The sequence below is a fragment of the Carassius auratus genome, unplaced genomic scaffold (assembly GCF_003368295.1).
Source record: "Carassius auratus strain Wakin unplaced genomic scaffold, ASM336829v1 scaf_tig00014789, whole genome shotgun sequence".
Taxonomy (NCBI): domain Eukaryota; kingdom Metazoa; phylum Chordata; class Actinopteri; order Cypriniformes; family Cyprinidae; genus Carassius; species Carassius auratus.
The window spans coordinates 200,405-272,493 of record NW_020524526.1 but is presented as its reverse complement, the minus strand read 5'-3'; the positions used below and the strand labels follow the sequence as shown (position 1 = coordinate 272,493).

The window sequence follows — 72,089 nt, the reverse complement described above, 5'->3', positions numbered from 1 at the left end:
AACTTCTTCCACATCAGTTTTTGCTGCAGCTTTGTTGCGATTCAGTTTCTTAGTCAAAGAGGATACTCTGGCTCTGAGCTCTTTGATCTGTTCCTCTAGTTCTGAGGTACGCTGAGAATGTTGCGTAGCTAGTGCTAAACCAAATTCTCTGTGGCAGCAGATAATGCCTTTCAAATTGTTTTTGCGAATACATGATCCTAGTACTTTTTTACATTCTTCAATTGACCATACTTTTTCTGGATCAATACAAAATTTCTTTATCAAATTCAATCTGACTGACTCTGTCACTATTGAGTCCATGTGCTTTCCTAACAATGATTTGAACTCAATGTCTGTCCATGAAGGAGTAGCTATTCCACCTTTCTTAGTTGTTGGAATCAGCTTAGGATTTCTTCTCAACATTTTGTAATGTCTTTCTGACACAAAAGGACACTTCTAACACAAACTATTAGCACTTAATGCTAAACTTCCCTGTCAGACACAGAGGGTAGCAAAATATTAGCTTGTGAGGCTAATCTTCCCCTGCCTAACAGAGGATTATTTTCATCTCTAAAATATCCTTTTTAGAGGGTCACTTAACACAAACTTCTAGCACTTTACGCTAAACTTCCCTGTCAGACACAGAGGGTAGCAAAATATTAGCTTGTGATGCTAATATTCCCTGCCTATACAGAGGATTATTTTCATCTCTAAAATATCCTTTTTAGAGGGTAACTTAGTTAACCAAACCCTACAGCTGTCTGTTAACTCTTCTCTGACGGTGCAGAGGCTAACAAATTTGTTCTGGTCTTAAAGGTTCTTTTGGATAGAGGTACACTCACCAACCATTGGTTGTACAGAAAGATTCAGTGTGGAATGAAGTCTGATCTTTGTTGAGGTTGCAGTTTCAATCTGGATTCAGGTGAGAAGCTCTATCCGGGTCACGGCACCAAAAACTGTTGGGAACTCAGAAACGAAGACCAGGAGACTCTTGGGTAATCTTCAGCAGGATTCTTTATTGAGAACGCTCTGCGTGGCGCTGCAGTCATCAAGAGGTCTAACTTGTCCTTAAGACAATGTAGATTATATACATTCAAGTGGGAGGGATCCATACAGTAGAGGTGGAGACTATTTTAACAAAGCATGCAAATGCAATCAGGAAGATACCAGACACTGGCATCTTCCCAGCCTTGATCTTATCAGCATAACAGTGTCATTTAAATACAGAGGTGCCTGACACTATCACGGATACCTTCACATTATCATAGAAACAAAAGGCCCAGCTGTGCCTTGAGCTTCAAGGAAGAACACAAAGACAAAAGGTTAATGTCTCAGATACTTGATTTTCCTGATTTGAGCTTCTTGGATGTCAACTTTATTACCCCAAAAAGTCTACTATTATATTGGAACCTATATTTAACACTTTCTAAATTTGTAATCCCACAGTCCTCCCGTTGAGAGTTCTAATAACTCTCACATAATACAAATTTAAACTTTCATAAGTCCATTCTATGGCCTATGTTTGTTAACATAAGCCCCATCTTCAGTCATGTAACTTGAAAAGGTTACAGGCACGTTTAACTTATTCTGTGTCTTATACTAGATTTACTTAGGTGTATTTTTAGAACCATAACGGTTGACACATATGGCATGGATGGTAACACGTTGTACAAACTACATGATGACACAGAAAAAAATCATGTAGCATAAGAGTGGAAGTCTTGAAGTCTTGAAGTCTTGAAGTCCATGGCGTCCGAATAGCTGTGAAGTCTGTTTTCTGTAGTCCATTTCGCATGTTGATTCACTCAGATGACTCTTTGTCCTCATGAAGCTTGTTCTTGGATGTCTGAAGTGATGCGTTGCACCAGGGTGTCACATATGGAAATGACTTCTCATGCACGCAACCCTGCAACACAAGAAAACAAAGAAACAGCAGACCAGCAGTATTCATGCATAGACATTTTTAGACTTCTGTTGATCGTATAGTGGTTTTAAGTCTGGTGATTGTATAGTGTTTTTCTCAAACTAGTTTTAAGTAATTTGACACCTATGGACCAGTGAGGTGGGGATAAAACTATGGATAGGGGAAACCTATGAGGAAGTCTTCACCACAGGGTTGGCCCCCGAGGCCTGTTGCACTTCGGTTCTTCCCTGGGCTCCTCACTGGTCTGTGTGTGTCCTAGTCTGTCCCTTTAGCTGTTGTGTGAAGTGTCTGTGTCAGAAGGGATGTGTTGGTTTATTTGACACCATTAAACTGACCTTGGATTGCCCTTTGAAATCTTTTGTTTGTTATTTTGGCTTGGTCTGCTCCCAAATCTAAACCCAATATAAAATAAATTCTTATTTAGAATAACTGCTGAAATTCTTTGTGCAAGTGCTTACTTACTTCACCTCATCCCTAGATGCGCATAACACTCGAGTGCAGTCTGGCCTGACCGATCTGAAAAGTTAAACAAGTAATGGCAGGATGGTAAAAAATAAAATATAAAAGATTGTCAAACAGTCTTCCTCTAGTAAGTGTTTGACACAATGTACACTAAGAGATAACCCTTAATGAACCAAGGCCAATCTGAATTATCCTCCCTCCCCCCACCCCGGAGTTTCACTGTTCAATATGAATTAACAATATTAATAAAAATATAAACACCTTGTTATATCTAGAACAACAGGAAACTTTATTTACGTGATATTTCATTAATCTTATTCTTCTATTAAGGAACTGTTTTGTTGTTGTTTTGTTTTTGTCTCTCACAATTATCAATGGTCTGCATGCTTGGGGATAGAACTGATGCACACAAAGAAGTTTACTGGACAGATCCATAGTTTATATACTTTTATATCATCCACATTATTTTATCACTCAACAAAAACATCTCCATCTACTTCAATTTATAAAAAATGTACACTTCTGTACACAAAAACATCTATAAATCTATAAACCATAAACTTATATAAGACCTAATAAATAACCTGTAACTCTTGTCAGAAATCCAATCTTGAATTGTTTTGAACTTTAGCTCAAATGTTGTCAGGCTCCACTCTCTGGCTCCATCTAGTGTCACTGATCTGTGTCTCCTCACATCAAATAAATCAATAGTTTGCACAAACATAATCAAAGAAGCAGTCTTTTTTATCAGATCTGTGGTGTATTTGCATCTGGGTCTGGAAGACACAGTTCATACATTTTATTCCAGGTGAAATTCCAAGCAATAAGCATTTAATCACTAATTGTGTCACTAACACAAGCATAACAAACAAATTTTATATTTAGGATTTTAAATCAGGAGACGACTATTACATCAGTACTTTCACAACAGCCAATGCACGACCGAAGATTACAGGGCCAAAGGAAAGAAAACTAGCAGGTTATTTGATAATCACATTAAACTGGCTTTTATCTTCTTTTTATCCCTCTACTTGTACTGTTGTGAGACGTGGGAATTGCACACTTCACCTTTAAGAAAGAGTTAACAAACTAAAATGACAATGTAAAAAATACAACCAAATACTAAGACCAAGTTTACATAAGTTGTATGTTTTCACACAATATCCAAAGTAAATAAAGCAAGATTCACAGGAATAGCTTTCAACTGTGTTTGAAACATCCCAGTGTTCATGGCTTGAAGAGAAGTCAGACCTGTGGAAACATGTCTAGTTGTTCAGGAAAGTGTTGGGAAAGTGATCATTGAACAAGCGGACGGTTTTAATGTGTTAAAGAATTCAAGTCACTCACATTTTGAAGTTTGTGAGGGAAAAAGGTTTATTTGATTGTTTGCTCCGATTCAGTGCAGTATCCATGACATATTCAATGCTGAAATGTTACAGTACAGATGAAACTTGTTTATGACAACTGTAGCAACAACTCATATTATCACATCAAACAGTAAGACTAGAAGCCAGGGATGGACTGGGAGTGAAAAACAGCCCTGGATTTTTTTCCCACTTAGGCCAAACAGTCACTTCTAAAATAAATAAATAAATAAATAAATAAAAAAGTGACGTGACATTCAGCCAAGTATGGTGACCCATACTCAGAATTTGTGCTCTGCATTTAACCCATCCGAAGTGCACACACACAGAGCAGTGAACACACACACACACTGTGAACACACACCCGGAGCAGTGGGCAGCCATTTATGCTGCGGCGCCCGGGGAGCAGTTGGGGGTTCGATGCCTTGCTCAAGGCACTTAAGTCGTGGTATTGAAGGTGGAGAGAGAACTGTACATGCACTACCCCCACCCACAATTCCTGCCGGCCCGGGACTCGAACTCACAACCTTTCGATTGGGAGTCCGACTCTCTAACCATTAGGCCACGACTTAATATAAATAATAATAATAAATATATAATAATAAATAATAATAATAATATATAATAACATTAAAACACCCATGGTGACCCTGTTGACAAAATAATAGAAACCATCAGAGAAATTCTAATGATAACACTACAAACAATCAACTTGTAACCATTAAAACCATTAAATAACATGTAGTGTGTTTTTTGGGACATATTACATTAGAATGTAATGGTTTTAACAAAAGCCACCAACAGAAGGCGACCAGTTAACAGTAGAGACCAGCAGCCACCATCGCAGTTTCCATTAAAACCAATTTCAGTGTAATAGCACATGCACTCTAATGTAAACATTAACTAACATTAGCAAATAATACATGAAAAACTGAAGATGAAAACAGCACTTTGCAGTCAGGATGGTAAACAGATTATGTTTTTACCAAGTTCAAGGGGATACTTACATACGTTTGGATTGTTTGGAAATCTGTTATTAAAATCACCATCACATCACTAGGCACAAACAACGGGACACCAGAGATGCACTTGCCTCAAATTTCAAAGGTAAAATAAATAGTCAACAAAAGCTTATTTCCAAATGTTTGCACTGAACTATGTTCTTATGGTTTCCACGGGTCCTTAAAAACACAAATTAAATCGTTTAAATTTAAGGCCATGTTAACTCTAAAATTATACAAAGTCCTAATTATTAGTATTTATTTATTTCAATTAATATAATAATTAATACTTTTGACTCTTTTCTTAAAAATATCTTCTTTAAAGCTTCTTTAAAGTCTTTAAAGCTCTTAAATTTTATATATAAAAACCCTGCAGTTACCCGGTTATTTTATGGTACCATTTGGAATAAATATTTATTTATTTGTTTATTTATTTATAATAAGCCCTTTATAACTGTCCTCTTATGTTGTTTTGAGAATGTTTTGTATTAAAAAAAAAGGACTATGAGCACTATGTTAAAATCCCAGGACACCCCTAGTCTGAACATTCACTGCGATTTATTACTCCACATTGTCTAACGTGAATCCTCCATTCATTCATAAAGAGACAGCAGCAATTCTACAATGGGTTATATTTGAGAGATAGACAATAGAGTTAATGAAATTGGCCTTCGGATGGACGGCTGTAGACAGCAGTAAAGTGTTTACATGTAATACTGTCATCAGGAGGAAGTGTGTGTGTGTGTGTGTGTTTCTTCATGTTCCAACCAAAGGTTTTACATCCAGTTTTTGATGGGAACCAATCCATATTCCTTCATATGTATTCCTATAACTCCTTCAGTATTTAAATGTGTGCTACTGTTAGCAGTTTCCTTCAGGCTTCTGTAAGAATCAGAAAAAGGTAAAAGTTAGAAAAGGGAAAAAAGAAAGATGCCGTTATAGCAACACACTAAAATTGGGGAAGGTCAGAAATATTTGTGAGAATAACAAACTACAGACAGAAAATTCACCAAGAAGGTCCAAATTAAGATGTCTATTACCAAATTTTCACCACCATTTCCTCTTTGGCATGACTTCTTGAAAACGTTCAACTGTTTTAATAGTAACAGTCAAACTATAAAACATTAATCTGAACTGGTGAAAATGATAACTTTCCCCACACATTTAAAAACTCACTTGTGGTGATACTTACCCTGTTCTCTGGTCTGATAGAGTTCATCCAGCAGCTGAACATGAGGCCAAAAACCACAATTACAAACAGCACTGCAACGATCAGTGGTATGAGATGATGCCTCAGTCCTGTAATAAACAAATAGAAAACAACACTTTATCTACTGTAAAAGAGTCTTACTGCAACCTTCATCAGCCAAGACACAAGACATTAGAGAGTGAAGAGAGACAATATAAAAAAAATCTAATCAAACATCTGTCCAGTGATTTATCTCCTTGCTCAGAAAGATTTAATGGCAGGGTGTTAAACTACACAGAACAGGAAAACTCTCCAAAATGCTCAAACTGAGATTACAGAGATCATGAGTTCATTAAAACAAAAGTATCATTAAAATAATCCGGAGCAATATTTAAATCGCTCATTTCATTGCTAATGTACCTGGACATGTCTGACAGAGTTGAGTGATGTCCAGATGTGTGGTCTGGTTTGTGATGGGATTGTTGATCACACAGCTGTAGATGTTGTTCTCCTGATATTCCACCTCCAGAGGTAGAGAGAGACTGATGCTGAGATCAGACACACTGATGCTGGACAATAAACTGTTTCCTTTGTACCAGGAGAGAGTCACATCACCCACATTCACAGCTGAACACAGCAGTGAACATCTGGACACTGATGAACGTTTAGATGATGATGAAGATGAAGATGAAGATGATGAAGAACAGTTTGAAGTGTCTCTGGTGATGACAGGAATGGAAAGAGGAGCTGGAAATATTGAGAATGAAAGGAAATACAAATGTTACTTAATTTAAATGGGAACCAAATTGAAGTTGTATTCTGTGTTTGGAATTTCTTTCTGACGGCACCCATTTACTGCAGAGAATCAACTTGTGAGAAAGCAATGTAATACTTCATTTCTTAAATCTCTTCCAATGAAAAACAAATCATCTACATCTTAAACATTCAGATAAAAAGTATATCCATCCATATACTGCTATATATTTTCAAATATATGAGGAAGTTTCCGATACACTGAAATATATTTTCTAAGGTATTGCAATATAAATTCTAGTATATTGCAATATATTTTTGTTTCGTAAGGGTAAATACCTTATAGAACAATTCTTCTGATAATTTAACATCACTTTCGTTTTTTTATATTATTAAACATGTAATATATTACTCACCATAGACAGCAACAGAAAAACTCTTGTATGTGATCCCAGCAGCTTTGACGATCTGTATTTTATAAACTCCAGAGTGTTCAGATCTGATGTTTCTGATGGTCAGAGATCCAGTCCGACTGTCCATCTGGAGTCTGTCTCCAAATATCAGAGTATTATCATCTATATAGATGTTCTGTCTGTGGATTTCAGCAATACGAGTGTATGAATTGTTAATGTTAAACATCCACAGTATCTGATCATTTCTCTGTACTTCAGAGACACCAGAGTTAAGAGAGACAGAATCTCCTTCAGTCACTGACACTGGCTTCACTTCATCTGTATCACCAATAACACCTGAAACACATACAAATATTCTTTTATTCATATATTTCTCTAATTTTAGAAAACAATTCATAACAAAAAAAACAACAAGCCCACTGAAAAAGACTTCCCTTACGAAAAATAACCATGATTTTATTATAGTAAAACTGTAGTAACCATGGTTATTTTGTGGTTACCATGGTTTAACTATAGTAACCATGTTTTTTTGGTTTTATTTGTAGTAAAACCATGGTTAATTTTCGTAAGGGTTGTTCATCAACTCAGACTTGAGTCAGTTGTTTATGTCTTTAGACAGGATGTCTTCCAGATGTAAAAAATATTCAAATACCGAAATATATAATGTTATTGTGTGAAAATATAAAAACGGCAACTTTTGGGAATGAAACACTATTTTGTAAAAAATGTTTCACTTACCATGTGAGAACCAAATCCATAGGCAGAGGAAAAAAGATTTATGATTCATATTCACAGTTCCCAAAATATCCGATCAATAAACTCATGTTTCATTAGACCGAGTTTGCTCGTCCGCTTTTTCCAAAGTCGAATAGGCCTAAAAGTAGCCTAATACATTTAAAACAAAAACGACCATTTCGAGGGATACAGTTAACGCGAAAGCTAGCCTATTATAACTTTTAGTATCGTTTTTGCTTGAAAATTTCAAGATAGGACACAAAAAGAAAAGCCCATGAAGATTAAGAGTTGAGATTACGATGTGCGTTGGAATGTTACTGTACGTCGAATAAAATATATCCTGAAAGTTGTGGTACATCCATCCATTTTAAAAACGCACGATATTTTTAAGTGAAGAAAAAAGTAGCCAACAGAATCCAAAACGCTAAATTTTGATTTCAGTTTGCATACTTCCAGATTTGGGTTAGCATACTTCGTCTGGATAAACTCCGCCCCTCAGAGGTGTCCCCCTTCTTTTACTTCAGTGAGGAGCTCAAGATGGACAGTAAACTATGCGTGGATTGTCTTTACAGTATCTATATGAACATTAGAGAAAGTTCAGCTCTTTCACTGACACAAACAGGATGAAGACTTTGAGCAGAAATTGTGTTGAAGAGCAGATTTCTTTGCATGAATGTATTTATTTTGTTCAGCTTGTGGTTTGCAGATCCTCTCCCACCTTTCCTCTCAGCAAAAAAATAAAATAAAATAAAAACCCAGCTGCTCTGATTAACTAAATGAAATAAAAGCCTCTTTGTCTGCTCTAATGAGTACGAAACTGCAAAGCTGCTGAGTAAAATACAAAAATCTATTGTTTTCAACATTGCAGGATTCAATTAACATCAATAAAGATGTTATAATCATCAAAATTAAAAGAAATAAGCATTTGAAATATATCAGTCTGTGTGTAATGAATGAATATAATATACAAGTTTCACTATTTGAATGGAATTTGTGAAATAAATCAACTTTTTTATGATATTCTAATTATATTACCAGCACCTGTATAGTTGAGTATCATCAGCATAACAGTGTAAACTAATCCCGGATTTTCTAATAATATTACCAAGGGTGCAAAATGTTTATTCTTGTGGCACTCCATATTTTACTGGTGATAAATGAGATGACTCCCTATTTAAATAACCAAAATTATAGCGACTGGACAGGTAGGATCTAAACAATCTTAGAGCCTGCCCTTGAATACCTGTATAGTTTTGTAATCGATCTATGAGTATGTCCTGATCTATGTGTTGAACACAGCACAAAGATCAGCTAAAACTAGCAATGAGATGCATCCTTGATCTGACGCAAGAAGCAGGTCATTTATAATTTGAACAAGTACTGTTTCTGTGATATGATGGGGCCTGAATTGTCATTTTTTTCAAATATGGACTTTTATATTGTCTCTGTGTTGTTCTCTTCACTGTGAATTTATTAGTCATTTATGTGGCTCATCGGAGATGTTAGAGTTGGGAAAAAAATTGTTGCAATGGTTACTTTTCACAAAAGATCTAACCTCAATATTCATATAACAGCACACACAGCTGTCAATCTGGGAAAGTTACACTCTTTGTGCTGTAGGGGGCAGCATTAACTCAAACAAATCTATTCCTGCAGGGCCACTGTCCTGCAGAGTTAATTTAACCAATTAATTAATCACACCTGAACCAGATGTAAATGTAAACAGAAACACAGAACAATGATGTCTCTCAATTTATTTTAATCATCAGTTGAAGCACAGTTTCAGGAGAGAACAACAGCTGAAAGAAACAAACAGCAATGTACCAACAAATATATGCATATCCAGATATCATTCAGAATGGATGTGGTTTGGAGGTGGTTTATGCAATTGAACTTACAAGATTTGTCTCAGTCCGGATACTCTGGCTTTTCAAATTAGATCTTTTATATCACAATTATTGTTTTGACACAACTGTAACATAAAAACTGCAGATAGAAATGACTAACCTAAACATACAAAATAATACTGTGAAATGAGGAGTGAAATAAACATTTTATTTATATATTTACAAAAACTACCTCACTAATCTGACAGTAATCTTTAACTTTAGCTGCTCCTAAATGAAATGTAATGAAACATGTAAGGAGAAACACCAGTGTTATCAAAGTGACTTCGTGGGGCTTTTTATTTTTCATAATTCCTTTCCTCGCGTGTTAGCTCCACCCCCTTTAAGATACGAGAGAAGGATGCAAGGAAAGGAAAGGAGGATGGAGGAATCAAAGGATGAACATTAGATTATTCCATTATTAAAGGATGAACATTAGAATACTCAAGCGTCACTTAAAGCTGCAGTAGGTAACTTTTGTAAAAATATATTTTTTACATATTTGTTAAACCTGTCATTATGTCCTGACAGTAGAATATGAGACAGATAATCTGTGAAAAAATCAAGCTCCTCTGGCTCCTCCCAGTGGTCCTATTGCCATTTGCAGAAAATCATCCGCTCCCGGTAAGAAACAACCAATCAGAGCTGCGGTCCGTAACTTTGTTTGTGTTCAAAATGTAGAAAAATGAACATAATAAGCGAGTACACCATGAATCCATTTTCCAAACCGTGTTTTTAGCTTGTCCTGAATCACTAGGGTGCACCTATAATAAGTGTTTATATTCGGACTATTTTAGATTGCTTCAGGGGTACCGCGGCGGAGTACCTTTGTGATTCTTCATAGACATAAACAGAGAGAAGTAGTTCCGGCTACGATGTTCTTCCGCAAGACGCAAGCAGTTCTGTTTATTAACCGCTAGAGCGTCAAAAGTTCCCTACCACAGCTTTAAAGCAGGGGTTCACAACCTTTTGCAACTCATGGCCCACCAATGACTGTTTAAAAACATCCCGAGGACCACCTTTCCAAATATGATAGTATGCACACAGAATAACAGCTTAATGATAGCTTTACTTTCAAACTACATTTTCTGTTAGATGGATCAATAAGGTAACCAGAGCCAATATAAACCTAAATATACTTGATTGGAATAAATGTATTGAAAAGTGTAGTGTAGTAGGCTAGTAGTAACAGAATAGGTTGGTGGTCATAATGATGACAGTAGCACATGCAAAAAATACTATCTGTTTGGTTAGTGCTCACACTGTATGGGTACCGGTACCACACCCCGAGCCCAACCAAACCGTGTGCTGGCCCACGTCTTCCAACCGGGCCAGGGCTGGCTAAACGAACCAAAATAACGAAGTATAAAGTAAATATGTCGTAAACAATTGTGTATGTCATTTTCTTTGTGTGAATGTCATTTTACACATTTGCGACTATTAATCCACAACTTCCAATTCAAAACACGGGTGTTTTGATCACTGTCTGTGTGTGCAAATTGAAAGATTCAGCTTTTCACATCAGAGCTGTGAGTGTAAATTTCAACTTACAAATATGTTAATATGACAAGTTCTTACATTCAGATTTTCAACCTCTCGAGTTTAGCTACTGATATACCTCCATAGTCTACCACTGCCTACATGGCCCACCAGATGGTGCTCGAAGGCCCACAGGTTGAGAATCACTGACTTGCCTCATCAGCTGCGTTTCAAGGGATCTGCCCTTATGTTGTTAAAGTTTGTTATTTAAGACATTCAGAATAAATATTAATAAAGCAAGATGGCCTGTTGAAATATATGACATTTAGGTCCAATCCCAATTCTACCCCTTAGCCTTTCCCCTTTCCCTTACCCCTCCATTTCGCACGTTCACATGAAGGGGTAGGGGTGTCTCTATTCTCTTTTGGTTGGAGGGGTAGGGGTAAGGGGAAGGGCCAGATAGCCCCTTCAAACGAATCGGGACCACACTTCAGACGAAGGGGTATGAATTATCTCAGCAACATGGCTGCTACAGCGAACAAAAAGACACATAAATGTAATCCTTTTTGGCATAAAGATTTTAACGAAAAGTAATCATGGGGAAGGGGTATAAAATAGAATTGGGATTGAGCCTTATAGCTTATTTAAACTGCAAAGGTAAGATCTAAATGTAAATTATTATGACAGATGTGAAGGGGAAGGAGAATTTATCTGTGCATATTTTTTTTTCACCAAAAAAGACTTCCTCATATGATACATCTGTGTGTCCTTGCTCATGACTCCTCAGGACGCCTCTTCACTCCTCAATCTTCACCTCCTCATGGAGCAAGTAGAGAATTTAGACGTCTACAAGATGTCTGAGCTTGATCAGTCTTTCATATCTTAACAGATGAATATCATATTTGATCTGTTGCAACGACATCCTGCAAGGAAACATCACAATCAAAAATAAAATCAAGTTCAAACACACTGAATTATAAAAGTGAAAGACAAACAATGGCTCTATTTCCACAGATGAGCAGAATGAGTGAAGAAAAGCTTTCAGCGTCATCACATCCGAGAGAAACACAGCAGTGTGATAACATATTCTCAGACACATACACAACAGACTTCAGGTTTTTAAAGAAGCTGAGTTCACACAGAAATATGATATATCTTACCGTACTCTTAACCTGATCTGCACTGAATGTATCAGCATAAACTATCTCTTCCTCTTGAGCCGTAACTGTTTTGTTAATCACATGATAATCACATTTAATAAACCTAACTACATTTAATATATATATATATATATATATATATATATATATATATATATATATATATATATATATATTAATGTATATATTTTCCATGTCAATACTTGCCTTCTTTTCCCAATTGTTTATGCTTTCTGTAGCAGTAGATCAAACCTCCAACTACAGCTAACATCACCAGCAGCACTAACTATTGAAATGAGAAGTGAACCTTCTTCTAAATAAATTTGGACAGAGTGACTATTAAGCCAAAGGTGTTCAGTGGAATTAGAAACTAAATAAACATAATTCTTGCTTTTATTTCCACTCAGTGGACAAAAACAGCTAGTCCTTTATTTAATGATGGACTCAAAGTTTCTGTGTTGTTCTCTCCACTGTGAATTTATTAGTGCATTATGTGTCTCAACACAGATGAAAAAAAATAAAATGTTGCATTGAATACATTTCACAAAAGAAATAATATCAATATTCCTATAACTGCACACTGGAGAACTGAGGTCAATCTGAGACGGTTACACTCTGTGCTTCCAGAAGTCATAGATCCTCTTCTAAATATTATTAACTCGTCATTGCCATTAGGATATGTCCCAAAAACCTTCAAACTGGCTGTTATTAAGCCTCTGATTAAAATAACACAACTTGACCCCAAATAATTACGTACAGACTCTCAAGTGCTAACCTATGCTGTGTACACAGTGACACAAATGATCTATTATTATTTAAATATATTATATGTATTAGAATCAGGTCTTACTGTGAATCTCACAAACTGGTGGATCTCAGAAAATATTTCAACACCTTCAACAATTATGAAAACAACCTTCTCATGGCACATTCTTTAAAAGTTTCTCAGATAATGTTTTGAATGCTACATTGTTATGAGACAACACCCATTAGCTTTCATTACAGTCTCTAAGAGTTGTTTTGTCTGAATGGCATTTAAGGTCACACTGATGTCATTATCTGCTTCCATCATTTTTATAGATTTTTGTGAAGGGTGTGGAGGCTGGAAGCTTCTTTCAACACTGAGGAACAGAGCAGATGAAGGTTTTGGAAAACAACTTTGTACTCCATTTTGATGGAGCCAGCGTGCTGCTCGTTCACTGATCACAGAGAGAGGGAGGACATATAGTATAAACCTGGAAAGGTGCTGGTCCAGACTACCAGAGTACCAGTCTTGAAGGAAGACTTTAAGTCTTGAAGAGATAATAATCACCAATGTAATACATGGATCATCTTTTTAAGTGCTTTTTATAAATAGGTTGAGGATGGAGACACAATGCAAACAGGAACCAAGAACAATGATGCCTCTCTCTCTCTCTCTCTCTCTCTCTCTCTCTCTCTCTCTTTTTACATCAGTGGAGCAGCTTCAGGAGTGAACAACAGCTGAAGGAAACAAACAGCAACACGTACACCAACAAACAACAAAATCACAAATGAAAGAAAAAGAAAATTGAACAGCAAAAAAAGAAAAGAAAGGAAAATCTTAAGGGGGGGGGGGGGGTGAAATGCTATTTCATGCATACTGAGTTTTTTACACTGTTAAAGAGTTGGATTCCCATGCTAAACATGGACAAAGTTTCAAAAATTAAGTTGTACGTTTAAAGGAGTATTTCTGTTCCAAAAATACTCCTTCCGGTTTGTCACAAGTTTCGGAAAGTTTTTTTCGAGTATGGCTCTGTGTGACGTTAGATGGAGCGGAATTTCCTTATATGGGTCCTAAGGGCACTTCTGCCGGAAGAGCGCGCGTTCCCGTATAGCAGAGCACTGACATTCACTGATCAGAGCGAGAGCGTCGCGAAATGTCACAAAAGAAGTGTGTTTTTGGTTGCCAGGGCAAGACAACCCTGCACAGATTACCAAAAGAGTAACAGCATTAAGGGACCAGTGGATGGAGTTTATTTTTACAGAGCATCAACGGAGTTGTGCAAGTGTTGTGTTTGTTCCCTGCATTTAGAAGATGCTTGTTTTACAAACAAGGCCCAGTTTGACGCCGGATTTGCACATCGTTTATTTCTTAAGGATAATGCAGTCCCAACGAAAAAGGGTCACGATCGTGTGTTGGAACCGCAGGCGGTGAGTAAAACTGCTTCAAATATCTCTGTGTTGTTAACTTAGCTATCGGCGCTTAAGCACATCAAGTAAACAACATGTGATATTGTCATCAAACTGCACTTTCCACATGTACAGCTTAAAAAAAATAAAAAAAAATAAAAGACGACAAAGTGGAACTTAGTCATTTTCCAAAACCGCTAAGCAAATATATACAGTTTCAGTACATACCACATAGAGACGTCGTTGCTGATGCTGCTCTTGTTAAATTTCAGCCTCTGGATCTGATTCTGGATCATAAATAAATGGCTGAATCTGACTGTTAGCCATGGTTTGTTTTGGATGGTGGTTTTTCCCTCAAGGTAATGTCACAGCTTCCAAACGCTCTCAACGCAAAAGCTTACTGGCGCTCGTGATTCTTTAGCTCCGCCCGCACGTCACGCCTCTAGGCGCTCGTGTTTTTCCGGGAAAATCGGTACAGACTATCTTTTTCTTATGAATATAATAAAACTAAAGACTTTTTGGAGTTATGAAGGATGCAGTACTACTCTATAGGTACTCAAGATTAACAGGATATTGAGTGAAAACGAGCATTTTACCCCCCCTTTAACAGATGTGTCTCAGTCCTCTGGCTGCTCAAAACTGAACTTTTACATCATTATTAATGTAACACTCAATTATAACGTCAAAACTGCTGATGGAAATGATATATATATATATATATATATATATATATATGTGTGTGTGTGTGTGTGTGTGTGTGTGTGTGTGTGTGTGTGTGTGTGTGTGTGTGATACCCACTCTTAAAACATTACAAAATATAAAAAATCATAAAAAAATAATACTGTGAAAGGTGGAGTGAAATGAAAATATATGTATTTACAAAAACTACCTCACTAATCTGACACTAATATTTAACTTTATCTGCTCCTAAATGAAATGTAATGAAACACATGTAAGGGCAAACACCGGTGTTATCAAAGTGACATCAGTGGTGCTTCTCATTTCTGATTTGTGCATCCTCATTTCCTTTCCTTGCTACATTTCCTCGCGTCTTAGCTCCACCAAGATATGAGGAAAAGATACAAGGAAAGGAAATGAGAACGAAGCAATCAAAGCATCATCTGCTGTTTTAAAGGGATCTGCCCTTATGTTGTTGGAGTTCATTATTTAAGGCATTTATAATAAATATTAATAAAGCAAGATGCCCTGCTGAAATAAATCACATGTATGGCTTACTTAAACTGCAAAGGTACAATATAAATGTAAATTATTATGACAGATGTGAAGGGCTTGGAATGGCAAAGGACTTCCAAGAGCCCATGATCGACAGGTAAAGCAACTAATCATATTTCATTTTGTGCCACATCATGTTTAAGGGCATGAAAATGTTCCCTCAATAACAGACCGCTGTGTACAAATCTTGAACATATTTTATATGTCTATAGTGCAAACTTTACATATTTGAAAATTCTGCATTTAGTTGAACCTGATAAACTTATTGTCACAGTTTGTAAATGCGATGGCTTTCTTCATTCATCCGGGGTCTTTCAAGTCTTAACAGTTGAATATAATGTTTGATCTGCTGCAGCAACATCCTGCAAGGAAGCATCACAATCAAAAATAAAATAAAGTGTCCAAACACACTGAATCATAAAAGTGAAGGACAGAATAAATGAAAACAGCAGCTCTATTTCCACAGTCGAGCAGAATGAGTGAAGAAAAGCTTTCAGCGTCATCACATCAGAGAGAAACTCAGCAGTGTGATAACATATTCTCAGACACATACACAACAGACTTCAGGTTTTTAAAGAAGCTGAGGTGTTTACACACACACAAAAGTCAGAGTTCACACAGAAATATGATAAATCTTACCGTACTCTTAACTCGATATGAACAGAATGTAGTATCAGCATAAAGTATCTCTTCCTCATGAGCCGTATCTGTTTTAATAATAACCACACATTTAATAAACCTAACTACATATTATATTAAATTGGAATATATATATTGCATTTCAATACTTGCCTTCTTTTCTCGATAGTTTATGCTTCCTGTAGCAGTAGATCAAACCTCCAACTACAGCTAACAGCAGCAGCAGCAGCGCTAGAACAACTATTGAAATGAGACGTGAACTCTCTCCTCGTTCTGTAATGCACAGAAAAGAGCCAATAGTGTAAAATCGTAAAAGTTTAATGGTGCAATCTGTCACTGAACCTATTCAATTTGTCCTAAACATGAATTCATATAAAGTATTTGAATATTTTGATACTTGAATTGGATCTTTACCGCTCACAACAGTTTTTATTTTTATTATTATTATTTCTTTACTTTGTTAAATTTAAAGTCATTACTTTGCCTGTAATATTTTTAAACTGCCTACAGGCTTTCATTTCAGACAAATTCCACACCCTGACTGGCTAGACAAACACTTGCATATGATAATATCTGATAATACTTGTATATGATAATATCTGCTAACAGTGAACTGTCAAGATCTAAATAACATTATAGATGATAGAACACCTCAAAGCACATAGACATGGACTAAATATTTCAGTAAAACACTATTTTATTAATTTACCACAATTAGAGGAAAAGAGATAATGTGATACCTGGGCATGGCTGACAGAGATCAGTGTTGTTGAGATGTGTAGTCCTGTTAGTGAATGAATAAGCCACAACACAGCTGTAGGAATCATCCAGACACTCAAGCTCCAGACGTAGAGAGAGACTGATGCTGAGATCAGACTCACTGATGCTGGACAATAAACTGTTTCCTTTGTACCAGGAGAGAGTCACAGCTCTCACATTCACAACTGAACACAACAGTGAACATCTGGACACTGATGATGACGATGAAGAACAGTTTGAGGAGTTACTGGTAATGACAGGAACAGGCAGAGCAGCTGGAAAACATAAAAATAAATGTTGTTCAGCAAGAACAACATTGTTCAGCAAGTAAATAAAGTTTTTTTCTAAATGTAACAGACTGGTGATGATGTCCGTTTGTTTGTTTGTTTATTTCCTTAATGCCATACCGACATCTATTATCATATTCACAGCGAGAACCAGTTCATCCACACACAATTCGATCCATTCACAAGTCTCGTCTTTACACACACACACGTCTGGGGACAATTTGTAATCTTCAGTTGACCTGACTTTCATGTTTTTGAGCTGTGAGAGAAAACCGGATCACCCGGCGTAACCCCCCGCAGACACAGAGAGACCCTCGAACCAGCGATGATGTCAGTTATATCTGCATACCAAACTGACTTTTCATTCTTACACCAATTTATCCATCTAAACTGTAATGATTTAATTTTCTTTCTCTTTCTCAATGTGTTTTACAGCTTTTCTTACCTTTATTGTACCTAAAACATCAACACTATTGTCTTCCTTCTATTCATAAGTATTTCAGTCAGGAAATATAAAACAATAACCGTTATAAGGGAAGTGTCTTGCAAAACAGGGTGTAGAAAATAAGTTTCACTTACACTTTGGTTTGTCATTAAATGCTCATAAATCACAGATGAATCAGGAGAAAAAATGTTGTAATTTTGAGAATCATCAGTCTGGATCATCATTAACAGGACACCAATTACTCACCATAGACAGAAATATTGAATATCTTGTATAAAGTTCCTCTTTCTTTGTTGATGATCAGTAGTTTATAAAGTCCAGTGTGTTCAGTTCTGATGTTTCTGACGGTCAGAGATCCAGTTTGATTGTCCATCTGGAGTCTGTTCTCAAATATTGTATTAGTGGCATCTATATAAAGGTTCTGTCTGTGGATTTCAGCTATTCTCGTCTCTTTAGGTCCAAACATCCACAGTATTTGATCATCTCTCTGTACTTCAGTAACATCAGTGTTTAGAGAGACAGAATCTCCTTCAGTCACTGACACTGACTTCACTTCATCTCTATCACCAAACACACCTGGAGAAAACAGTTTATAAAGCAAATAAAAAACCTGTTTAGGTTCAAACAGAGTATTAGTGAGGAAGATCCAGCAGGACAACTTAATTACTCTTAAGGCAAGAAACTACTGGCAAATAATAATAATAAAATAAAATAAAAAATACACCTTGGCTACTTGCACAGTTTTATATTCCGAGGGTTTATTAGGCTATTATTTATTACTTTTCAGGCAGGAATTCCGGACCTTGCATTATCCAATATTTTTTTTTTTCTTCAGAAATGTATGCAATTGAGTTCATATTTAATCAGATGACTTAGTTACATATCACATTTCAGAGAAGTTGTAATACAAAAACAAAAAGAAAAGAAAAAAACTTGTTTTAATGATTCTTCATTTGCGATAAATTGACAAAGTAGTAAGTTATAACGTACCAGTCGATAGCGAAAGACACAGACAGAAAAAAGATGCGCTGTGAATCATTTTTCTTAACCTCTTCATAAACACCCAGTCTAAACATGACGCGAAAACTGAGTGCGTGTGAAAAACAACTTCATAGACCTGTTCCTCTGCTCACAAAAGGATGTAGCAAAAGTGTTCCATCACCTCTTCAGTAACAACGTCCGAGATTAAAACAAACAAACAAAGTTTACAAGCGAGAAATAATCCAATTAGGTTACATGAAGGTTTTCCCAATAGGTTTGAATGGTCGGTTCTGAAAAATAAAGTCACGCACTACGCTACACCCTCCCTCCCTCTCTCTCTCTCTTTCTGGTCTACACTATGAGTATAGTAATCAGCAAACAGCGCTAAGTTCTAATACTACAAATAAACTTCATTAAACCTAAGAGCGAATCACTCTCTAAATTCCTATTATTTAAAAGTAATATATATATATATATATATAGTTATTTGTTTGTCATTTTGTAAAAATCGTTTTGCCAAATATTAATAAAAATAGTAGTAATACCAATAATAATTCACAATCAATACTTCCCGCATTAAATACTTAAATGCTTATTTCAGCATTAAATGCTTGTTTTGATCGTCTTTTGTTTGCATCTCTGTTGCTGAGTTGAATCATTTATTAAAGACAGTCCATTCCATTTATGTTTCTACCATAATTGACCTTAAGTATTAGCCCAGATCCAAGAACAGTGGTTAAAATGTTTGTGCCAGTGCAATTTTGAGATGTTTATGCATATATTGATTGAGAGGGGCCAAGGTTTTTTATTATTTTATTTTTTTATTTCTTTCTGGGAAGTGTTCCTCTTGGTACACACATAAACATACATGCAGGATTGCGTGTCAGGTGGAAGAGCATTGGTGGATAATGTAGCACAAACCTTTAAAAAGTCTTTAGACAGGGTGTTCATTTTAGTGTTGATTCTCTTGGAGAGAAGAGCTCCATAGATTCTCCTCACATCAGCAGATCCAAATTGTAATGTATCCGGTTACATCGAATGATTTGATCGTGAACCTGACATCACTACAAAAGACCCGGAAGAGAAGACAATGCTGAATAAAGTCATATAAAACTATAGTTTTTGTTATTTTTGGACCAAAATGTATTTTCGATGCTTCAAAACATTCTAACTGACCCTCTGATGTCACATGGACTACTTTGATGATGTTTTTCTTACCTTTCTGGACATGGACAGTATACCGTACACACAGCTTCAATGGAGGGACTGAGAGCTCTCGGACTAAATCTAAAATATCTTAAACTGTGTTCCGAAGATAAACTGAGGTCTTACGGGTTTGGAACGACATGAGGGTGAGTTATTAATGATATAATTTTCATTTTTGGGTGAACTAACCCTTTAATGTTCAGAATTGCTACAGACATTATTAAATACATTGTACAGGGATGACCTGACATTTATTTTTGAAATAGTTTGTGATTTGTTTATTTTTTTTTTTTGTCAGGTAGTTAGGAAAGGTACTTTGTATTTTGTTTTCATTTAATCAAGTTAATTATTTTTGATGACTTCTTTTGTTGGTTAGTTTTTGCCTTTGGTCCTCATGAAGCCATGGCTGCTTAAAATAATCATGTTCCAGCTGGAGTTGGACCACATTTAATAGCGAACATCTCATTTTACATTCTTTTTCTTTTTTTTCTAGGATGGGACATAAGAATACACCTGTGTCTGTGAGAGTCTGAGTGACCCAACATGCAAATTGCAATGCAAACCACAGAGTTTACTTAACTTCAGGAAGCTTTCAGGTAAGCACACTGACATTCACCCAGTGTAAATAGATACTTTGTGAACAGAGGAAAATGGTAGTAAGCTAGTTCACACAGCACTAACGCATGACCCCTAAACCACGAGAAGCTGTTACAGACTTGTTGCTCTCAGTTCACCTCTAGGTTTTTTTTTCTGTTGACACTTTGGTTTCTGGTTGGCCACCGTTTCCTTTTCAGCTAAAACTCAACCTCCTTGCTCCTTTCTCATCAGATGCTTAAGGTTAAATATACTTTAAAAAATCCTAACTGTGGAGAACATGAATTATAATTTTTATTAGCATACTTTTTAAGACATCAGCTCAGTTTTAACCTAAGCAACATGAAACAACAGGAAACCAAATTTTATTTCACTTAAAATGCTTCTTATTACTTTTATTTCAATTATTTCCATATTTATTTGTGAAAATGCTATTTGTGGCCGAACAATGAAATCTGTTTGTAATCTGGGTCTCTTAAACTTGAACTAATGGCACAATCAGGTCAAAGAGATTCTTGCAGTTTATTTTGTTTAGTTTTGAAGCATGATGCTTTCCCCCAAACTCCAAATCTTAATGACAAGCTACATCCAACACAATAGAAATTCCAGCTCCAGTTTACTGATCAGATGAGTGTTATTCAAAAGCTAGAATAATGCAGACCTTCTAGAATGATGACAGTGAAGCTGAAGAGAAACATAAAAGAGAAAGATTCCTTCGTAAATGTCACTAAACACTGCTTTCATTTCAAGATGATCTTTTACCTGTAGCTGTATTTAAAGTATGTATTCAAGTTCTCTGAAGCTACATTTGTTTTCAGTGAAGCACAAAGAGTGGTAAGGGAGTTTCACAAGAGCTTGAGAAAGCAGTCGCTGTGGTCACAAATACACCTTATACACACTAACACTTGAGTGCACTCTTGTGTGTCCGAAAATAGGTGTATGCCAAAACACCTGCTTCTGCATTCAACAACAACATAAAAGCTTGATACCCCGAACTGACCTAAATAGATCTGACCAGAGGTTTCATTTTGAGTCTAAAACTGAGTTGTTAGTAAAGGCACAGAGCATCTCATGTTCATTCTGCATTTCAAAAAGGGCCCTTGTGCACAACTTCTTCAGTGCAAAACATTTTTGTGACAAACATGTCAGCTTAATGCCATTTCCAATGGCTATAGTTGATTTTATAGTGGTAATGCTGCAGTACCTGCATATGTTTGGCTTACAAAACTTTGTGGTTTTAAAGCTCATAGCACACTGATACTGTTTTAAAGACACAGAATGTAAAATCATAAAGATGCCCTGGCTTCTTTCTCTCACACAAGAGTAAATTATGCAGAATGAGATTTTGATCTCTATACAGTCTATAGTCTATACTAATAAACACTTATCTGGAAAAGGTCTTCTATTGTGGTCAGGTTTGTATATGTGCATCTTGTGATGCAGGTCCTGCTGAACCACAATGTCTCTAATAAAATGCTTTCAGTTCATTTTGCTCTGGTTAGTTTTGGCCACATAAATCACACATATTTGAGATCAACTGGGAAAAAAAGTATTTCTTATGCTGAAATAGCATTATAAAGCTTGTATTTCAGGTTGGTCCAGTCAATGTGCGTGTGTGCTTTTCAAAGCACACATCTGAGGGCACTTGTTTGTTTTTATGCAAACCAGATCTTACAGAGGCAGCTGCTGTGACGTGATGGCTTAATCAATTGGCTGTTGGCGTTTCTTTCTCCCATTCATAGTACAACAGCTGTGTCCCAATTCAGAGGCTGCACCCTTGCATGATAATTACATTAAAAACAAACTAAAAAGAAGTTGTATGTAGCTTTATACATCAAATAAATCATTCAGACTATTAGCTCATTTTAATAGTTGCGTATCTAGTCTGTCCTGCAAACAGTTGTAATTTCCCACATCAGCTCAATCACTTATCATCTACTTCCTCTGTATGGGTTTAAAGTCCCCGTCCCCCCACATCCTGTAGCCTATGTTAAACCACCAGAGCTTGAACCACAATCAAGATAGAGAAACACAGGTCAGTCACATAGCCATTACAAAATGGAACTTAATGTATTTATGTCTCTTTATAATGCACACACTCACACATAACATCTGCTGACTGGAAAATTGAATATATTTTGTGATCAATTTTTCTCACCAATCACCATCGAGGAGGAGAAGCGTTTAAATTTAACTCTTCTAGCTGATGCGTCATGCTGATATCAATCTCTCATGGCAGCTGAATCAGGTCCATGATGGGTCATGGTTTGACTTTGCTAAAATAGGGAAGCTTAGTTGGCAAGCGCACCTTTAAACCAGCATGTCAATCATTCTGTAGCAGTTAGAGAACATAGTGCACAGCAGAATTCTGCACTAATTGTTGTACTGCTTTGCTGTACACTTTTTATTCTTTGTTGACGAAAGCAGAAAGTGTATTCAAAACTGGAAGGCTAATCTGAAACCTTTAGCCAAAAAACTGCAATGGCTAATGCTAACAATTTTTTGAGTGTGCAGGGAAGGGGTAACTTGGGAGCCGACGAGACATGAGGGGTGCGGGTCCATGTGCAAGCTTTTATTTCGATAAATAGTCAAACACAAGCAGGGTCAAACAATGGCAAACAGGTATGTTGAGGTCAAGACACAAGAGTATTCCATGCGTGGGTCGTCGATCGACAGACAATATCCAAAGGGCTGGACAAGAGGGGTAATCCATGTACACAAGTAATAGTCCAGCCAGGGGCAAACAGAGTCCAAATGGCAAGACAATAGAGAAAAATCCAAAAAAAACAGAAACACCATCGAGGGAAAAGCCTGGGAAACAGGAAACTAGGACGTGCTTGTTAAGGTAGCTAGGCTAAACAGTACTCTGCGCCAAATGGTGGCATGAGACTGATTTATATATTGTATTTTATTGATAGCAGGTGTGTGATTGGTTTCAGGTGAGCTTGTGATTAGAGCAATGGAGCATGGGAAATGTAGTCCAGGGTGATGTGTAACAGTCAGTGTAGTGTGAAAGTCCATATGAAGAGCGGGTGACCTGTTTATAGACCGGATCATGACATGAGAGCTCATAGATGGATACTGACACCTCCGAAGGTTCTGCAGCAGTTGGTGCAACCTCTGAAGGTTCCACAGTAGTAACAGTCTCCTTGACGGCAAACAACAGGCTGAGAGAACATCGCTGGGCGCCACCACCATACAAGGAGCTGAAGCAACACACAACAAAGCATAGTCCATAAACTGGCAAAGTGGTGAACGCGGACCCTCGCCTCTGAGCTAGACCTCAGTGGCTGATTAATGCCATAGCAAAAAAAAAAAACTCTATCAACAAACAGTCTAGTTAATCAGAGTAATAGGCAATGGCTATATACTCCTAAATATAGTTCTCCAGCAAACGTGGACCTTGTTTAAGATCTAATAATATATGTGCCGTGTCCATACCTGGTAATGTTCCTCTGAAAAGCTGCTGTATCTTTGTGTGGCAGAGTATTCTGTAACGTGGGACCAGAAGTTTATAGACCGGATCATGACAGCAGGAGACCAGAGTCCGTATTTCGGAATGGATGTCAGTGAAGGAGGCTTCTCTACACTGAATAAATAGCTTTTGTGAGGAAACAAATAAACCAACAACCTGTTTGCTAATCTTTAACATATTTTACATTAAACAATATTTAAATTTTTATTCCAATTATATGCAGATTTACCTTGGTAAAAAAATATTTTTTAATAGAAGGCAGTAAGAAATGTTGCAACAGGTAGAACTCATTTATGGCATTACTACCAGCAAGTGTTTTGATAATAAATAAATAACAAACAGTAAATTTTGCTGAAAAACATAAAACATGGAACAGTTTTGCTGTGACTGACGTTACTGGCAACTTTCAGCTTTAATGTTGAAGGAAAGACAAATGTTAACTGACAGTAATATCCAGTGATGCAAACTAAATTTTTTCTCAATTATTGCTCTTTTGAACTTAAAATATGGTAACATTTACGCAGGGGTGGATTTAATGATTTGAGGGCCCCAGGAGAAATATAGAAATGGGGCCCTATACATTTGCACGCATTTATCTACAGATCAACTTTGAGGTTTCTTGAGGTAGAAATGCTTGCTGCTGCACAATGGTGCCACATAGTTTTTCATGTTAATTGATTTTTCTCATGTTGTGGACCATGAAATAGCAATTGATTTACAGGTTTTAAATCATGAAATACATTATGAAAGTCAGAACTAAAATTTATTGTAGTTCTTTCTATTTGTAGTTGTTGTTCTGAATTGTCCTTAAAAGCAACATGGATTGTGGTGGCTTTTGGACTTCTATTGTCATATACTATTTATGAAGAGATGCACATTGTTTAAAGTTTTGGCTCCCTCTAGTGTCACTGACTTGAAGTCACCATGTTTAACAACTCCAGACTTGACAAGCAGAGACATGGTTCGTTTTAAGAATTAGTCAAATAATTACTGTGTAAGTCCAAAAATTGTTGGGCTAAATACATCAGTGAACGACTTTTGAAGACAGAACTCACTCAGGTCTTCACAGACATTTTCAACTTTTCACTATGTCAGGCTGTTACCCCCACATTCTTTAAAGATACCACCATCATTCCAGTCCTGAAGAAGCTGTCTCCACCCTGCTTCCATGACTTCCATCCAGTTGCACTATACTCCCATTCTCATGAAGTGATTCTAACGGCTAGTCATGCATCACATCAAGTCTGCCCTCCCCCCCTCCCTGGATCCCTTCCAGTTTGCATAACAGTCTGACCGCTCAAACCGATTGCGCCATCGCCACTGCCCTCCACTCAGCACTCAAACATCTAGACAAAAAAGACTCATACGTCAGAATGCTGTTCATAGACTTCAGTTCAGCATTCAACAGAATCATCCCTCAACAGCTCATCCACAAACTGGTACAACTGAGGCTCAACAATTGGCAGCAACACATCCAGCACCATCACACTGAACACTGGGGTCCCCCAAGGATGTGTGCTGAGCCCCCTCCTCTTCTCTCTGCTGACCCACAACTGCACACCGTCACACAACTCCAACCTCTTTATTAATTTTGTGGATGACATGACTGTGGTGGGTCTCATTAGCAACAGAGATGAGACAAACTACAGGAGCGAGGTGAGCCGCCTGGCCAATGTTGGAGTGACAACAATCTCTCTCTGAACATGGAAAAGTAGAAGGAGATTGTTGTTGAATTCAGGAGAGTGCACACTCAGCATGCTCCTCTGACACCAATGGTGCGACTGTGGAGAGGGTGAGCAGCACCAAGTTCCTGGGTGTGCACATCACAGAGGACCTCTCCTGGACCGACAAAACCTCAGCATTGGCCAAGAAAGCACAGCAGCGTTTTAACTTCCTCTGAGTCCCGCCCCCATCATGTACACCTTCTACAGAGGCACCATCCTGACTAGCTGCATCACTGTGTGGCATGGCGCCTGCAACACATCCTTCCGGAAGATGCACACACAGCCATTACACAGTTTCTTTAATCTGCTGCCATCAGGGAGGAAGCTCTGAAGACTGAATGACAGCTTTATTCATCAGGCTGTCACTGACCTGAACTTCCCTTGACCTTGCCCCTCCCCTCTTTTTCCCCATGCCCCACTGAACTCTGAACCTCAGCCCCCCTGCAAATCATGTTTTACTGTTAATGTTATCTGGTTGCACAAAGGGTCTGAGAGTAATGCAATTTCAATACTCTGTACTGTACATGTTGAAGAATTGACAATAAAGCAGACTTGACTTTTTTAGATACTTTTTGTCATGGCAAAATATTTTTTTTTGTTTTTTTGTATTGCTGTTTTAGTTTAATACATGAATGTAGAAAAAGATAACACAGGTTTTGTTTGCATTGCATTACTACTTTACCTGTGAGACTAGATCAGCATTAGTATGTCAAGATCAGTTGGGCACACATCGCAGAAAACATTATTTAAAACACTTTTTCTTTTTCTATACCAAAAAAGTGCCGTAGAAATACAACTTTTTCTGATTAGCTCAGAGCTAACATGTAAAATACAGTGGAAAATGTCCAGTATTAGTTGCACAGACATGTCCTGTCTGACAAGCTAAACAAGTAACGGCAGACAAGTAACTGCTTGTCAGTTAGGGTTGGAATAAAATGGGCGCCAGACTTTCAGGATCTAATCTGTGAAAAAGAATGTCTATATAATAACTGAAGACAGTGAACTGTTTAAATTCCCATTCATCTCAAAGGCAGAAGCAGTCAAACTAGATGTGGGGTTCATGGGCACTCCTGGGAACAACATGTGAGCCAATGCTGTAAATGTCATCTGAACAATCATTCTGGAGAAGCAGGAAAGAAAAATCTTTACAATTTTAATTTGCTGATGGCACAACAACAACACAGAAGGTTCAAAATATTTTATTAGAATGTGTAGAAAAACTTATGAATTCATACTTCATATGAATCTGACTTTCATCTGCTTACAAGTGCAGGTACAATAATACAAAGTTGATTTTAATACAAATGTATAATCTAAGAATCTAAAATATAAAAAAATAATGTAGAAAAGGTTTACAAAATAGTGTACAAATATATATACATATATATATATATATATACACACACACACTATGGAGCTGATACAAAAAAAAAAAGATGTTTTGTTAAGACTTCAGTGTCTACTGAGAATGTTTAACAGAGTATAAGAGAAAGATTCCCGTAACGTGTATGAACATGTCTTGTCTAACAGGTAAACAGCTGAATGCAGAACAAGTAACAGCATGCTGGAAGGCCAAAGGTAGATTAAATTGGCGTCAAACACTGAAGTTCCTAAGTAACATTAGGTATAAACCATTAAATAGTATCTATGAGATTTTAGGGATGAGTGGTCAGTTATACTGAGTTAGTCAGACGAGCAGAGGTTGTGCAGAAATATTTTATTGCTGAATGCCAACTGACCAGTCATTGTCAAATATTCTAGAGAAATGAATAATACATAAACAGGATGTTAATCGATCTTGAAAGTGATAAAATACTGATGAAACTGAAACACTAGTCTTCAATCACTTCCATTCAGAACTGTGAAGCATTTGTCACTCTCTGAAATCTGCACTTAAAGATGCACTTTGAGATCATTGAACCTGATATACTTGAAAATGACTTTTCATGCAAGTGCCACATTAGTCACCGAAATGCAAATACACTGATCCTTTCATTTTACATTAACACTCGAGTATATGATGTGGTGTTCTTCATCAGGTTTCTGAAAGAAAACAAAACACAAACGTTAGGAAATAAAACTAAAACAACAACAAAATTGTGTATGTGTACATGTATATAAGTAGTGTTTGTGTGTATACATCAATATCAACAGTCTGGTGATGTTCTTGTAATACTTCTTGACTATAAACACTATACATCGGCTCAAGGACAACGGTTGAACACAAAGACAATTACAAGCAAAGGACATGAGAGCAAAAGCCTGGTGTTTTATTTGATTGTTTTAAATAACTTTTTTAAATACTGGCAAGTAAGAGCTTTGCTTCTGGATTTTGAAGGACATTTTAGCTATTTCGCATTTTTTAAAAACACTGTTGTAGAGCTGAAAGGAAATCACTGCTTTCCTTCATTTAATTCAGCTGCCATTGAATAATCAGGGTTTATAATGAATGCTTTTGTGATTTGATGACTGTGCATCACTGTTTGTGCGTGTTACAGATGCCTGTGGCTTTACAGAGAAATAATCATAATATTCAGAAAAGTGTCAACCTCAATCCTTTCTAAACTGTTCTAGCTCTGAGAAATGAGAACATTTTCGGGTATAATGTGCTTTCTCAACTCGATAGTGCATAGTGCCTATCATGTAAAACTTTGGCCTAAGCAGAAAAAAAACAAGCATGAGCAGGAATTGAGCTAAAAATAAGTGTTTTAAATTGCTTGAAGGGCAACATAATGCACAGACAAATAAGTACAACACTGACATCAGCACAGAATGGCACATTTTCTGCTTCGTCTTCACGTGTGTAAGCGCATGTGTTTCTCTCAGCGCTTGTGGTTTCTGCAGACAGATTCACTGCACACTGCAATACTGTGTCTTACCGTACTGTGAGCACTACGCGCACAGAATCTTGTTTCGGCATAAAGTACCTCTTCCTCACAAGTCTGGACTGTTTTAATGATAATGTTACATTTTTCAATTAAGTCTTAAATGGTGTTTAAAAACAGATATTGTGGCACATCTTTTAAAATCTTGATTTTGTCTCAGAATCCTCATAATGTGATGAAAAGAGTAATACTTGCCTTCTGGACATGCCTTTTTGTACAAGTATATCACCCCTCCAAGTACAACCACGATCAGAACTATCACTATAACTGATATTACCACCATCTGTGACTGCTGAATGAGCTCTGTAATGAACAACAGAACAATAATAATTACCAGTCAAGACATTGTTACCATAGCTCTCAATCTAACTTAACATGTCTTGGAAAAGCTTGAAGAATATATTTAATCACTAATTATAATCACTAATATCACCACAGACGTACCTGGACATGTGTGACAGAGATGAGTGATGTCCAGATGTGTGGTCTGGTTGCTGATGGTATTGTTGATCACACATCTGTAGGAATCATCCAGACACTCAATCTCCAGAGGTAGAGAGAGACTGATGCTGAGATCAGACACACTGATGCTGGACAATAAACTGTTTCCTTTGTACCAGGAGAGAGTCACAGCACTCACATTCAACACTGAACACAGCAGTAAACATCTGGACACTGATGAACGTTTAGATGAAGATGAAGATGATGATGAAGAACAGTTTGAAGTGTCTCTGGTGATGACAGGAGAGGGAAGAGGAGCTGGAAATATAGAGAATAAAAGGAAAAACAAATGTTACTTAATTTACTGTAAATGATGACAAAATTGAAGAAGTGGTATTCTGTGTTTGGAATCCATTCTGACGGCACCCATTTACTGCAGAGAATCAACTTGTGAGAAAGCAACGTAATGCTTAATTTCTTAAAATCTCATTCAATGAAAAACAAATCATATACATCTTAAACAGCCTGAGAGAAAGTAGATTTCCTGTAAATGTTGAACAATTTTTTTAAGTAATACGGCATTGTGGCTTTTTATAATGTGATTAGCTTTGATAATATTCTGAATACAGCACAACCTCTTATACTTCATTAGATAAAGAGATGTTCATCTTAAAGAACAGTTCTTCTAATAATTTAATATTACTTTAATTTATTGATATTATTAAATGCAATATTACTCACCATAGACAGCAACAGAAAAGCTCTTGTATGTGACTCCAGCAGCTTTGATGATTGTTAGTTTATAAAGTCCAGAGTGTTCAGATCTGATGTTTCTGATGGTCAGAGATCCAGTCTGATTGTCCATCTGGAGTCTGTCTCCAAATATCAGAGTATTATCATCTATATAGATGTTCTGTCTGTGGATTTCAGCAATACGAGTGTATGAATTGTTAATGTTAAACATCCACAGTATCTGATCATTTCTCTGTACTTCAGAGACACCAGAGTTAAGAGAGACAGAATCTCCTTCAGTCACTGACACTGACTTCACTTCATCTGTATCACCAATAACAACTGAAACACACAACAATATTTTTATTCATATATTTCTCCAATAAAACAACAACAACAACAACAACAAGCGCACTGAAAAGGACTTGTTCACCAACTCAGAATGAGTCGGTTGTTTATGTCTTTAGACAGGATGTTTTCCAGATGTTGAACAGGCTATTCAAAATACCGAAATATATATTGTGTGAAAAGATAAAAACGGCAACTTTGGGAATGAAACACTATTTAATAAAAAATGTATCACTTACCATGGGAGAACCAAATCCATAGGCAGAGGGAAAAAGTTTTATGATTCATATTCACAGTTCCCAAAATATCCGATCGATAAACTCATGTTTCAGTAGACCGAGTTTGCGCGTCCGCTTTTTTCAAAGTCGAATAGGCCTATTAAAAGAAACCTAATACATTTAAAACAAAAACGACCATTACGAGGAATACAGTTAACGGTGCTATCAATAGCCTATTATAACTTTTATATTAGTATCGTTTTCGCTTGAAATTTTCAAGATGAGATACAAAAAGAAAAGCCCATGAAGATTAAGAGTTGAGATTACGATGTGCGTTGGACTGTTACTGTACGTCGATTAAAATATATCCTGAAGGTTGTGGTACATCCATCCATTTTAAAAACGCACGATATTTTTAAGTGAAGAAAAAAGTAGTCAACAGAATCCAAAACGCTAAATTTTGATTTCAGTTTCCATACTTCCAGATTTGGGTTAGCATACTTCGTCTGGATAAACTCCACCCCAGTAGGGTCCCCCTCCTTTTACTTCAGTGAGGAGCTCAAGATGGACAGTAAACTAAGCGTGGATTGTCTTTACAGTAGCTATATGAACATTAGAGGAAGTTCAGCTCTTTCACTGACACAAACAGGATGAAGACTTTGAGCAGAAACTGTGTTGAGGTGCAGATTTTTTTTTATTTTTGCAGGAATGTATTTATTTTGCTCAGCTTGTGGTTTGCATATCCTCTCCCAGTTTAGGCTACTCCTTCCTGCCATTTTCCTCTCAGCAAAAAATAAAAGAAATCCCTGCTGCTCCGAATAACTAAATTAAATAAAAGCCTCTTTTTAGTCTGCTCTAATGAGTATGAAACCTCAAAGCTGCTGAGTAAATCAAAGAGTCTGTTCTGTTAACCGGTGATTTAGATTGAAAAGATCAATAAATGTTTTTATGACAAAATATATGGTTTACAACAGCACATTCACTCTTAAGCAGAAGAGTCAATTAAAATCAATAAAGATGTCGGTCAGGGCACAAAAATGACATAACATTAGATACTGAATAGTTAATGCAGTTTCATTTCTATACTCAGTTCACACTATCTAGAGATGTTGTGACACTTTGGTTTTGGCTGGCCACTATTTCCTGTATCTTCTTATGATGAAGGAAGTGTTTATGATAAATGTACATTTGTATGAATAACATTCATGCACTATTTCTGTGTTTAACAAAAGATATTTAAATGGCACATTAAAATACATTTTTGAACACCATACTCAAGGTTCAGTGTTTTACTGCCAAATGATTTGCACAAGGGAATCTGCATACTTGAATCGTGTCTCATGGGAAATACAGAACAACAGTTTTCTACATTTATTCACAATTAACTCATTGTTACTCATGACCCGAGGTCAAGGTCAGCCATCTTCCTCAATGCATACTTATATTTCCTCTGAGCAACTAATTCAGTCAAGCTTTTTTGTCAATTGAATTTCTATTCAATAGACCACTATTTGTTTTTACAGCATCTATTGGCAGCTTCTGGTAAAAGTTCATCAGAACATCTTATTATATTTTAATTTAGACATCTCTGATTAAGTATGTTGTTTTAAAGTATTGCTATGACACATTTGCCTTTTTTTTTTGTCTGCAGTGCTGTTTTAGAGGCCTTGGTTTCATATGTAGCCTTTCGCCCACAGTGTTTCCAGAGCACGTTCTGCACCCCTTCTGCATCTCATATCTCCAATAATAGACACCCGTACCACATCTGACCAAAGACCACAGCGCGTCTCATCTTGAGCAGAGCAGGTAATGGGTCACAGTGCAGCTGGCATTTGTTAAGTGCAAAAAAAACAAGATGTTTGTGCAGGTCTGCTTGGATGCAGAACACAAATGTGAACAGAAATAAGAAACACTTTGTAGTAAAAGACAGATTATGTTGATGATTATTATTATTATTTTTAAATATGCATTTACATTTATTGTTTTATACCCTTTTTTTTTTTTCTGCAACACAACAAAGTAGTCAAATTATGCAAAATTTTATTTCCCATTGATTTTTGAAATACAACAAACTATATATCACTCAAAACCTCCTCCTTCCTGGAAAAACGTCGAGGCTTTGTTCGGATTTTCTACAGTACAAATAACAGCTCAGAGCAATGCATCGACCTTCACTGCAGAAGAGCGGAAACACATCTGATGTTTTGTTTTGCTTCTCAGCAACAAGCAGCTGCAAGGTGGGACGATGGTCACCCTGCATGACATCTGGAATTAACATCAGGGGACTGTTATTCTCCTGCAACTACACCCAACATCTGCTCTACATAAAGTTAAACTGCAGCATGAAAACTATTTGTTAAGGCAGTGAAGGAAACCCGAGACCATTAGGGGATGTTCATACTGGGCTTGTCTCAGTCAGCAGGGATTTAACTGTTATTCTGTTATTCTAAGTATGCAGTAGTGTGGATGTGTTTGATAATTGCAGAAGAGGCCGATTTTATATATATATATATATATATATAATGATGGGGTGCTGCGCCAGATGACCACCTTTGAAGATGGTTCTTCAAAGTAGCCACCTTTTGCTTTGATTACTGCTTTGCACACTCTTGGCATTTTCTTGATGAGCTTCAAGAGGTGGTCACCTGAAATGGTGATCCAACAGTCTTGAAGGAGTTCCCCGAGAGATGCTTAGCACTTGTTGGCCCTTTTGCCTTCTGTCTGCGGTCCAGCTCACCCCTTAACCATCTGGATTGGGTTCAGGTCCGGTGACTATGTAGGCCAGGTCATCTGGCCCAGCACCCCATCACTCTCCTTCTTGGTCAAATAGCCCTTGATGCCTTCAGTGTGACTCTACAATTTTCATAGTCATCAAAATAAAGAAAACTCCTTGATTGAGAAGGTGTGTCCAAACTTTTGGCCTGTACTGTATATATATATATATATATATATATATATATATATATATTTTTTTTTTTACATATTATGCTTTAAATGCTGTCTATAGCCCCTCCTGTAGGTGATGTCTGTTTAATATGAACTCTAAATATTACACGGATACACAAGAGGAAATTTGTTTTATTACAGCAAAGTTAAAAAAGTAAGAGACTGTTGCAAATCTGTTTAGGTCAGCAATACAAGTGTTTCAATACACTACAATAACAGTCTAGATTCAATATAATATTTTGTAATATAACATTCAGTGTATAATACAAAAGCTAAATTAATTCAATAACTCATACACAAACTCTGGGCCTAATGATCTCTTGAGATGCCTTTTTGATTTTATTGTGTCTTGATAGTTCACAGCTGTCTCGGTTCTGCCCACATCCAGCAATGATTTCTGTTTTAGAGACAGAAAAAAACATTTATATTGCAAACTAATCAATAATCATCTGGACTGTAAAAATAGGGTATATGAAGGGGTTATTCTTATGAGGCGTTCTATTCCGTTAATAAAAAAAAAAAAAAAAAACATGCAGCATAACTAATGTGATCTTATTCCCGAACTAATGATTCATATTAGCTGGTTCTTTTCAGTGAATCATAATCATTAAACAGAATCACATACGATCATATTTAAAGTAAGTAAAAAAAAGAAAGAAAGAAAGAAAGAAAGAAAGAAAGAGAATGAGTCGTAGTAAATGAGATGAACTGTTCACTGACCCGAGGCAGATCTCTCATCTGAAGGCAGTAGATGATCTGAGTGTATTCTGACATGCTTCGCTTTTCTATGATTGCCGGATCTACAAACACAAATCAGTTTCCATCATTTATTATGACTATAGTTAAAAAATAAAGCAATATGTGTTACTTTGCCATTTCCTTTGACAACACTCAGGATGTACTGCTTCTAGTGGATCATGATGGCACAACAATATACAAAGATTTTGTCCCAGACAGTTTTATATTATTTAATGCGTAAAGTAATACTTGCCTTCTGAACATGCTTGTTTGCATTTCTTGTTGTACAAGTATATCACCCCTCCAACTACAACCAAAAGCAGTACTATCACTATAACTGATATTACCACTGACTGTGAGTGCGGAGTGAGTTCTGCAATGAACAACAGAACAATAATAATTATCAGTCAAGACATTATTACCATAGCTCTCAATCTAACTTAACATGTCTTGGAAAGCTTGAAGAATATATTTAATCACTAATTATAATCACTAATATTACCACTGACGTACCTGGACATGTGTGACAGAATTGACTGATGTCCAGATGTGTGGTCTGGTTTGTGATGGGATTGTTGATCACACAGCTGTAGATGTTGTTCTCCTGATATTCCACCTCCAGAGGTAGAGAGAGACTGATGCTGAGATCAGACACACTGATGCTGGACAATAAACTGTTTCCTTTGTACCAGGAGAGAGTCACAGCACTCACATTCACAACTGAACACAACAGTGAACAATTAGACACTGATGAACGTTTAGATGATGATGAAGATGATGATGAAGATGATGAAGAACAGTTTGAAGTGTCTCTGGTGATGACAGGAGAGGGAAGAGGAGCTGGAAATATAGAGAATAAATAGAAATACAAATGTTGCTTAATCTAAATGGGCACAAAATTGAAGAAGTTGTATTCTGTGTTTGGAATCTCTTTCTTTCTGACGGCACCCATTTACTGCAGAGAATCAACTTGTGGGAAAGTAACGTAATGCTTCATTTGTTAACATCTCTTCCAATGAAAAACAAACCACATCTTAAACAGTCTGAGAGAAATTAGATTTCCAGGAAATGTTCATTTTTGAGTGAACTATTTCTTTAACATTTTTTATAAATATATGTTTTAAGCAATAAGGCACTGTGGCTGTTTATAATGTGATTAGTCTTGATAATATTATGAATACAGCAAACCTCTTATACTTCATTAGATAAAGAGATATTCATCTTAAAGAACAATTCTTCTGAAAATGTAACATTACCTTAATTGCTTGATATTATTAAATGTAATATTACTCACCATAGACAGCAACAGAAAAACTCTTGTATGTGACTCCAGCAGCTTTGATGATTGTTAGTTTATAAAGTCCAGAGTGTTCAGATCTGATGTTTCTGATGGTCAGAGATCCAGTTTGACTGTCCAACTGGAGTCTGTCTCCAAATATCAGAGTATTATCTTTTATATTAATGTTCTGTCTGTAGATTTCAGCAATACGAGTGTCTGAATTGTTAATGTTAAACATCCACAGTATCAGATCATCTCTCTGTACTTCAGAGACACCAGAGTTAAGAGAGACAGAATCTCCTTCAGTCACTGACACTGACTTCACTTCATCTGTATCACCAATAACAACTGAAACACACAACAATATTGTTTTATTGTGAGTTGTTTTTTTTCCAGATGTTAAACATATTCAAATACCGAAATATTGTTATTGTGTGGAAATATAAAAACGGCAACTTTTGGGAATTAACCACTATTTAATAATAATAATAATAATAATAATAATAATAATAATAATAATAATAATAAAAATAATAATAATAATAATAATAAAACATATCACTTACCATGTGAGAACCAAATCCATAGGCAGAGGAAAAAATATTTATGAATCATATTCACAGTTTCCTAAATATCCAATCAATAAAATATATATCAATAAAGATTTAGAAGAGCGAGTTTGCTCATCCGCCAAGTCCAAAAAAAATAAAAAATAAAAAAAGAACATTTCGAGGAATACAGTTAACGGTGCTATCAACATTATCACTTTTATATTAGAATTCTCTTTGCTTCAAAATTTCAAGATGGGACACAAAAAAAAAAGATCATTAAGATTAAGAGTTGAGATTACGATGTGCGTTGGACTGTTACTGTACGTCAATTAAAATATATCCTGAAAGTTGTGGTACATCCATCCATTTTAAAAACGCATGAACTCTACATTTTGATTTCAGTTTCCGTACTTGCAGATTAGGTTTACTTCGTCTGGATAAACTCCGCCCCTCAGAGGTGTCCCCCTCCTTTTACTTCAGTGAGGAGCTCAAGATGGACAGTAAACTAAGCGTGGATTGTCTTTACAGTATCTATATGAACATTAGAGGAAGTTCAGCTCTTTCACTGACACAAACAGGATGAAGACTTTGAACAGAAACTGTGAAGTGCAGATTTTTTTGCAAGATTGTGTTCATTTTGCTCAGCTTGTGGTCTGCAGCTCCTCTCCCAATTTTACTCCTTCCTGCCATTCTCCTCTCAGCTAAAAAACAAACAAACAAATCCCTGCTGACTATCCCTGCTCTGATTAACAAAATTAAAGTCTGTTCTATTTTCTGTTTTCCATTTTATTTTATTTTTATTTTATTCTGATGGTTACGACTTACAGCTTAGGAAAAGAAAAATCAGTATCTTACTTTTTCTCGAAGACCAATCAAGAAAAGATTTACAAAACAAAAATGTTCAAGATCTCCAAAGTAGGTTTAATTATGGGATTGGGATTCGTTTTGCACAAATCCTTGCTTCACTACGGAGTGGGATGGAGGCGATCAGCCTGTGGCTCTGCTGAGACAATACTGAAGCCCAGGTTTCTTTGATAGCAGCCTTCAACTCCTCTGTATTGTTTGTCAGATGTTATTCAGCATCAAAAACTAACTGAGACATATACACATCTACACATTCAGAATATAAAACTATAAATAAATAAACAGACATATAAGGTAAATGGGGCATGTAGGTAGTGGCCAGGGATTGGAGTTGGGGGGACTTTGCACCATGTTGCCCCGCAGCATCTTTCCCTAGCACTCCTGCTGTGATGTGACATGGGATGGGGATTCAGTTATGGTATGTTGTAGCCACTGCAGGATCAGAGGTAACCCCAATAAAACTATTGAATATTTATTTGTTTATAACTTAATATTATTATTATTACTTGCCCTCTTCAGTGTCCACCACCCTTTCCCAGTCTTAATTAAATTATTATTATTATGGTAATTTTAATATTCTTGCTAATAACATTTTTAAAGTTATACTAATATCTGTTATTAAACTTTTAAGATTCTATTTCTTTTGTATGCTTCCTCCTCCAACTGTAGACCCTTTCACACTGCACGTCGGAGGTTAGACCCGGGACGAGTGCTGTGTGAACAAAAGCCAGATCTAATTCCGTGTTGAAGTGATAACGCGCGACTCTTTTACCAGCTGTTTTGAAGGAAGATCAACGTTTGCGACGAAAACATATGTGCAAACTGTAATGAAGCAGAGATCAGTTAGTTCCTCACTTTACGCGCTGACGCCGAGATCGTTCGCCTTGCTTCAGTGAAAGTATAATGTGCCAAGCGTTTTCGACTCGTAAATTACACGTCACGCGCTGATGTCATGTGTCGTTACGGGATCTTCAAGGGTTGTGTGTGAAAGCACGCACATATCCCGGGTCATCACTGGCAGTGTGAAAGTGCAAAATCTAGCGACCAGGGAACAACTGTAGGAAAACTTTACCCCTGTATTTGCCGAAATGGCAGTGTGAAAGGGGCTTTATGACACACAAACGCACGCACACACACGCACGCACTCATGCGCACGCACACACACGCACGCACACACACACGCTCACAGACACATGAAAGCAAATACAGGAGCTAATCAGAATGGACTTGTAATGTTGGCTATCAGTATACAGTGTATGTTTGTTAAAGTGAGTCTATATTTGGCACATGTATATACTGTCATCTTCTTTACTTAGCCTATGTTTCATTACTTGTTATATGTTTGGTCCATGGGATTCTGTATTTGGCACATGTTAACATTGTCACATTCCTTAATTGCATAATAATAATAATAATAATAATAATAATAATAATAATAAATTGCACCGCCCCTAAGGGTTCAGCAACAATTAACTTTAGACTTTTAGATGTCTTCACAATAGCTACATGCGCATCAGAAAAAAAAAAATCTCTCTTTCAAAAACACAAACAGGATGAAGACTGTGACCTCTTTGTCCTTGTGCGGAAACATTTCTCATTCAGCTTAGTGGTTTGTACCTTTAAACTACATCTCCTTCCTGTCAATTTCCTCTCAGCTAAAAAAAAAACTAAACAAAAAAAAAAAAACCCTATCCGTTCTTATTTTACAGACAACCTATTTTACTCCCTAACCTGATCAAAGTAACTGATCAAAGTAATATTTTTATTATATGCATATAATAAATCACAGAGTCCATTTGTGTTTTTATTTAGTTTTTTTTTTTTTTTTTTTTTTTTTGAACATGTATGGTTAACCTTCTGACAAAACGTGAAGCTCGTCTCATTTCATGTCTATACCCACTCGTTCACACAATCCTGAGATTTTTTGACACTTTGGGTTCTGGTTGGCCACTGTTTCCTGAACAACAAAGACACAGAAATCTATTAATGTTGAACATAACAGTAGCTCAGGTGAGGTTAATGTTCAAAGTCTTCCTGTCACTGTCAATTAAACCGTGTTTTACAAAACAACACTACACACATTCCCTGCACATAACAGGAACTCAAGATTTGTTCTTCTCGTGTCGCGTCTCAGTTGACATTTTGTTCTTACTCTAGAACTCAAGGCCAAGTTCCCATAAGAACTACTTCAGATTAGCATCACAAGAGGGTTCATCTGCAGCTCTTCACCCTCATAGTGTTCCCACAGCATGACCCACCTGTACCACACGTGAACAATGACCACAGTGCCTCTAATTGTGACTCATTGTGAACAGAGCAGTGTGTCACAGCACATAATGCATCTCTTTTGTGTGTGATTGCACACACACACACACACACACACACAAAACATTTTCGGCTACCGATTAAAGATAATAAAGCAATATAGAGATGTTGTTTTAAGACATGTATTATATATATATATATATATATATATATATATATATATATATATATAATATATATATATATATATATATATATATATATATATATATATTTTTTTTTTTTTTTTTTTTTTTGTGTGTGTGTGATTCCTAGAAACGTTTTTTTAGTGTTTTGAACATGCAACCATTATTGAGTCCTATAGATACTTATAACAATATTTTGCAGGTCCATGCCAATTCATTTAATATCTGCTGTTTGTATTTACAGTATTACAGTATTTATTTGCGCATATAAACATCCACTAGATCGGGGATTAAACTCTGGCCATCGAGGTCCATTTTCCTGACAGGGGCGTAATTAGACGAGATGAACATCACGGAGCGCTCAACACTTCTGCAGTGTGTGTTTTATTCATCCTCGAAGCCGGAGGCGCTCTCGCGCAGAAAGTCGAACCAGGAAATGGAAAAAAGATGTTGCTGCACGGGAAACAGTTGTTTTCACAGAAAACAGAAACGTTTGGAAACAGGAACGCATCAAAAAAATACTACTGTATCAATATTTGGTTTATTTGTGTTTTTCAAGTCATCTCCAGGTAATAAATAAAGTATATGAATAATGCAGTTCTAATTTGCATAGCATTTATTACAGTATAGAAACTTTTCTGCCTTATTATGTGATAAAAAAAAAATGTTTGTAGCATAAACATTAACAAGTCATTATTATTGATTATTGTCCAGCAGTTATATAATTTCTAAGCCAATTAAAAGATAAAAAGTAACGTTGCCTAATAGGTTTTTGTAGTTTTTTTTTTTAAGAAGTCTTTTCTTTTTACCAAGCCTGCATCTATTTGATCCAAAGTACAGCAAAACAATTTTGAAATAGTTTTAGTATTTAAAATACTGTAGACTCCATCTACAGCCACTCTGTCATCTCTGAGCTCCTGTCATGAGGAGATTGAGGCATGGATGAAGGCAAACTTCCTACAGCTAAATAGCTCCAAAACAGAAGCTATTTTAGTTGGTACACCACACCACACCAGGTCCAGTCATCACCTATAACGCACATCACCTTCTCTGGTCAAAACATTCCAATTTAATCGACAGTCACTAACCTGGGAGTAAGATTTGATGCTCAACTCACATTTGACGCCCACATACAACATCTGTGTAAGATCTCCTTCTATCATCTCAGGAACATTGCTAAACTCCATCCCACACTTGGTCTGTCAGATGCTGAAAAACTTGTCCATGCTTTTGTATCCTCCAGGCTGGACTACAGCAACGCTCTTCTTTTTGGGATTCCTAGCAAAAGTCTACAAAAATTAAAATACATTCAGAACAGTGCTGCCAGGATCCTAAAAAAATATGACCATATCACACCCATCCTTCACTCACTCCACTGGCTCCCTGTCTCATACAGGATTAATTATAAAATCATCTTACTTACCCATCAATGCATCCACGGAAACGCACCCCCCTACTTAAAGGAACTACTCGCAACACAAAACTCTTCACGCAACCTCCGTTCTGGAAACAAAGCCCTTCTTCAACCATCCAGAACTAAGCTCCGCACTATGGGGGATCGAGCCTTCTGCTCAGCCGCACCGCGTCTTTGGAATTCCCTTCCAGAAAACCTAAGGGCTCCTCAAACCATAGACTCTTTTAAAAAAAACTAAAAACCTTTCTTTTTAAACAAGCATTTTTTACTTTTTGCTAACTTTTTAAGTGTTCTTTCCGGTTTTTAATTTTGTTTGTGTAGCACTTTGGGATTGTTTTTAACTATGAAAAGTGCTTTACAAATAAAATATATTATTATTATTATTATTATTAAAATAACTGTTTTATATTTGAATACATTTAAACATGTAGGTTATTTTTTCAAAGCTACATTTTTAGCATCATTACTCCTGTCACAAGATCCTTCAGAAATCATTCTGATATTCTGATTTGCTGCTCAGAAAACATTTATTATTATGATGATGCTGAAAAATGTTGAAATCTGAGTATAATTTTTTTTCAAGTTTCTTTGATCAATAGACAGTTCAGAAAAAAAAACATTATATATATATATATATATATATATATATATATATATATATATATATATATCTATATATATATATATATATATATATATATATATATATATATATATATATATATATATATATATATATATATATATATATATATATATATATATATAGAGGCTATATGATCATTTCTGTCCCCCTCACTTCTGAAATGATGGCTACGCCCAGCTCCATTGAGTCGCTTGTTCTGGTCGCTATAATTGATTAGGTTTAGAGCTTTGTATGAAACTGGACTTAGAAGGCCAGAGCTGAGAGCACGTGCACTAGATTTTAAATGTGGTCTATATCTCCCTCTGGTGGAGAGCAATAAGAATAGCACACGCTGTTCAGTGGATACTCGGATGAGATGAAATGTTTAATAAAGTTGTTATTTTTGTTTTCCTTTGCGTAAAAAAAATATTCCCGTAGCTTTGTTAAATTACGGTTAAACACCGGATTCAACATGGATCGTGGTAATTACATTGCTGTGTATATGGGAGGGTCAGAGAGGTCTCAGAATTCATCAAAATATCTTAATATTGTATATATATATATATATATATATATATTTTTTTTTTTTTTTTTTGTGAACTAACCCCATAAAAGTATAGTATGCCATACTTTGAGAATTCAGTCAGTACTTATCCTGGTATTTTTCTAATGATGCTTGTCCTTCACCAGAACAGACACGGCTGTGTGAAGAATCATATGTGCTTTGCCTTTGATAGGAAGACTTTTTACTACAGATGCTGAACTGAAACTGCACCAGAGAACTTACACTGGAGACAAGCCTTATAAGTGTTCACAATGAGACACAAGATTCAGTCATGCACCATCTGTAAATACATTTACATTTATTAATTTAGCTGACGGTTTTATCCAAAGCAATTGCTATATATGTCAGAAGTTGCATGCCTCTCGAGCAACTAGGGGTTAAGTGTCTTGCTCAGGGACACATTGGTGTCTCACAGTGGATTCGAACCTGGGTTTCTCACACCAAAAGCGTGTCTTATCCAACACCACTCCTATCATGTTAAATAAACATGATGGGATCCACACTTGAGAGAAACCGTGTTACTGCATTCCATGTACAGAGAGTTTCATTTAATTACCTTCTCAACTCCATGATAAAAAAAAAAAATCTTCAATCATGGTAAGTTGCAGTCCAAGACGTTCAAGCGTGATGCTGGATCCTCATCAGATGTTGTGCTTAGAACATCTTGTTATGTGACCAATAATTACAAATTTACCAAATCCAAAAATAAGATATCTTACACTATCTTGAAGCTTTTCTCTTCTCTTGTGATGTTTGGGTAAATTGTATGTCGATAAAAAGAGGGGATATCTATTTGTTTTCTTATTTACTTCATGTTTATATATTTTTTTCACCAACTAATGATGGAATAAATGTGTTACTCATTTCATCAACAACATTCAGGCTACTCTCCAATTTTATTGTAAAAAAAAAAAAAAAAAAAAACTATATTTCCATGTTTTTTTCTTATGCTTACAAAATGTTTAAATTCCCCAAATACATTTTGTAATTGCTCCTCAGAAGTTTGCTATTCCATGTGAAAATGTTTGAGACAGCAAATCACATCAAGGAGACGGGGTTTAACGTAAACTGAGTTGTCCATTGTAGCCACATTATCTTCAGACTTCAGTGTGTTCATTCATTTTCTAATAATTCAATGGCAAGTCATCTGTTATTCCTTATGTGCATTTGTCCACAATATAACTGACAGGCGCAAACACTAATTGTTGATTCAGTGTACTGGCACTAAAATAAGTAATATAAATGAAATAAATTGATATATCAAATTCATATTCGTTTATTTGATTCAGATGTATGAATCACGTGGTTTTCAGACCAGACGAACGCAGCGGTGAACGAAGCTTTGGCGTCATAGATCACGTGCTTCAGGCAAAACGAATCAAGCTCCGATACAGCGCTTTATTATGAAGCTTCGGGGTTTTGTATTGAACGTAACATCACTCTACAGCGGTATATGTGCACTTTTCCAGCCGTTTGCTGACGAAAATAGACATTTAGCCGGCTACAATGTAGCCTACATATGTTAAATGAAGCCTTGTGAATGTGTGAATCAATTTAACTACGGATGTATTAGCCTAATTTATTTATGTTTCATTTTTCCTACCACAGAAGAATAACCCCTCTTGTGAAGCTTCTCCTAAAAACAATTCATTAATAAATGCTGGAAAAATCACATCAGCCTAAAAGTGAAGAAGGCAGAGCTTAAGAAAGAAGAGAGAACATGAATGAACCCTGTCGAATAAAACAAGAAGATACTGAAGAACAAAGAGGTTGGTGTTTATTTCTTGGTTCTTCATTAAAGCAGTTCATCAGATTTAGTGGTTGTAGGTACAAAAGGTGTAAGAGCTGTGAAATAAATGTTAAAGGAGAAAATTATTTTCAGGACACTTTCCATGAAATTAGTATATAGTGATGGCTTCTTTTCTTTAGTTGTTAACAAATGGTCAAAGAAACAAGATTTGGGAATCATTTATATTGATTATCAACATCAGGAAGCTGGACTAGATATTACACACATTTTGCAATCATATTACTAAATCTTAGATATTTTTGAATCTTGATTTATTAAATGTTATTGCTGAAACATATTTAATAATTATTAGTACAAAACCGTCTGATTTGTCCCTGAAGTGTTAAAAAAAAAAAAAAAGGGGAATATCAGTGTAGAGAATAAAGCATCAAAATGATGATTTCTGCTGTCATATCAGCATTCACTCACATGTTTTTTTCTTCAAATTGATCTTTTATGATTTTCTCATTTTACAATTTTCTGAAAATCAAATCTTTTACATTTTAGACCTACAGGGAAAAATCAAGGACAGTGATGAAATCCCTGAAGCGGAGGAGAAACACAAAATCAAATCCGTAACAAAGTCTTCGGGCCACTCACCAAAAAGAAAAGGCCAAAAAACGTTCACCTGCTCTCAGTGTGGCAAGCGTTTCTTATACAAACAGAGTCTGAAACATCACATGAGAATCCACACGGGAGAGAAGCCGTACACATGTGATCAATGCGGGAAGTGTTTCGCACAGAGAGGGGGTTTTAAATATCACATGAAAATCCACACGGGAGAGAAACCTTACACGTGTGATCAGTGCGGGAAGTGTTTCACACATGCCGACAGTTTTAAATTACACCTGCGTTCTCATTCTGGGGAGAGGCCTTATTACTGTGACCAGTGTGGTAAAACGTTTATTACGGTAGCATCCCTGAAGAGGCACCTGAAAGTTCATACACAGGAGAAGCCTTATGTGTGTTCTCTGTGTGGAAAGAGTTTTAGTCAGATGGGCGCTTTAAATACGCACCAGATAAGGCACAGCGGTGTGAAGAATCATATGTGCTTCGATTGTGGGAAATCCTTCGTTAGAGATGCTGAACTGAAACAGCACCAGAAAACTCACACTGGAGAAAAACCTTACAAGTGTTCACACTGCGACAAGACATTCAGTCAAACGGGACATCGGAAAATACACGAGAGGATCCACACTGGAGAGAAGCCTTTCTCATGTGAGCAGTGCGGGAAGAGTTTCACACATCCAAACACTCTTAGATTACATCTCCTTTCTCATTCTGGAGAAAGACGGTATAACTGCGATCAGTGCGATAAAACGTTTGTTAAGGCGGTATGCCTGAAGGCCCACAGGAAAGTTCATTTAAAGGAGAAACCTTACAAGTGTTCACTGTGTCTTAGGGGTTTTACTCAGCTGGGTGCTTTAAAATTACACCAGAAAAGACACAGCGGCGTGAAAGATTATGTGTGCTTTGAATGCGGGAAGACCTATATCACAAACGCTGAATTGAAACTGCACCAGAGGACTCACACTGGAGAAAAACCTTACACTTGTTCACACTGTGACAGGAGATTCAGTTGGTTAGCATCTCTGAAAATACATGAGCGGAGCCACACTGGAGAGAAGCCGTATCACTGCGCTTCGTGTGGGAAGAGCTTTAGTAAATTAGCTTCTCTACACAGTCATTCCAGAGGAAAATGTCCAATAGATAAAAAGCTTCCTTCCATTTCAGTCTTTCCTAACCAGTTGCAATGAGTGTCTGGACAAAGAACCATGAAAGTTTTCCCAAGTGAACAAGTGTAAGATTCAGATCAACAAAAAGAGGCTATTGCATATTTAAGTGAGTCATGTGTCTGATATAAAAATAATATAATTGTAAATATTAGAGGACCTTGTTCTTCATCCTTCTTGTTCTTATGTGCTTAGATCATCCCATACTTTCCATTCAAGTCTATTTACCAAATGCAGGTCCAAGATACTGTGTTTCTACCATATAATGCAATATGATGGCAGGAGAATGGACACAGTTCTGATGTCTTGCTGTAAATGTAGCCTACACATACATCTACAAACACAAGATTAATAAAGCAGTTTATGTTTAAACTTAATATATTGCTCTGTTTTTAACAGATGGCTTACAGTATGTATAAACAGAATTATTGTAGACTACTAATTTAACCAACTACAACACGATAAGGCAACATGACATGCATTAGATTTTAGATCTTATCTATGGCGTCCTCTGGTGACTGATTTTTATAAACTCGCTGTAATATGTCTGTATGATGCTTAAATAGGACTCGCTTACATTCCAGATACATTGGATTTGATCAAAATGACAACCCTTACTTTACAGTCCTGTTAAATATTATTGTTTTTGTATGTGTTTTTACCAGGGGGGCAGGGTTTCATATTTTATTGAAGCAACCCTGGGCGCCGCCATTGGCTAGCGGACCCCCACCTGCTGTTAGCATTCCATGGACTCCCAATCATTTTGCCGTTACTTTGACAGCGAATAACTTTACATCTGAGGCGTTTAAAGACTCCATTTGTCCATTATTTATTTCTAAAGAAACACGAAAATGTATAAAAGGCCCCATTACCTTGTATCTTACGTTATAGCCCCGTAGAAGCAGTTTTTGTAAAAATAGTCTAACGATTGCGTCATAACTTGCGACTCTCGGACAGTAGATAAATTACCGTATGGACAGGAGGAGAAGCTCGCAGGCAATCTTTTACTGTCTATGAGGCTATCGGAGGGACGTGGAGGCATAAAGTCAAGGGAGAAGCCAATAGAGTCCATAAAAGACACGGGACAAAATTATTCAACAACATTTGCAAGATTCGGTGGGCGATTCAGATTTCTCTTGGCACAGCGATTAGAAGACTTACAGGTTGCTCACGTGACATCTACGTCATCAAGCTCAGCTTGAGTCTGCGCAGTTCGCCTGACCCCCAGGAAGTGCGTGCTTCTAATTGACTTCACTTGTCTCCGTTGAATCCAATGGGGTCGCTGTGTCCATTTATTTTACTGTCTATGGTTTTTACAAACGGAATTCGTCTCGCGCTGATGACGTCATCGCGCAGTCCATTGCTAGTCTTCTGAAGATAAGGTTCGAGATTTATTTACACCGGTTTTTATACAGACTATGATTTACACACACAGAATGGATATATTTTAGTTGGATGATTAATATATATATATGTCTCTTTTATGTAGGTAAATATGACTAAATTGACTCTGGAAACATGGAAATACTGCTTTGTTATCACTATTTTCTGTACATACAAAATAGTAACAAATTAAGTATCGTTATCTAATTCTTTTGCTGCCACGAATATAACTTTGTTTTAATAAATTATTTTCAAAAAGATGTTCTGATTCTGATATTATACTGCTGTGCCTTTATATTTACTTATATTACACTGTCAGTTGGTCTGAAAATGGGTGTCATCTTTTGATGGATTATTAATTGTTTATTCATCTCAGATTGAGAAGAGAAAGAGGGAGGAAAAACACAGAGGCAAACGCTATGATCACCAGTTTTTATATACCAAAATTACATACCTTAACAGCATGTTAAAACGTGTTCTATATAAAAGCACCAAACTAAAAACTAGTTACCAATATTCAGCTAAATTATAAGTTAAATTAACTTGAATGCAATTACTGTTATTTGTTGCTTACACATATGTACATTTATTTCTGAATGTATTAATTATTCCTTTTTAACCTTGCATTATAGATTGATTATTTACCCAACAATTAACCAATAAATGCTGGAACATTCACACCAGTCTACAAGTAAAAAATACATAATTTGTGAAAGAATGATGAGTGATCTAGAACCTTACAGAATAGCCCCTTTCACACTGCCATTCCGGCAAATACAGGGGTAAAGTGTTCCTGCAATTGTTCCCTGGTCGCTAGATTTGGCACTTTCACACTGCCAGTGATGACCCGGTATATGTGCGTGCTTTCACACACAACCCTTGAAGATCCCGTAACGACACGTGACATCAGCGCGTGACGTGTAATGTACGAGTCGACAACGCTAGGCACACAGTTCACACAGCGCTCGTCCCGGGTCGAACCCCCCAATGTTACTAGGTCCCCGACCCGGGTTCAATTCGGTAATCAATTCCGGGACGTGATTGCTTTCACACAGAAGGCGACCCGGCAATGTTCCTGGAAATATTGCGGGTCCGACATGCAGTGTGAAAGGGGCTAATGTAACATGAAGATTGAGAAGAACAGAGAGGTTAGTGTTTATTCATGATTCTTCATTAATGATGCTGAAGGGTTAATTCAAGCTGTTTCCATTTAAACCAATATACATTGAAAAAAAGAACAGACAAAATAGTACATGGAAAGCTGCAGGGACATACAATTTATATATATAAGTAAATTTACTCACCCTCATGTCGTTCCAAACCTGTATGAGTTGTTTTCTTATGTTGAAAATAAAAGAAGATATTTTAAAGATTGCTAGTAATCAAACAGTTGGTGGTTCCCAATGACTTCCATTGTAGGAAAAGAAATACTATAGATGTCTATAAGAACAACAAACTTGATTTTTCGGTGAACTATCCCTTTAAAGGTCACATGAAAACCGCATACAAGGATTAGTGAACACATGACCATCCACACTGGAGTGAAGCCATTTGCATGTGATCAGTGTGGAAAGAGTTTCAGAAAGTCATCTAGTTTTAAAGTACATCTCCGTCATCATTCTGGAGAAAGACCATTTACCTGTGATCAGTGTGGAAAAACTTTTTATAGGTCAGATGCGCTGAAGGACCACCTGAAAGTTCATACAAAGGAAAAGCCTTACATGTGTACTTTGTGTGGGAGGAGTTTAAGCCAGAGTTTTAGCGGGTAAGAAGAAATAACATGTTCACACTGCGACATGAGATTCAGTCGGTCAGCAAATCTGAAACTGTCTGAGAGAATCCACACTTAAGAGTCATATCGCTGCCTTCCATGTGGGGAAATTATCTTTTTAAATCAGTCATACAAAACCAAATGTCTAATAACAGTATGTAGTTCTTTTTCAGATCCAGCACTTTCAAACATGATGCATTGTCCTTATCAAACATGACTCGATAATGCATAGAGCAATAAAATCTGTTACTTCTATTTAAATCTGCAAAAGGACCATAAAACCTTGTCTGAAGTTGTCACATTAAACAGAGTTCATCTTCAATAGTTTCAAATGTGAGATGAATCATGAAGATAAACTAAAAGACAGACCAAATTAACAATATCTTAATCTTTATTCTTGTGTAAGATGTTACTTAATATTATTTTAATCATAATAATTATGCTTTATTATGATTTTTGTATTTAGTATCATTTTATTTACATTTCCTTATATGGAATCATTTTATTGAGTGATTAAAATGAAAGTAGAATAGATTGTGTACATTTTTGGGTCGATATGATTCATAATCTAATATTCTCAAGTAACTGTCGAGCTGTGATTTAAGTGGTCAAAAGTCATGTAGGCCTTTGGTCTATTTCTTGTTTAAGAACAGAATTAGATTCATACTTAATGATAAATAAGATAAAATAAAAATGTTCAAACTAATAATTGTGAGATTCTTTCTGTGTGTCTTCTGTTTGGGGGAAAAGACAAATAACTGCAACTTGCTCAAATAAACTTCACCTTGAGGAAGAGTTGTGTTCTGGCATGTAATCCCTTTAATTTCTTTAAGTAAAGTTTTGTTTATTGATTGAAATCATTTGTTTATAAGTCTTAACTGTACTTCCTCTACAAAATGTATCAGTCTTGTTTCATTTACTCTCTTTTATAAAGGAAAGTAGAGCATTTATACATGTTAATATTCACTACCAAAAACTACTAAAAAGATGGGTGTAACTTTGTATTGGTTTGATGTACTATTGATGAACTAACTGCTGGTGTTTTATTCATCTGATTCACACTCCATACCAATCGGTGGCGGTATTGCATGAATACATTTCCAGTAAAACCCCAAAAGAAGAAGAAGAAGTAGCGTTTCTGAAGGGTCGTTTCTGTTTTGTTTTCATCGGGTAACGTGAGTGCTGTTTTTGCGTCTGTTAAAAAAAACTCTTTATACTAAGTAGTAATTTGTTAAAATTAAAATATGTATTAGTGTTACTGCTAAACATTTTAATATTGAGACTTTAAAGAGCTAAGCGAATCTTTTCTAAATCAAAGGTAAGGCAGCAGCATTAATGAATGTAGATAAACGTGAAGGACGTTTACACTCTAAACATGGAATTAGAGCTGTGTCGTGCTCCCTAAGGTTTTATTGTCTAAATATTTTCTGATTTAATTGATATGATTGTTTTTGATACTTGATATGATATTGATATTATGGTGATGTAAGTTTTTTTACCTGTTGTGGTTAATAAAATGATGTCATACAGAAAGGGAGCTGTAAAAATTACTTTAAAGGTGAGTGTCATTTGAATTTTTTTTCTTTGTTTTGTAAGAGATGTATTCATTATTCACTCATACAAAAATGTTTTATTCATATCATACTTTCAGCATGTATCTACAGAGTCAAATAATCTGTTTCTACTGCTAACACTTATAATAAAGTGACATTGAAAGTGACGTGACATTCAGCCAAGTATGGTGACATATACTCGGAATTCGTGCTCTGCTGCATTTTGCCCATCCAAACGCACGCACGCGCGCGCACACACACACGTTTGTTTTTGTGAAAAGTGGGGACATTCCATTGGCGTAATGGTTTTTATACTGTACAAACTGTATATTCTATGGCCCTACACCAACACTACACCTAACCCTCACAGGAAACTTTGTGCATTTTTACTTCCTCAAAAAAACTATATGGTTTATAAGCATTTTGAAAAATGGGGACATGGGTTATGTCCTCATAAGTATCCATGTCATTATACAGAGTTATGTCCTGATATGTCACAAAAACAAGAGCGCGCACACACACACACACACGGAGCAGTGGGCAGCCATTTATGCTGCGGTACCAGGGGAAGCAGTTAGGGGTTCATTGCTTTGCTCAAGGGCACCGCAGTCGTTGTTGGCCCCAGACTCGAAACCACAACCTTAGGGTTAGGAGTCAAACTCATGATGCTTATGTGTTAAGACTACTCTAATCTGATCTAATTTAATTTGTTCGACAGACCAAGACAAACTACATGATCACCACTTTTGATATTTACAAGATAAATCTAATTGCATTTATTTTCCTAGAGTCTGTGATAAACATTTTGCATAACAACAGAAAATAACTACAAACAGTGAACGAAGTTCATGTTAATAATGAGTTACCTTTACACACTTTACTTTTCACGCACTTTACTTTACAAGACTGTTTTTTTTTTTTTACCCTTATGCGTTGTTGGTGACGTTTTCGTCCACTAGGGGGTAAAGTTGAGTCTTATTTTGGCCACAACTTTCTCTGTGTTTGAGCAAATGGAATGATTTTTGGTGACAAATCTTATTGTGGCACATATTTTGGGAATTGAAATTTTTCAAAAACTCAATGATACACTGTGGGCAAATTCACTACCCTTTCGTTATGTTCGTGGATGAAAACATCCACTAAATTAAACTCTTGTTAAGATGTATCAGATAAATTATTTTTTCCATTTTTTTTTTTTTTTTGCATGAATCTATTGATCAACCTCAGTCCTGATCAAAACCACCAAATGTTTAATATAAATTAAAGATTTTAACTCTGTAATTACAAAGTTAATAAATGATGTCACTGATTTTAGAAAAAAAAAATCACATAAAATGACTTATTTTCAATATAAAAAGTGATTGTGGACTGGATATTTGTTATACCTGTTATCACCATTCACCGACAAGTCCACCAGTTACTCGCATGTGCTTGCACAGGGAGTCTCCATCTCATCCTGTGTTTTCTAGAATCTGACTATCTGGACCCGTCCAGTGACTGCTGAGAAAGATCAGCTGATGACAGGGGAAAGTCATGTGACAGCATGGAGAGACAGCTAGCAGGAGGGAAGAAGACCCCAACGGGACAGTCTTGGGTTAGCTGCCCACGACTGTAGTCTCTCATGCCTTGCAGCACGTCAGAGACACCCCCCATTAGCTACGAAGAATCAAACAAAGAGAACACCCCCAGAGTCTGTGAGAGCGGGGGCTGAAGAAGACTCATCGGCTGACAAAACGGTAATGACTGGACCGGAAACGACTACGAGTAAAGACAGCACAGCGCAGGAGAACACCACAGCAAGCAGAGCAAGCCCTGCCACAGCAGCGGACGACAACCTACCGGTATGTAGCTGCGGATGGAGGAGAGTAACATCTGTCCGGGGGTTGAGGATTCACCAGGGAAAGAAAAGGTGCTTGAGGGAAGAGAGACCGGGGCCTCGCATTGACTACTTCCTGCGGAAGGGGTCAAATCAGTCGAGTGAAGCTCACCAACTGGACGAAAACCATAGTTTGGAGGGCATCAGCACCCCCGTCGTAAAAGAGGTAAACTCAAGCACAGAACTAGCGGTGGAACAAACATCAGCGGTGGAACCCACCCAACCTCCCCGACCTGCAGTCAAGCGGAGACTTCCAAGCTACAGACAGCGTGGAAAGTGGCCCGGTGTTGTGGAGAAAAAGCTGTGGGAAACAGTGAATAAAGATCTGACCCTGTCCCTCGAACAACTTTGAGGCACAGTGGAGAAGAAGTTGGAGGATATGGGAAACATCATCTATCAGTATGGAGCAGAACGCTTTGGGGTGTCAGAGTCGAAAGTCACTAAACAGACTCCCACTCCACCAGTCTCCAGGAGGCAACAGGAAATCAACCGCCTTGTTCAAGAAAGGAGACAACTTAGGAAACTTTGGAAGAAGGCCTCGGATGTGGAAAAGGAGGGCATAAGCACCCTCCAAGCTGACATTAAAACACATCTGGCATCCCTCCGTAGAGCAGAGAATTCACGGAAAAGAAGGAGGAACAAAGAACCAACAAGAACACGGTTCTACAAAGATCCCTTCAAGTTCCTGAAAACTCTCTTATCCAAGGAGAAAAGTGGAGTTCTAAAAACAACAAAGAACGACCTGGAGGAGCACTTGAGATCAACGCACTCTGATCCAAAGCACTATGAACACCTGGCCATCCCTCCAGACATTCCGCCTATCAACCCCCCAGAGCATCAATTTGAGATCGGTCCTCCAACGTGGAAAGAGGTGGAGAAGTTCGTCCATCGGGCACAAACAGCATCAGCGCCTGGGCCAAACGGAGTCCCATACAAAGTGTACAAGAATGTGCCAGATGTCTGCAGGTTTCTCTGGAGCCTCATGAGAACAATATGGAAGAAGAGGACCATACCCAAAGCGTGGTGTAGAGCAGGTGGGATCCTTATTCCAAAGGAGAAGGACACAGCAAACACTTGAAAAAAACTTGAGGAGAACATCAGTTGGACCCATATGAGGATTAAACCAGCTAAGTCACACAGCATCCCAGTGGTGAAGGGAGTGCTTACTGACTTGCAGTTCTTCATCGGCGATGACCCAATCCCTACTGTATCTGAGCAGCCAGTCAAAAGCCTCGGAAGGCTTTATAACGCAAGCCTGAAAGACAAAGACCAGGTGAAGCAACTGCGTGATGACATCAATGCGGGCCTACAGACGATTGACAACACCCAACTACCTGAGAAATTGAAGACCTGGTGCTTCCAGTTTGGTCTACTACCCCGAGTGCTGTGGCCCCTGGCAGTCTATGAGGTGCCCATCACAACAGTAGAGAAGCTGGAGAGAAGAGTCACAGCCTACATCAAAAAATGGCTTGGAGTTCCATGCTGCCTTACCACCATAAGCCTCTATGGAAACAGTGTCCTCAAGCTGCCCCTCACCAGCCATACAGAGGAGTTCAAGTGTGCTAAAGCACGTCTGCAGATGACCTTGAATGAATCCAAAGATCTGGTGATCAGAGAAAATGCACCGATCCTGGTTACTGGGCGCAAGTGGAGACCAGCAAGAGCAGTAGAGGAGGCAACAGCAGCTCTTAGACATGCTGATATTGTGGGGAACGTTCAGAAAGGAAAAGGAGGCCTTGGCTCCAGCACTGAGGAAGATGGTGGTGGAGGAAGTGCGGCGTCAGGAGGAAACGACAAGATGGGCCAAGGCAGTTGCACTCGGCAAACGGTGGTGTCGAAAGGAGGAGGCTGAGCTGGAGGGATGTATGGGCCATAGAAGCGAGGGATTTGAGCTTTACCATCAGAGCCGTATATGATGTCCTCCCAACACCAACTAATTTCCATCAGTGGTTTGGTGAAGATCCTGGGTGCATCCTGTGCTCCAGGCCAGCCTCCCTCCGGCACATACTCACCGGGTGTAAAACCAGCCTTACCCAAGGACAATATACTTGGCGCCACAACCAAGTTCTGAAGAGCCTTGCTGCCACACTGGAGAAAAAATTATCCAGCATCAATGCCCTGTCTTTGCCAATGCCTAACACCTCAACAAAACCATGGGTAACTGCCTTCGTCCGTGAAGGGGCTAAAGCTGCCAGGAGCAACTCCACACCATCAGAGAGAAGTCAGCTGTGCCTAGCACGCGACTGGAAGATGCTGGCAGACATTGGTAAACAGCTGGTATTCCCCTCAGAGATTGCCACTACCTCCTTGAGGCCTGACTTGGTGCTCTGGTCCCCCTCCATAAAGAAGGTATACATAATCGAACTCACCGTACCCTGGGAGGATTCCATGGAGGAGGCTTATGAGCGGAAGCACCTGCGGTATGCCGACCTAGCCGCCAAAGAATAACATTGTGGCTGGAATGCGGAAGTCCGCCCAGTGGAGGTTGGGTGCAGAGGGTTTATGGGAACATCCACCACAAAACTGCTGAGGGATCTGGGAGTTAAGGGCCAGAACCAGCGCACAGCCGTTACAGCTGCATCAGAGGCAGCAGAAAGAAGCAGCTAGTGGCTCTGGCTGAAGAGGAACGACCCCAGCTGGGCCCCCAAGTAGTGTGCCAGGAGATAAGTCTGCTTTGGCTTGACTCAGGGAACAGGACATCTCTGCCATGCACAGTCCCCTGAGATGTCCGCCGCTTGGCAACAAGGTGACTCTCATGGCTAATTGGACTTGGGACGCAAGCTGAAGTCTGATCAACCTAGAGCTGGCCGCCTCTGGGGAGGGTGTATAGTGTCAAAGGCCGAAACACCCCATGACCCAGAGGAACACTACTGATGATGCGTCCCGTAAGTCCAATTCTTCTCCTGTAAGTCTAATTCTTCTCACGAATCTACCATCCACCATTCACCGACAAGTCCACCAGTTACTCGCACTTGCTCGCACAGGGAGTCTCCATCTCATCCTGTGTTTTCTAGAAAGAAACAGTCTTGGGCATGTCAAAGATTAGTAACAACATTGGCTTTGATGCATTGTTAGTTTTTGTGCAGCATTAGATTTGAATTTTTTCTCCCTAATTTGTTGTTGGTGGCTGTTTTTGCCCCATTGACTTACATTATAACTAAATTTTTTGATTGCAAAGCCATGACACAATATAATAATGCATTCTTGATTGTTGGTGGTTTTCCCTGTTGGGAAGAGGTAAAATTGGTTATTTTTACAGTTGATCACTTTGACATGCCCAAGACTGTGATAAAAGGTAAAAAAAAAATATCCAGTCTCAATTACTTTTATATTGAAAACAAGTCATTTTGTTACCCCCCCCCCCCCCCCAAAATCAGTGACTTCAGTTATGAACTTGGCAATTAAAGAGTTAAAATCTTGGATATGTTTTTTTTTTTTAAACATTTGGTAGTTTTGAAAAGGGCAGAGGTTGATTAATAGATTTATGCGAAAGAAAGTAAAAAAGAGTAATATCGGATAAATTTTTACAGCAGTTTAATTTAGTGGATGTTTTCATTCCAAACATAACGGGAGGGTAGTGAATTTGAACAACGCACAAGGGTTAGACCTGCGACTGCCCGTTCCCGCTGAATGTATGACCAGGCCCTCCCACCCGCACTCGCAATGTTTGTGTTCTACTCCCGCGGACTTTATGCAGAGCTCGTGAAAAATGTACACAATTAATTACTCAAGACTAATTTTTCGTTCAAGTTAACATCCAGAATAACAGATTTTAAACATGATTGCATTTAAATAATATGAAGTAACCGATGCTAAACCAAAGCGCCACACATGGCAAAAACACATATGGGTACTTTTTTTATTAGCGTTATAAAACATTAACCGTTAAAACAAAACTGAAACTAGCGGCACCTCAGTTTTTTAATGCAGGCTAGGCCTACTGCATACATGCACCAAACGATTAACAAGGAAATAACTTTACCATTAAATAAACATGGATAACTTTGAAAATACGCTAGATATAACTTTAACAAAATAAATACAAAATGAAATAAGTAAAAAAAAATAGAATGCTTTAAAAAAAATCTCACAGACTTCACATTCACAATAGCTTGCCTAGCAGGCTATTGCAAAAAAGAAAGTAAATAATACTTATTATATATATATGTTAAAAAGGCCATTATAGTTTTAAGAATAATTAATCTTCTTATCCGAATCTCTGTCTCTCTTTTGCCGAGACTGACTGACACACAGGCAGCCAATCAGCATTCACTGATCCACGTGTTTAAATGCTAAATCTCTGAAGTCAGGTGAGGGTAACACTGGAGGAAATGTAAGACAACAGGAAGAAATAAAGGTAAAACTTCAGTTTGATTCGCCATGTTCTTTGAATCCATTGAAGCTATCAAAAGCGTTATACAACACTGTAGGAACTGTGTCAGTTAAGCCATTAAGAGATGGAAGTTTAATCATTACATGTGTTGATAACAGACAAAAGGACCTTTTGATTAAAATGACAATCTTGGAGGGGAAGAAGATCAAGTGTGGATTATGGGAGAAGAAAAGAATAGTGCAGGGAGTGATCACAGGGGTCCCAACTGAGTTGACTAATGATGAGATTATGAGTAATGTGACTGGAGCTAAGGTAGAAAGAGTGAAGAGGTTAATGTATAACAAAAACGGGATTAAAAAGGAGAGTTTATCCATACTGTTATCCATGAGAGAGGAGACGTTACCGACAAGAGTTAGGGTAGGATATATGAGCTACCAAGTACGTGAGTACATCCCACCCCCACTCAGATGCTTTAAATGTCAAAAATATGGGCATATAGCAGCAGTATGTAGAGGAAAAGCCAGATGTGGCAAGTGTGGAGGGGAGGACCATGAGTATGGTAAATGTAAGCAAGGTGTTAAAGTTAAATGCTGTAATTGTGGAGGAGAGCACAGTGCTGCGTACAAAGGGTGTGAGATGCACAAACGCGCAGTAGAGGTTCAGAGAATTAAAGTAGAGGAAAAGGTAACATATGCCGAAGCAATTAAACAAGTTAAAGGAAAAAAAGAAGCAGAGTTAACAGCAGGAGTTGGTCCCGGAATATCTGGACAGAATCAGCAATGGTACTCTCAGGAAATTAGACAGACCGGGAAAGAGGTTAAGTCAAAATATATCGCAGTGGACAATGTAAAGTTTATAGCCTTCATAGCAGAAGTTATCAATTGCTCTGCTCAAACAACGAGCAAAACTGAGAAAATCAAAATCATAATAAAAGCAGCGCAGAAATACATTGGTGTGGGGGAAATAACTATAGATAGCATCAATGATTTACTACTAGCAGAAGTTGGACGAGAGGAGTCACAAACATTATGACTCTGTCCATTCTTCAGTGGAATGCTAGAAGCTTAATTACTAATGGTCAGGAGCTAAAGAATTTTATTGAGGAATTAGAAGTCAAACCCAATATTATTTGTATACAGGAGACATGGTTAAAACCAACACTAGATTTCATTATATATGGATATACAGTAGTGCGCAAAGACAGGGACACTACAGGAGGTGGAGTGGCTACATTTATTCAACAGGGGATAAATTATAGAAATATTGAATTGAATGTGCTGGTAGATGTAGAAGTAGTCCTGGTGGATATATGGATAGGTAGAACTTAGACTAAAATCATCAACTTTTATAATCCTTGTAAAAAAATTGTGAGAGAAATGCTAGATGGGATGTATGAGGGCGAAAATGGAAAGGTAATATTATGTGGAGATTTTAATGCTCACAACACTCTGTGGGGAGGAACAAAAGTGGATGAAAATGGAAGTACTATTGAGGAATTTATGGATGACAATAAATTAATATGTTTAAATGATGGAAGATGTACTAGATTTGATGCATATCATGGGACAGAATCTGCGTTAGATCTTACGATAGTATCTGATCAGATAGCAGGGGTTAGTCAGTGGGAGGTTAAGGAAAGCTTTCTTGGCAGCGATCATTATGTTATCTGGTTAAGTGTTGGGAATCAAAAATTGTGTCTAGAAGATAACTGGTTTTCAAGATGGAAAATGAGAGAGGCAAATTGGGGGTTGTATAGTTATAAAGTGAATGGTAAAATGATGGAGATAATATCAGAAAGGAGTTGTGATGTTGATGAATTAAACTCAAAAATAACAAATGTATTGTGTGAGGCAGCGGAGGAGGTTATTGGTAAATCTTCTGGAATGAGGAAAAGGAAAATGGTACCTTGGTGGTCAGATGAATGCAAGGAAGCAGTAAAATTCAGAAATAAAGCCTTCAGAAATGTAAAGTCGAACCATTCATATACAAATTTAATAGAATTTAAAAGAGCACAGGCAAAGGTTAAACAAGTTGTAAGAAAGGCAAAAAGGAAATATTGGCGTGAATTTTGTGGTAAGATTGGGGCAGAAGTTAAAGTGGGTGATGTTTGGAGCATGATTAGGAAAATGGGAGGAATGAGAAGGGAATTCTCTATACCTGTGATTAAAAATAATGAGGTTGAGGCAATGACTAATCAGGAGAAAGCTGAGATGTTTGCTAAAGGGTTTGTCAAGGTTCATAGCTCAAAAAACTTAACAGATGGAGAAGTATCATGGAGGGTTAAAGTAATGGAGGAATATAAAGGATTACTAGGGAAAAAGGTAGATAGTGAGAGCGTACTTGATAAGGAGTTTACTTTATTTGAGCTTAAGAGAGCATTAAATGGGGTCAAGAATACTTCACCAGGGAAGGATGGTATATGCTACAAAATGATTAAGGAGATAGATGATGTAGCCAAATGTGTAATTCTAAAACTTTATAACAAGATCTGGGAGCAAGGTAAATTACCTTTGTGTTGGAAACACTCTGTTGTGGTTCCTATTGGGAAACCAGGAAAGAACAGAACTGAAGTTAAAAGCTATAGACCAATTGCATTGACGTCGAATTTATGTAAACTAATGGAAAGAATGGTGATTAGGAGGTTAATGTATGAGGTTAAAAAGAAAGATCTACTCTCTAAACATCAGAGCGGGTTCCGCAGTGGTCGAACAACAATGGACCCTGTAGTTTGTTTGGAGAATCTGATAAGGAAAGCACAAAATAATAAAGAAGTAGTTCTGGCTACTTTGTTTGATATAGAAAAAGCATATGATATGCTATGGAAGGAGGGACTATTGATCAAGCTGAATAGGATGAACATAGGTGGGAAGATGTTCAATTGGATTAGGGACTTTTTAAAAAAACAGAACAATTGAAGTCAGAGTTGGGGTTAATGTTTCCAAGACATATTCTATAGAAAATGGGACACCTCAGGGCAGTGTGTGCAGTCCAGTGTTTTTCAACCTAATGATTAATGACATATTTGAGTCAATAGAAGATATGAGAATAAACAGAGCATTATATGCTGATGATGGAGCTTTGTGGATAAGAGGGCGTAATATAGAAAACATTACAGCTAAGATGCAACTAGCTGTTAACAAGGTTGAAAAATGGGCATTTGAATGGGGTTTTCATTTATCAGTGGAAAAGACACAAGTTATCTGTTTTTCAAAGAAAAGAAATAACCCTACTGTAGAACTAAAGCTATATGGACAACAATTAAAGCAAGTTAATACTATTAGGTACCTGGGAGTGTGGCTTGATGTAAAATTAACGTTTAAGGAACATATCCAAAAAATGTTGGAAAAATGCAAAAAGGGAAATAATGTATTGAAATGTTTAACAGGGTACAAATGGGGAGCTTCAGGAACATCCCTTAAAATAATTTATATTGCTTTGATTAGATCAGTATTTGATTATGGATGTATTGTGTACCAATCTGCATCAAAGACACAAATCAAAGAACTGGACAGAATGCAGGCTAAAAGTCTAGAGTATGTAGTGGGGCGTTTAGAACATCTCCTGTACCAGCGCTACAAGTAGAGACAGAAGAAATGCCATTAAACCTCCGGCGCCTGAAATTGTGTATGGCTTATTGGATCAATTTAAAAGGACATAATGCATCACACCCTACTAAGGAAGTCCTAAGTGAGTGTTGGGAATATGGGAGATTGCAGATATGTAGCTTTGGGTGGGATGCCAACAGATTAGCAAATCAGTTAAAGATAGAGGATATACATTGTAGCAAGACCTTGCCTCTGGCAATAACCCCACCTTGGTTGTTTTGTTCTCCTAGGGTAATCATAGAAACAAAAGATATGGTAGGGCAGTATATTGAGAATATGTGTTACAATACTGCAAAAATATATACAGACGCATCAAAGGATTCTGAGGGTAAGACTGGAATTGGGGTGTATATTCCTGAATCAGAGATATATATCAAAAAGCAAACTACTGATCATTATCTATCTATACTGCGGAGATGGTAGCCATTATCATTGCATTGCAATGGCTAGAAGAGGCTAGGCTCCCTAAAGCTGTTATCTGCTCTGATTCTATGTCATCATTAACATCTATTCAGAATGGTGAATCAGGGTGTAGACAGGACCTCCTGAATGAAATAAATCAAATCATGTTTACAATTAATCAACAGGGAACAATAGTGCAGTTTGTATGGGTCCCCGCACACAAAGGTATAGAAGGGAATGAACAAGCTGACAAACTTGCAAAAGAGGCAACAAAAGAAGAGGAAATTCAAATAAATGTTCCACTTAGTAAGTCAGAGATAAAGGTAATAATCAAACAAAAAGTGAATGCAATGTGGCAGTCTGAGTGGGATCAGGAGAGGAGGGGTAGACATTTATATAAATTACAACAAGAAATATCAAGGAAAAGGACCAGTTACACAAATAGACAGGAGGAGGTTTGGTTTAACAGATTACGAATAGGACACACTGGTTTAAATAGCAATTTATTTATCATAAAGAAACATCCATCTGGGAATTGTGAGGTTTGTGGAGAGAGAGAAGATGTGGAGCATGTCCTTTTAAGATGTAGAAGGTTTAATAGGGTAAGAGAAATACTGAAAAGGGCAGTTAATACAGCTAAGAAAGTATTCTCCTTGGAAACATTATTGGCAGAGCCCAGGTCAGGAAGCATAAATAGCTCTATAGTAGCATTCATCAAAGATACACAGGTAGCATGTAGGATGTAGAATTTTTTTTTTTTTTTTTTTGCTTTATTCAGTTTCTTTAAAAACCCAAAATGAACTGCACCTCAGTCCAGCAGATGGCGGTAATACACTTTGTTTGTAAACTGCCATAAAACTCAACAGAAGAAGAAGAAGAGTCCATCGGAGCGGTCATGCGGACACTAAACTTTATCATTGCGTGTCATATATAGCTCCACTCATTTTAAGGGTGTTGTGCGTCAATGTAAAGTAAGTTTAATATATCTTATCTTTGAAACGATCGTGTGTGTGTGTGTGTGTGTGTGTGTGTGTGTGTGTGTGTGTGTGTGTGTGTGTGTGTGTGTGTGTGTGTGTGTGTGTGTGTATGTGTGTGTGTGTGTGTGTGTGTGTGTGTGTGATATGGTTGGCTTAGCTGTCTATTACATTTTGCTGTCCGATGTGCGGTAATTGTTATGCTAATGCTTACATATTATTAACATGTCTTTAGCTAGCGCAGTGTTTCACTATATGTTTACATATAACCTTTATTCCTAGTTGCTTATGTTAATGTTATCTATGTACATTTCACTTGTGTTTCGGTGTAGTTTGTTTATTAGTGCTGCTCATATCTGAGATATTTTGAAGCTGTGAACAACTTAATGCTCATGAGCACTGGGCATGTCCAGACAAAGCACCTCTGATACAATATGCAACAGATAAATCTATTTACTGTTTAATTCTATATATATGGTATAGCAAGTTTGTTTTCTTTAATTTATTAATATGTTTAATTGTTTATTTCACTGAATATTCATCATGTGTATTCATGTTTATTCTTCATTTGTGTTTTATAGAACAACCACAGAAACCCTTATTAATCACTGTGTTGTGGTGACAAATAAACGGGTTAGTCCCATATAATCCATCTTTGACCACGTCTCTTACCGGACACCCTGTGGTGGGTTTACCAAATGAGACTTTGCTATTGAAACAAAACTCATTTTTTCTATATATATATATATATATATATATATATATATATATATATATATATATATATATATATATATATATATATATATATATATATATATACAACAATTAGGACTACTAGATGCATAGCCTACCTAAAATGCAAAAAACTGAAGAAGTGTATATGATTTTCCTTCACTTTATTTTCGTGAAAATAGCTGCCATTGTTGTACAATAGAACATTCAAAACAGGCCCATTAAAACACAAAAGCACACACACAAGATTATATTTGCGTAGATCTTTACAAAATAGACTTGGATTATAAAGCCTGTGAAAAGCACACTCAAGATAAAATGCACTTAAAGAATGCTTAGATTATGGACTGGGTTGAGCGAGCGGAGCAGAATCTTCAGAAAGGCGCACAGCGCTCTTAAAGTGGCATTACAATGTTGTTTCTTGTATTCAGAGTTGTTCACAGTGTTTAAGAGATGGATTCTCATGCTAAACATGGCCAAAGTTTAAAAATAATAATTTAGAAGAATGACTGAGAATTTATGTGCCGAAAATCTTACTTCCGGGTTGGTAAAAGTTTGAGCAGTTTTTTTTTCAATCGTGGATCTAATGACGTAGATGAGAACGGAAGTCCTTATATGAGCATTTCTCCTGGAAAAGCAAGTCCGCGCACACACATTGACCAGAGGAGAGTTAGACCGCGCACATCAACACACTTCCAAATCGTCGGCAGCGCTGCATAGGATTTGTTTGAGAATTCCTACAAATAAAGTGTGTTTTTGGATGTGAGGGAAAGTTTAGCGTGTTCAGCTTCCCCAAGAACCAAGCATTACATGAACAGAGGATGCAGTTTGTTTTTCCAGGGCAGCAACGAAGTGTATCAATGCCTTTGTGTGTTCTGGTCATTTGAGTGATGAATGTTTTATAAACATCTCCCAAGTCGACGCTGGATTTGCACATTGTTTGCTATTAAATCATGGAGCCGTCCCTGTAATAAAAGACCCCATTCGTGTAAGTACAATTGCATCAGATTTCTGTAATTTGTTGGAAATCAGCACATAAGTGAATATATGTTAATGGAAACAACACAAAACATCAGTATTATAGCTCCGCTCACGGCACGTCTCCAGGAGCTCAGCTTTTTCTGTAAAGAATCGGAAAGTTGTATTTTTCTTTTATAAATATGATAAAACTAAAGACTTTTTGGATATATTTGGTACTACTCTATTGAGAGTGAGGAGTCACGTGCCGATTTGGGTTGATTTGGGAGGGGTCTGAGCCGGTCGGCCATGATGGTAGGACACGCTATCGGTTTCCAGGGGCAATGCCTTCAGAACTTCACAGAGGCGCGACTAAACATTTCAGAGCTCTTTAATTTTTGTGCATTTATTATGTCGGCGGAACAGAGACGGATCTAAGAATACGAGAAAGAAATGAAAAAAGTAAAGCAATGCAGAAAGATAAGGCGAAAGAAAGGGGACCTTAAAGGAACAAGCTCACACCAATCGCAAAACAGCGGTATTTGCCGAAGCTCTCAGGCAGCAGTAACTTCCAGGCATGGTTAAACAGTGCGGAATTGCAAAAACCTCCTCTACTACCGAGTTAACAACACATTTAAACAATCCTGTTTCGCCGCCGGTGTCCTGCCAACATGGCGGAGACTGTGATATCGAGGGGAGGGGCTCTGTGCTATGACGGCAACTCCTCATTCTCAATAGGTACTCGAGATTAACATGAGATTAAGTGAAACCGTGTATGTTATGTACCCTTTAAGCAAATATTACCACTCTGCTCCGCTCACATGCTCTGGCGGTAATGCTCAAAATAAAACGCATTTTGCACTCCATTTCTACTACACACCACCGTTCCGCGCGGGTCTCCCGCGAAATGTTCTTACGCCCACACCCACCCGCAGCAAAGGTAAACTGCCTGCGCCGCGAGATTTGCGTTGAGTCCTGCGGGAATCCAGACCCAATGCAGCCCTCTACTATGGGGGTAAATTTAAGACAAAACCATTGGAAATTGATTAACTAAAAGTCACAAATAGATATTACAACTTGTAAACACAATCTACAAATAGATAAAAAAATCTGCATGCAAAGTCCTCATGACCCGCAAATGTAAAACAAGATCTACAATAGATACAAAGTCCTCAAACAAACTCTTCGTAATCCACAAATATAAAGCATGATCTACAAAAAGATTAAAAATCCACAAATAAACACATTCTGATTCACTAACAGAAATCAGTGACTTGTACTTGAAAACCAGAATTTGAATGAATGTAATGTGACTTGTTTGGAGGTGAAGATCATGTTCTGTTTGTAGATTGTGTCACATTTGTTTTCAGAATTCTGACTATTGTTTTGCTGTTGTAACAAAATAATGCCATAATCATTGAAAATGAAGAGACTATGAGTCAAAAATGCATATTACAATTTGTAAACACAAAATAAGATCTACAAATAAATGTAAAATATCTGTAAAATAGTTTTGTAGATGTTGTTTTACATTTGCGGATCATGAGGACTTTGTTTGCGGATTTTTTTTATCTTTGTGTTTTGTGTTTACAAGTTGTAATGTCTATTTGTGACTTTTAGTCTGTACATTTTCAATGGTTTTGGCATCAATTTAGCCCAATACTCTACTACATGCTATGGCCGTGCTCTTGAGACATTTGCTTTTTTTTTCTCAGCAGATGTCACAAGAGCACGGTGATATGAGCATTTCGAAGCAAAACGAATTTCGATCAGCTTCATCTCTGTCATTAATATTATGCACATAGTGTTTAGTAGAGCCCGACCGATATATCGGCCGGCCGATATTATCGGCCGATATGAGCTAATTGCATTTAAATCGGCATCGGCGTTTATAACGGCCGATGAAACATGAGAAACAGTCTCATGCGCTTCACTCATGTTATGAGTGTTGCATCGTTTGCCCACCAGAGGGCGGTCTGCAACTCCAGAGTTGACAACAGCGCCAGAAATCCACAAAGAAGAAAGCGATCAGCCAAGCCACCCAGGTGAGTCTGTCGTTCGTCATGTGAAATGATTGTAGATTTAGTTCATACACTGTATATAAAAACAGTGTGGTAGTTCTAGTTAACGGTCCTATCATTATCACTTCTAAATATTCTGTAACATCACTTACAGCCGCTAATGCATTGCTATATTAGATTAGCCACAAAGCTAATACCATGTTTATCAGTGGGAGAGCGCGAACGTTAATAAGAGGCCGAACTATAAAGTTAGCATTTAACTTATTCTTATTCTATTGCGGTGTGTTTCCCACATAATGACCGCGTAATGGGCCTTTCACACAGGATGCGGTATGCACAGCGCTTGGCCGCTGGGTTCAGCGTTGCCCTTCAGATACTACGCGAGTTGCGCTGCGCTATGGCGTAGGCGGAGTTTTAAAAACTTTTAGCGGGAGCTCTTTCATAGTCCCGCTAAACATGTATCTGTCCCGTTGTAAGAAGCGAGCGATAGCGCTAGTCCTGCTGATGAGAATTAAGAGAGAAGCAAGGAAGAAGAGGCTACCCTCAGGCCCAGGGAACAATTTGGTGAATTCAGGCTGGTTACGTTACTCTAACGCTAATATAGCTTCCTTTTTAGCAGGCCCCTTAAATGCTTGCTATTAACTTGTTTGAAGGTGGTTCTTCTCAAAATTGACAGCGGTGTGTTCATGGCACTAACATTAACCATTCAACTTCGAATTGATTCCGTAATCTTGTGAATGTGTCTTTGAGAGCAAATGTAGTGTAGTTACAGTGACTACAGTAGGTGCGTCAGAAATGATTAAATCAGAGGGGACATGTAAATAAATGTGAGCTGAACAAGCGCTTTTTTCTTTTTTTTTCTTACATATTGTTTCAAAGCAACTTTACAGACATTACAGGGAAATGTTGAAATAATATAGTTAAATATAAGTAGGTAATACCTATTGCTTGGCAAATAAAAAAAATATATATTTTTTTCTCATTTTTGCCTATGTAGGAGATCCCTGTTTATTATTATTATAATTCTAATGATGACATGAGTAATGATACATGGTGATATTATTAATACACATGCTTATTCTTTCTCTGTCTCTCTTTCTGCCTACAGATGGCTGAAAAAGGTGAATGCTGTAGCAGCAAAGTGTGGGACTACTTCTGCAAATACTTTAACTTTAGTATTATAATTTATTTACAGTACACACACAGACTGTTAAAACCAGCTTCAACTGGAAGAAAGTAAAAGTGTTAAATGTTTAAAACCAGACTGTTTTTTGATCATTAAAAAATATATACTTTTTATGTGCAATTGTTTAGTGATTGAGACCGTAATCTAAGGCTTTTTTTAAACATAATCCCTTCTGGAAAATGGTTTATACAGCCCACATACATAGAACAGGCAGATATTTTGCTATTGAATGTTGTGTAAGTGCAGCTTATAGGAAATGGGTCTAATATCCAGTTTATTTTCAAAATCTAAATATCGGCTTATAAATCGGCTCTTTTCGAGTTAATATCGGCATCGGCATCGGCCCCCAAAAATCCATATCGGTCGGGCTCTAGTGTTTAGAGCTCTGAATGATGGAGTGTTTTGGCTTGGACACAGATGAGACCAGAAGCCAGACCCATAGAATTTACTAATGGCCGCGCCCATTTTCTACTACAAGAAAAATGAGGATAGTCCTACCCATTTCTGAACCTATCTCAACATGTTCCCATCTAAAGTCCCCGCCAAAAGAAAAAAAGAAGAGAAAAGCCAAAGGTGTGGAAACATGTCCTGTCGAGACAGGAAAACAGTAACTGCTAGAGATATATATTAAAACAAGCAGCAGGTTTAAATGTGTTAACTTTATGTAAGAATTCAATTTATTATTTTTGTGGCTTGTAATGCTAAATGCTATCAGAGACTATATTTGCTTTATGTTCCTAACAATATTCTGATAAGTGATTAAATATTAAAAAACACTTAACTACTTAAAACGGCATAAAGCACAACAAACATTTATTTAATTCAGTGCAATGTTCAAGAGATAATGCTGAAATATAAAATACACAAACACTGAAATTTTAAGTCAGCTGTAGAGCATGAGCTCAAGAGATCAAGACAAGTTAACTCTGTTGTGTAGGCAGTTCTTGAGCATTATGAAGCTGTTACTAAATCCATTCTTTGTCAGACCTTTTTAAGATCCATTAGTTTGATTGTCTCAAAGTGTCAAAAAGAAGTCCCTGAAATACATGGCTACTTGTACAGTTATCTGACAGTGATGGTCTTCAAAAACTCAGCTGAAATGCAGAATTATTATTTTTTTGGATGTTTGATGAATAACAATGAAATGGCAGTGTGGAAATAAAAAAAATAATAATAACAAATAATACATTTGCATTCTACCTCTGTAATTCTCAACTGGTTTCCTTTGAGGACACAAATTTTACATCAGACATTTGACCAAAATTGCTAATAATACTAAAGTGACAGTAATACTACTAAAATCAGATCTGATGCTGAAATGGATTAATATTACATATATACATGTATAGATGCACATCAGTTATTAACATGAAATGGGCTGAATATGATCACTATTTTAGTTTCTAAATCCTTCTATTTTCCAAAACACTTGTCATGACATAATTTCACTTTACATGCTGCATTTCAATATCTGCATGCAACATTGAATCCCTCACATTTTTCCCAAAATACTGAGCTCATGAACCGGTGTCCTGACCTTTTATCCTACCCTGTCAGATTTTCAATAGCTCATCCTTTTTTCTCATGCTAAACAACAATATTTAATGTATCTGCATTACTGTTAGGGTAGGTTTAGGGTTGGGGTAGGTGTAGATTTTAATAAAAACACAAATCTAATTGGTAGAATAGCAGGGCCAGCCAGAGGCATAAGCGAACTAAGCGGCTGCTTGGGTCCCCTGGCCACCAGTTTTTTTTTTTTTTTTAATTAAATAACTTAAACAAGTTATCTAAATGAATTAATGAATGATGAACGAATAAATGAATAATTCAAGACAAGAAAATTCTTATTTACCGACAACTGCTGCTGTGTCTGCTAGCGTTTGAATCATGCGCAATTGCGCATAGACACCTCGCGTGCATTGACTAATTCGCGCCGGCTTTGTGACTGATAAGTCATGTCACAAAGAGGATGTATCCCTCTGGTGCCGAAAAGAGAAAGAAGAAAAGGACATAAAGGTGGCTTGTCGTTGGACGTTTTAGAGTCTCAAATTTAGGGACCGTTTCTAAAGTTCAATGCGATATTGGTATACACTTTTCTAACGTCAGTAGCATTTGAGGAGAATGACTTACAGTCATAAAAACAACTGTAATTGTTCATCTAGGTGTCAGGTATAATGCACAATTGAATATAATGTTTAATATTTATTAAAATAAACTGTAAATCATATGTAAATTATGGTAGTTCACATGGGCTCAAAGGCAAATTTGAAGCTCAATAGCATTTGAGGAGAAAGACTTGCAGTCACAAAACAATTGTAATGTGTTCATTTAGGTGTCAGCTACAATGCACACCTTATACATTTTTAATATATATTAAAATAAATGATAAATAATTTAAGTAAAAACGAGGCCCGTTTATCACTTTCAGGCACTTTCCTGTTAAAGTTTTTTTTTTTTCTTTTTTCAGGTTCCCTTACGAAAATTACCCATGGTTTTATCAATAACACCACAGATCATCGTTCTTGTAGCCATGGCAACTGCAAACCATGGTTTTGTTACTTCAAATAATAATTAACAAATAAGTATTAATATACTGTAATCTTTTTTTGTTGTTGTTGTTGCTATAAAAACAGTCCTAAGCCATCAATAGCCTTTAAAAGGACTTAAATGCATTATATAAAAAAAAACTATGAGGCAATAATGAATTGGTTAATAATAACACTGTTAAAATACATAATGTAGGCACATACAAAATAAACAAGTTATGTACATGTTATTACAAATGCCTGCACAGGGAGCCAAATGCCATGTAATTGCTGCTGTTACATTTTTGCCATAGATGACACAGCCTATATAATTTCTTCAACAAAAAACGTGCATATCACAACCTTTACAAAAATAAACCATGGTTTTATCATAGTAAAACTGCTTAATTTCCTTTTGCATGATTTTTGAATTCTTAAGACTATATGAAATAAATTAGTCATAATAAAGTTATAGCCATAGGTAAATGTTGAATGGTACAATTGTAATTAGTAAATAATACAATTTATTCATTTACTTTTTTATTTGATTAAAATTCTATTTTCACCCCTATAGTAGTCTAGGTGTTTTTTTCCATCATCATATTTGAGGAAGGGGGTCACAACAATACAACCCTGCTGTCCCGATGTCATCAGTGACTTTGCCTCCTGAAAAGCGAGCAAGGAACAATTTTGAGGTCATTGTTGTACAATTGTCATTGTTGAATCCTAGCTGTTCTTATGTTTGCTTTCATAATTTAAGTTTTTAACTATTTTTTGTAACTTTATATTTTTTATTATATTAATGTTTGTCTATTTTGGTTTAATTTAAAAGATTGCACATTTAATGCACATTTGCATTTGGACATTTGCAAATTATTTATTTCATGTTTTGTGACCATTCGTATTCAGAAGTTTAAGAGTAAAGTATGTTATTTAAGTATTGATTTTTATTTATTTATTTTGTATTAATACATAACCTCACTGTATTCATTTATAATGTAACAATATAGCGTTACATTTGTGTCAATAATCTTGAAGCACAGGTGACTCCGCGTGGTGGGAGGGGCCCCCCCCAAATCAAATTCTGCTTAGGGCCCCCAAGAGGCTCGGGCTGGCACAGTAGAAAAAGAATATTGTTGGTTTCCTGTAACTGTATCCCTTCTAGCTACAAACGCGAATATAACACATACTTACTGTATTTGCAGTACTGTAACATTTTTCGTACTATCCACTGTTTTAGTGGGAGGTAGGAAAATCTGTCAGCGTAGGACAAATCACAGAACACTGGCAGTTTCAGCTGAGAAACACTGCTCTGTATGGCGGTTAGATTTTTTATTTTTTAAGACAAAACATCACAAATGTTTCACTCCTTAGGTGCTGCAACACTTGAGTACACTATGTTGCCTTCTCCATCAGGTGTCTGTGGGAAAATAATCACAAAGATAAAGTCAGGAATCGTGTTGATGGCACAATCACAAAACTGAAGAAAGTAAATCTCTCTGAGAATAACAAAATACAGACAGAAAATTCTTCATATTGTTAAACTGATTAACAGAGTTTAAAGTAAGATGCTTAGCTCTTAAACTTTGAATCAAATTTCAAAAACAGCGAAAACTGCTCTAGAAACCAAACAAGACGTTCATTCATCCCTTCAACTCGTATCATTGCCACTATTGGTTATGGAGTCTGTGAATACACTTTCATGCCTTCTTTTGTGGGACAGAATTGCAGAACTTCACAGCTTAATTTCAATAAAAGGTCATTTTATACAGGAAAGGAAGTTCTGAAAGGGTATTATAAAAATGCTATTTCCTATAAAGAATTCAGAATGTATTTTTTTTTAATCAGTGAAGGAAATGATTAACAAATCACAAAGCCAGACATGACTTTACAATATATATTAAAATACTGAAACAAACTGTAAAAGCGAGCAGCATCTCACAATCACAGACAGAGCAGTTTGTGATAAAACAAGTCTTCATGCGACTAATCAATCTGCAACAAATATGACATGATCTGCACACACATGCATGAATGATCATGTAATACACGCACAAGTACAGTAAAGCAGCAACAAGACAACAGCAAGAAAGTTTCCCTCTTGATGTCTATTTCAAAGGGAGTAAAACTATAGGATATGTCACTATATCACATATGTCCTATGTCACTATAGGATATGCATAATATCAATATAAATGAAGCTTGATTTATTATATTTATTTTAGAGATCTATAAAACATCTTTATCAGGGAGTGAATATGAACAGTGAAGGAAAACAGTTGGTTTAATGTTAAATTACAAACTCAAGCCTTTTCAGTCTGTTTCTACTAAAATCCACTGAATTTATTTGTCATACTAATCCATATTTGTAAAGATTTGTGCACTGTTAGTGATGGGTGTAGCTTAAATCCCTGTTCATTAGAAAGAGTTGTCCATCATGGAGTGCCTGATGCATGGTGCATGTGAAACATAACATATCACTTAAATTAATCATAGTTTAATTAACCAAAATCATCTGTTAAAAATTCTGTTAAAGTAAGAATTAAGCAAGCACAGACCAGTATTGAGATTTCTTTTTTTTCTTTGAGCATTAATAATCCACCAGTTCTCTAATGCTGAGTTTTCTACAGGCAGGCAGCGAGACACAATGCACACAGCAAATCGGCATCTTACCGTATGATGTAAAGGATGTGCAACGAATGTTGCTGTAGCATAATGTATGTCTTCATTTTCAACTGTTTTAATAATAACCACAATTCAACTATAAAACATTATACATGAAATGATGGTCATATGATAAACACTTTTCCAACATAAAGATACATGCGGTTGCAGTAATACTTGCCAGGTTGTGCTGTTTGTTTACGGTTCTTGATGTGCCAAAACAGAAACCCGCCCAAAGAAATAGCCAGCAACAATACACCAACTACCAGTAGTGTGAAATAGGAACGGAGAGATTCTGTAATAAAAACAAGAGAAAACAATACTTACTATAAAGCAGATCTGGAAGACATTTGTCTAATAGTGTTTAAAGTTGAAAATCACAACTTAAGAAACTCAATATTTTTTTTTCATTGGTTCTTATAACAACAAAGATAAAAATAGCTATATTTTGAGTATTAATCTAGTAATGATTATTGAAAAAGAAATGGGGGAAATAATGTTGCTAGACGATTTTGTTTCAGAACTTCATCAGTTTTTTTTTAATTATTTTTTTCAGTTTTTCAGAAGGTCTTTTAATGGAGAATGTAAAATTGAAATTGAAAATTTGTTCATTGTGACTAATTTAGCCAGCATAGGTCACATATTTATATCAGTACAGGTGATGAGATTAATCATAGCTGATGTACC

At 36.9% G+C, this 72,089-nt stretch overlaps 5 protein-coding genes across 5 annotated transcripts in view; 1 reads left to right on the top strand and 4 right to left on the bottom strand.

The window, feature by feature from the left end:
* Window positions 1-5,591: 5,591 nt before the first annotated feature.
* LOC113074470 (SLAM family member 9-like) lies at window positions 5,592-7,950 on the bottom strand. Its single transcript, XM_026247310.1, has 5 exons — window positions 7,824-7,950; window positions 7,089-7,421; window positions 6,340-6,666; window positions 5,923-6,029; window positions 5,592-5,612 (listed from the first exon to the last, which is right to left on the bottom strand). Exons 1-5 carry the CDS (start codon window positions 7,870-7,872, stop codon window positions 5,592-5,594), a joined length of 837 nt encoding a protein of 278 aa, XP_026103095.1. The 5' UTR covers window positions 7,873-7,950.
* Window positions 7,951-27,797: 19,847 nt separating this feature from the next.
* On the bottom strand, window positions 27,798-36,079 carry LOC113074476 (signaling lymphocytic activation molecule-like). The gene is made up of 6 exons (XM_026247316.1): window positions 35,993-36,079; window positions 35,442-35,774; window positions 34,661-34,987; window positions 34,401-34,520; window positions 28,719-28,786; window positions 27,798-27,882 (listed from the first exon to the last, which is right to left on the bottom strand). Exons 1-6 carry the CDS (start codon window positions 36,039-36,041, stop codon window positions 27,832-27,834), a joined length of 948 nt encoding a protein of 315 aa, XP_026103101.1. The 5' UTR covers window positions 36,042-36,079; the 3' UTR covers window positions 27,798-27,831.
* On the bottom strand, window positions 28,780-30,576 carry LOC113074477 (uncharacterized). Its single transcript, XM_026247317.1, has 4 exons — window positions 30,485-30,576; window positions 29,907-30,239; window positions 29,169-29,483; window positions 28,780-29,027 (listed from the first exon to the last, which is right to left on the bottom strand). Exons 1-4 carry the CDS (start codon window positions 30,531-30,533, stop codon window positions 28,813-28,815), a joined length of 912 nt encoding a protein of 303 aa, XP_026103102.1. The 5' UTR covers window positions 30,534-30,576; the 3' UTR covers window positions 28,780-28,812.
* Window positions 36,080-43,370: 7,291 nt separating the features above from the next.
* On the top strand, window positions 43,371-46,982 carry LOC113074475 (zinc finger protein 501-like). Its single transcript, XM_026247315.1, has 2 exons — window positions 43,371-43,664; window positions 44,192-46,982. Exons 1-2 carry the CDS (start codon window positions 43,616-43,618, stop codon window positions 45,439-45,441), a joined length of 1,299 nt encoding a protein of 432 aa, XP_026103100.1. The 5' UTR covers window positions 43,371-43,615; the 3' UTR covers window positions 45,442-46,982.
* Window positions 46,983-71,954: 24,972 nt separating this feature from the next.
* The window catches only part of LOC113074469 (natural killer cell receptor 2B4-like), a 1,502-nt gene continuing 1,367 nt past the window's right edge, over window positions 71,955-72,089 (bottom strand). Inside the window, exons 3-4 of the mRNA XM_026247309.1 lie at window position 72,089; window positions 71,955-71,971 (exon numbers count right to left, since the gene is read on the bottom strand). The exon at window position 72,089 is cut by the window's right edge and continues 326 nt beyond it. Coding sequence (XP_026103094.1) covers window positions 71,955-71,971; window position 72,089 — 18 coding nt within the window. The remainder of the gene's footprint in view (window positions 71,972-72,088) is intronic.

Excerpts from the sequence above, each read along its gene's own strand:
- LOC113074470 (XM_026247310.1), bottom strand. The coding sequence starts at position 7,872 with ATGAATCATAAATCTTTTTTCCTCTGCCTATGGATTTGGTTCTCACAT. Across the intron at positions 7,422-7,823 it reads ATGGATTTGGTTCTCACATG|GTGTTATTGGTGATACAGAT; the intron begins GTAAGTGAAACA and ends TATGTGTTTCAG. Across the intron at positions 5,613-5,922 it reads CTATCAGACCAGAGAACAGG|AAGCCTGAAGGAAACTGCTA; the intron begins GTAAGTATCACC and ends TGATTCTTACAG.
- LOC113074477 (XM_026247317.1), bottom strand. The coding sequence starts at position 30,533 with ATGAATCATAAAACTTTTTCCCTCTGCCTATGGATTTGGTTCTCCCAT. Across the intron at positions 29,484-29,906 it reads CTTTTCTGTTGCTGTCTATG|CTCCTCTTCCCTCTCCTGTC; the intron begins GTGAGTAATATT and ends CTATATTTCCAG. Across the intron at positions 29,028-29,168 it reads TCTCTGTCACACATGTCCAG|AGCTCATTCAGCAGTCACAG; the intron begins GTACGTCTGTGG and ends TGTTCATTACAG.
- LOC113074476 (XM_026247316.1), bottom strand. The coding sequence starts at position 36,041 with ATGATTCATAAATATTTTTTCCTCTGCCTATGGATTTGGTTCTCACAT. Across the intron at positions 34,521-34,660 it reads ATTCTGTCACACATGTCCAG|AACTCACTCCGCACTCACAG; the intron begins GTACGTCAGTGG and ends TGTTCATTGCAG. Across the intron at positions 27,883-28,718 it reads CGCGTAGTGCTCACAGTACG|AAACCTGATGAAGAACACCA; the intron begins GTAAGACACAGT and ends GTTTTCTTTCAG.
- LOC113074475 (XM_026247315.1), top strand. The coding sequence starts at position 43,616 with ATGAATGAACCCTGTCGAATAAAACAAGAAGATACTGAAGAACAAAGA. Across the intron at positions 43,665-44,191 it reads AGATACTGAAGAACAAAGAG|ACCTACAGGGAAAAATCAAG; the intron begins GTTGGTGTTTAT and ends TTTACATTTTAG.